This window comes from Heterodontus francisci, chromosome 34 (assembly GCF_036365525.1).
Source record: "Heterodontus francisci isolate sHetFra1 chromosome 34, sHetFra1.hap1, whole genome shotgun sequence".
NCBI lineage: Eukaryota > Metazoa > Chordata > Chondrichthyes > Heterodontiformes > Heterodontidae > Heterodontus > Heterodontus francisci.
Window position 1 is genome coordinate 17,194,869 of NC_090404.1, and position 72,089 is coordinate 17,266,957.

Here is a 72,089-nt window from a genome sequence, read left to right on the forward strand (position 1 = left end):
TACAGATACAGTCATTAACACAGGGTGCTGGGGTGTGAAGTTACTGAGTGACAGTGTGAGGGAGCTGGATTAACATCAGTACAGATACAGTCAGTAACACAGGGTGCTGGGGAGAGGGGTTACTGAGTGACAGTGTGAGGGAGCTGGATTAACATCAGTACAGATACAGTCAGTAACACAGGGTGCTGGGGGGTAGGGGTTACTGAGTGACAGTGTGAAGGAGCTGGATTAACATCAGTACAGATACAGTCAGTAACACAGGGCACTGGGGGAGAGGGGTTACTGAGTGAGAGTGCGAGGGAGCTGGATTAACATCAGTACAGATACAGTCAGTAACAGGGTGCTGGGGAGAGGGGCTACTGAGTGACAGTGTGAGGGAGCTGGATTAACATCAGTACAGATACAGTCAGTAACACAGGGTGCTGGGGTGAGGGGTTACTGAGTGTTAGTGTGAGGGAGCTGGATTAACATCAGTACAGATACAGTCAGTAACACAGGGTGCTGGGGTGAGGGGTTACTGAGTGTTAGTGTGAGGGAGCTGGATTAACATCAGTACAGATACAGTCAGGAACACAAGGTGCTGGGGAGAGGGGTTACTGAGTGACAGTGTGAGGGAGCTGGATTAACATCAGTACAGATACAGTCAGTAACACAGGGTGCTGTGTGGGAGAGGGGTTAGTGAGTGAGAGTGTGAGGGAGCTGGATTAACATCAGTACAGATACAGTCAGTAACACAGGGTGCTGGGGGGTAGGGGTTACTGAGTGACAGTGTGAGGGAGCTCGATTAACATCAGTACAGATACAGTAAGTAACACAGGGCGCTGTGTGAGAGAGGGGTTAATGAATGAGAGTGTGAGGGAGCTGGATTAACATCTGTACAGATACAGTCAGTAACACAGGGTGTTGGGGGGAGAGGTTACTGAGTGAGAGTGCGAGGGAGCTGGATTAACATCAGTACAGATACAGTCAGTAACACAGGGTGCTGGGGAGAGGGGTTACTGAGTGACAGTGTGAGGGAGCTGGATTAACATCAGTACAGATACAGTCAGTAACACAGCGTGCTGGGGGGAGGGGTTACTGAGTGACAGTGTGAGGGAGCTGGATTAACATCAGTACAGATACAGTCAGTAACACAGGGTGTTGTGGGGAGGGGTTAGTGAGTGAGTATGTGAGGGAGTTGGATTAGCATCAGTACAGATGCAGTCAGTAACACAGGGTGCTGGGGGAGAGGGGTTACTGAGTGAGAGTGCGAGGGAGCTGGATTAACATCAGTACAGATACAGTCAGTAACACAGGGTGCTGGGGGGTAGGGGTTACTGAGTGACAGTGTGAGGGAGCTGGATTAACTTCAGTAAAGATACAGTCAGTAACACAGGGCACTGGGGGAGAGGGGTTACTGAGTGAGAGTGCGAGGGAGCTGGATTAACATCAGTACAGATACAGTCAGTAACACAGCGTGCTGGGGGGAGGGGTTACTGAGTGACAGTGTGAGGGAGCTGGATTAACATCACTACAGATACAGTCATTAACACAGGGTGCTGGGGTGTGAGGTTACTGAGTGACAATGTGAGGGAGCTGGATTAACATCAGTAAAGATACAGTCAGTAACAGGGTGCTGGGGAGAGGGGTTACTGAGTGACAGTGTGAGGGAGCTGGATTAACTTCAGTAAAGATACAGTCAGTAACACAGGGCACTGGGGGAGAGGGGTTACTGAGTGAGAGTGCGAGGGAGCTGGATTAACATCAGTACAGATACAGTCAGTAACACAGCGTGCTGGGGGGAGGGGTTACTGAGTGACAGTGTGAGGGAGCTGGATTAACATCACTACAGATACAGTCATTAACACAGGGTGCTGGGGTGTGAGGTTACTGAGTGACAATGTGAGGGAGCTGGATTAACATCAGTAAAGATACAGTCAGTAACAGGGTGCTGGGGAGAGGGGTTACTGAGTGACAGTGTGAGGGAGCTGGATTAACATCAGTACAGATAGAGTCAGTAACACAGGGTGCTGTGTGGGAGAGGGGTTACTGAGTGACAGTGTGAGGGAGCTGGATTAACATCAGTACAGATACAGTCAGTAACACAGGGTGCTGGGGTGAGGGGTTACTGAGTGTTAGTGTGAGGGAGCTGGATTAACATCAGTACAGATACAGTCAGTAACACAGGGTGCTGGGGGAGAGGGGTTACTGAGTGACAGTGTGAGGGAGCTGGATTAACATCAGTAAAGATACAGTCAGTAACACAGGGCACTGGGGGAGAGGGGTTACTGAGTGAGAGTGCGAGGGAGCTGGATTAACATCAGTACAGATACAGTCATTAACACAGGGTGCTGGGGTGTGAAGTTACTGAGTGAGAGTGTGAGGGAGCTGGATTAACATCAGTACAGATACAGTCAGTAACACAGGGTGCTGGGGGAGAGGGGTTACTGAGTGAGAGTGCGAGGGAGCTGGATTAACATCAGTACAGATACAGTCAGTAACACAGGGTGCTGGGGGGAGGGGTTACTGAGTGACAGTGTGAGGGAGCTGGATTAACATCAGTACAGATACAGTCAGTAACAGGGTGCTGGGGAGAGGGGCTACTGAGTGACAGTGTGAGGGAGCTGGATTAACATCAGTACAGATACAGTCAGTAACACAGGGTGCTGGGGTGAGGGGTTACTGAGTGTTAGTGTGAGGGAGCTGGATTAACATCAGTACAGATACAGTCAGTAACACAGGGTGCTGGGGTGAGGGGTTACTGAGTGTTAGTGTGAGGGAGCTGGATTAACATCAGTACAGATACAGTCAGGAACACAAGGTGCTGGGGAGAGGGGTTACTGAGTGACAGTGTGAGGGAGCTGGATTAACATCAGTACAGATACAGTCAGGAACACAAGGTGCTGGGGAGAGGGGTTACTGAGTGAGAGTGCGAGGGAGCTGGATTAACATCAGTACAGATACAGTCAGTAACAGGGTGCTGGGGAGAGGGGCTACTGAGTGACAGTGTGAGGGAGCTGGATTAACATCAGTACAGATACAGTCAGTAACAGGGTGCTGGGGAGAGGGGCTACTGAGTGACAGTGTGAGGGAGCTGGATTAACATCAGTACAGATACAGTCAGTAACACAGGGTGCTGGGGAGAGGGGTTACTGAGTGTTAGTGTGAGGGAGCTGGATTAACATCAGTACAGATACAGTCAGTAACACAGGGTGCTGGGGTGAGGGGTTACTGAGTGTTAGTGTGAGGGAGCTGGATTAACATCAGTACAGATACAGTCAGGAACACAAGGTGCTGGGGAGAGGGGTTACTGAGTGACAGTGTGAGGGAGCTGGATTAACATCAGTACAGATACAGTCAGTAACACAGGGTGCTGTGTGGGAGAGGGGTTAGTGAGTGAGAGTGTGAGGGAGCTGGATTAACATCAGTACAGATACAGTCAGTAACACAGGGTGCTGGGGGGTAGGGGTTACTGAGTGACAGTGTGAGGGAGCTCGATTAACATCAGTACAGATACAGTAAGTAACACAGGGCGCTGTGTGAGAGAGGGGTTAATGAATGAGAGTGTGAGGGAGCTGGATTAACATCTGTACAGATACAGTCAGTAACACAGGGTGTTGGGGGGAGAGGTTACTGAGTGAGAGTGCGAGGGAGCTGGATTAACATCAGTACAGATACAGTCAGTAACACAGGGTGCTGGGGAGAGGGGTTACTGAGTGACAGTGTGAGGGAGCTGGATTAACATCAGTACAGATACAGTCAGTAACACAGCGTGCTGGGGGGAGGGGTTACTGAGTGACAGTGTGAGGGAGCTGGATTAACATCAGTACAGATACAGTCAGTAACACAGGGTGTTGTGGGGAGGGGTTAGTGAGTGAGTATGTGAGGGAGTTGGATTAGCATCAGTACAGATGCAGTCAGTAACACAGGGTGCTGGGGGAGAGGGGTTACTGAGTGAGAGTGCGAGGGAGCTGGATTAACATCAGTACAGATACAGTCAGTAACACAGGGTGCTGGGGGGTAGGGGTTACTGAGTGACAGTGTGAGGGAGCTGGATTAACTTCAGTAAAGATACAGTCAGTAACACAGGGCACTGGGGGAGAGGGGTTACTGAGTGAGAGTGCGAGGGAGCTGGATTAACATCAGTACAGATACAGTCAGTAACACAGCGTGCTGGGGGGAGGGGTTACTGAGTGACAGTGTGAGGGAGCTGGATTAACATCACTACAGATACAGTCATTAACACAGGGTGCTGGGGTGTGAGGTTACTGAGTGACAATGTGAGGGAGCTGGATTAACATCAGTAAAGATACAGTCAGTAACAGGGTGCTGGGGAGAGGGGTTACTGAGTGACAGTGTGAGGGAGCTGGATTAACATCAGTACAGATAGAGTCAGTAACACAGGGTGCTGTGTGGGAGAGGGGTTACTGAGTGACAGTGTGAGGGAGCTGGATTAACATCAGTACAGATACAGTCAGTAACACAGGGTGCTGGGGAGAGGGGTTACTGAGTGACAGTGTGAGGGAGCTGGATTAACATCAGTACAGTTAGAGTCAGTAACACAGGGTGCTGTGTGGGAGAGGGGTTAGTGAGTGAGAGTGTGAGGGAGCTGGATTAACATCAGTACAGGTAGAGTCAGTAACACAGGGTGCTGTGTGGGAGAGGGGTTGGTGAGTGAGAGTGTGAGGGAGCTGGATTAACATCAGTACAGATACAGTCAGTAACACAGGGTGCTGGGGGGTAGGGGTTACTGAGTGACAGTGTGAGGGAGCTCGATTAACATCAGTACAGATACAGTAAGTAACACAGGGTGCTGTGTGAGAGAGGGGTTAGTGAATGAGAGTGTGAGGGAGCTCGATTAACATCAGTACAGATACAGTAAGTAACACAGGGCGCTGTGTGAGAGAGGGGTTAATGAATGATAGTGTGAGGGAGCTGGATTAACATCTGTACAGATACAGTCAGTGACACAGGGCACTGGGGGAGAGGGGTTACTGAGTGAGAGTGCGAGGGAGCTGGATTAACATCAGTACAGATACAGTCAGTAACACAGGGTGCTGGGGAGAGGGGTTACTGAGTGACAGTGTGAGGGAGCTGAATTAACATCAGTACAGATACAGTCAGTAACACAGCGTGCTGGGGGGAGGGGTTACTGAGTGACATTGTGAGGGAGCTGGGTTAACATCAGTACAGATACAGTCAGTAACACAGGGTGTTGGGGGGAGGGGTTACTGAGTGACAGTGTGAGGGAGCTGGATTAACATCAGTACAGATACAGTGAGAAGCACAGGGTGCTGGGGAGAGGGGTTACTGAGTGACAGTGTGAGGGAGCTGGATTAACATCAATACAGATACAGTCAGTAACACAGGGTGCTGGGGGGAGGGGTTACTGAGTGACAGTGTGAGGGAGCTGGATTAACATCAGTACAGATACAGTCAGTAACACAGGGTGCTGGGGGAGAGGGGTTACTGAGTGACAGTGTGAGGGAGCTGGATTAACATCAGTATAGATACAGTCAGTAACACAGGGTGCTGGGGGGAGGGGTTACTGATTGCCAGTGTGAGGGAGCTGGATTAACATCAGTATAGATACAGTCAGTAACACAGGGTGTTGGGGGGAGAGGTTACTGAGTGACAGTGTGAGGGAGCTGGATTAACATCAGTATAGATACAGTCAGTAACACAGGGTGCTGGGGAGAGGGGTTACTGAGTGACAGTGTGCGGGAGCTGGATTAACATCAGTACAGATAGTCAGTAACACAGGGTGCTGGGGGAGGGGTTACTGAGTGACAGTGTGAGGGAGCTGGATTAACATCAGTACAGATACAGTCAGTAACACAGGGTGCTGGGGGGAGGGGTTACTGAGTGACAGTGTGAGGGAGCTGGATTAACATCAGTATAGATACAGTCAGTAACACAGGGTGTTGGGGGGAGAGGTTACTGAGTGACAGTGTGAGGGAGCTGGATTAACATCAGTACAGATACAGTCAGTAACACAGGGTGCTGGGGAGAGGGGTTACTGAGTGACGGTGTGAGGGAGCTGGATTAACATCAGTATAGATACAGTCAGTAACACAGGGTGTTGGGGGAGAGGTTACGGAGTGACAGTGTGAGGGAGCTGGATTAACATCAGTACAGATACAGTCAGTAACACAGGGTGCTGGGGGGAGGGGTTACTGAGTGACAGTGTGAGGGAGCTGGATTAACATCAGTACAGATACAGTCAGTAACACAGGGTGCTGGGGGAGAGGGGTTACTGAGTGACAGTGTGAGGGAGCTGGATTAACATCAGTACAGATACAGTCAGTAACACAGGGTGCTGGGGGGAGGGGTTACTGAGTGACAGTGTGAGGGAGCTGGATTAACATCAGTACAGATAGTCAGTAACACAGGGTGCTGGGGGGAGGGGTTACTGAGTGACAGTGTGAGGGAGCTGGATTAACATCAGTACAGATAGTCAGTAACACAGGGTGCTGGGGGGAGGGGTTACTGAGTGACAGTGTGAGGGAGCTGGATTAACATCAGTACAGATACAGTCAGTAACACAGGGTGCTGGGGGGAGGGGTTACTGAGTGACAGTGTGAGGGAGCTGGATTAACATCAGTACAGATACAGTCAGTAACACAGGGTGCTGGGGAGAGGGGTTACTGAGTGACAGTGTGAGGGAGCTGGATTAACATCAGTACAGATACAGTCAGTAACACAGGGTGCTGGGGGGAGGGGTTGCTGGGTGACAATGTGAGGGAGCTGGATTAACATCAGTACAGATACAGTCAATAGCCTAAGCATAATCCATCCTGAAAATCTCGCATCTTAGTCTGTTTCTCTATTTCAGTGTTTTGCGACTGTTGGTTTGTGAACTAATCTATCCCTGATTTTACTGAGACACTTTTCCGTGTTTCAGCTCCTGTAGATTCTGGCTGTAAAGGGACTGGCTGCTCGTGTGTAAGTGATCTCCTGTCAGATTAATGTGCTTCTGCTGTTTTATACAGTGCGTGAAACCCTCACTGTAACACTGTTACATATCCCACCTGCAGTGTAATGTGCTTTGTGATTCCTGTGCATAATCGCCCTGATCCCTAGTGCTGCTGTTACACCAAGCAGGTACAAAGTACCGCCAGCTCAAGAAATGGCCAGATCAGTGCCTTAATGAACATTTTCAGACATGTGCAGTATTAATAGGAACAGAAGGCCATTCAGCCCCTCAAGGCTGTTCCGCAATCTGCCAGTTGTTCTGTAACTTTTTATACTCTTACTTAACAAAAATCTGTCAATTGCAGTTTTGATATTGTCACAGCCCAGGTGGGAGGAGTGCACTGTTTATTCTAGTCACATTTCTCCACAGGCCACTACAGATTATTTTAAATTTTCCTACTTATCGATACGGTCAACCATATACTCTATTTTTCCCAGAATAGAATACATGAACCAGGTTTCTTTACTGAACAACAAAATTATCAGTTTATTATAAAACAAGTCTAACTATTAATGAAGTAAAACATAAATACACAGATTTTCAATTTTAAAGTTCCCTTTTTACCTTAGTCCCTTCACACTCACACATATACACCAGTTAACCGAGAAAAGATAAAAGGGATTTTTATTAATTTAGAGCTCTGATAGACGAAATAAAACTTGGGCAAACTACTTGCTCCTTTTTGAAGATAACAGCAGATGAGTTATGTTGTTCCAAAACTGCATACAGTCTAACTTCTGAGTACATGTAGACAGGTCACTGAGATCCTTCTGAACAGTTCTTTTCAGGCGGCGTTGAAAAGTAATTTAGCAGGCTTCCTTCAGAGACAGGAAACGAGATGAATTGAGACAGTGAACTTCTCAGGGTCCTCTCTTGGGAGTTTCTGGAAAGTGAGCTGGGTTGTGGTCTTCTGTCCTCCCTTGACACCTCAGCAGCAGTCTTGACTTTATCTCACTGCAGAAGGTAAAACACACACACTGACCAGTGCTCTGCTGCTACTGGGCTTGTCCAATCAAAGGGGCACTTGTCACTTCACTGCCCCTGTTACCAGGGTTTCTGTTCTATCTTTAACTTGAGCCATGCGACAACCAGTAACATCGTTGCCAATCCTGCTCCCTCAGTGTCCCCGCGTTGACTTTTGTTTAAAAAACTGGTCCAACATTTATTCAGTTTAACTATAAATGCCTTTAAAAAATATTTTAATAAAAAACAGAATCACTTCCATAATATTTTAAATGATGCGGAACCCCCCCCCCCCCCCCACCCCAGCTTCCACAGCGTTTTGTGAGGCGAGAGTTCGAGATTTTCACTACCTGTTATGTGAAGTGCTTCCTGACATCACCCCTGAATGGCCTAGCTCCGATTTTAAGGTTCTGCCCCCTTGTCCTGGATTTCCCCCCCACCCCCCACAGAGGAAATCGGGTAGATAGAAAGAAACTATCAATTTCTTTGAGCATCTTAAACACCTCGATTAGATAATTCCCTTAATCTTCTACACTCGAGGGATTACAAGCCTAGTCTATGCGACCTGTCCTCATAACGTAACCCATTTAACCCTAGTACCATTCTGGTGAATCTGCTCCGCACTCCCACCAATGCTGATATATCCTCCCTGAGGTGCAGTGCCCAGAACTGAACACAGTTCTCCAGATAGGGCACTGACCAGAGCTCTGAAAGCTGAAGCAGAACTTCCACCCCCTTTGTAATCCAGCCCCTCGAGATAAAGGCCGACATCCCATTTGCCTTCCATGTTTTCTTTTGCCCCTGCCCGTTCTCAGCGTACAATCTCTCCTGCTCGTCCGCGGTTCGACGCTTACTCGCCATTTAGGAAACACTCTAATCGATGGATCCAAAGTGGGTGATCTCGCAATTCCCCGCATGAAACACCATCTGCCACTCACTTAATCTGTCAATGTCACTTTGCAACTTCCTGCTTCCATCTGAACTACTCAGTGCGCCACCTAACTAAGCGTTGTCGGGAAACGTAGATGTACGGCTGTCTACTCCTCCACCCAAGTCACTTTTAATCCAATGAAAGTATGTGGCTCTGGTACAGATCCCTGGGAGACACCGCCTAATGTTGAGCAGTGTGTGAAATGATGAGCACCCCCTACCCCCTCAAACATTTCACCAACAGTGGAAGGGTCTGGACAGAGTACATCGAGAGAGACTGTTCCCCATTGGCGGAAGGATGCAGAGCCAGAGGACACCGATTTAAGGTGAACGGCAAAACGATGACGTGAGAAAAAAAACTTTTTCACGCAGTGAGCAGCTTTCAGAGAGGAATTGGATAATTATCGGAAGAGAAAACCTTGCAGGGCTGCAGGAGAAAGGCTGGGGGTGGGGGGGGGGGAGCGGAACTAGCCCAGTTGCCCTTTGTACAGAGCAGGCACAGACACGATGGGCTGAAAGGCCTCCTCCTGTTTAAATATTTTGTTTTTTTCAGTTTCTCTTCTGAATACTGGCGCTTCGACAGGTTGTGCCTATACTGTTTGGAGTTTAGAAGAATGCGGGGTGATCTTATCGAAACAAATAAGATTCTGAGGGGGCTTGACTGGGTAGATGCTGAGAGGATGTTTCCCCTTGTGGGGGAATCTCGAACTAGGGGGCACAGTTTCAGAATAAGGAGTGGCCCATTTAAGACGGAGATGAGGAGGAATTTCTTCTCTCAGAGGGTCGTTCATCTTTGGAATTCTCTTTCCCAGCGATCAGTGGAGGCTGGGTCACTGAATAGATTCAAGGCTGAGCTAGACAGATTTTTGATCGACAAGGGAGTCAAGGGTTATTTGGGGGGGGGGGCGGGGGCAGGCAGGAAAGTGGGATTAAGGCCACAATCAGATCAGCCACGATCCTGTTGAATGGCGCTGCAGGCTCGAGGGGCCGAATGGCCTACCCCTGCTCCTTTGTCTTACTGGGTGGCGGTTGTCTCATTCCCGCAAGTGTCAAAAAGGACTTGCATTTATATAGCGCCTTTCCCGACCTCAGGACAACCCAAATCGCTTTTCAGCCCACGGGGTGCTTTCTTTTGAAGTGTACTCGCTGCGGTAAAGTGTGAAACGTGGTTTGCGCACAGCAAGATCCCGCAGGCAGCAGTGCGATAATGACCAGAACATCTGTTTCAGAGATGTCGGTTGCGGGATAACTAACTGACCCCAGAAAAACAGGGTGAACCCACCCACCGCTTTTCTCCCAGTTGTGGCTGTCGGATCTTTTATCTCCACCTGACAGGGCAGGTGGGGGGCCGTTGGTTTAACGTCTCACCCGAAGGACGGTGCACCCTCAGTACCGGCACCGGGAGCGTCGGTCCCGAATTACGGGGCTCGGGTCTCTGGTACTGTGTACCGTATTCAGCAGACCATTTTTCTTATGATCCCATGGATTGAGTGTTGGCAGGATATTTAACCATGGTAGGCATCACCTCCTGAGGCCAATTATGCCCACAACTGCCGTCATTACACTTTACAGCCACTTGCTTGTTTCTTGATCCGTGTAGTGCTCAGCGGAGATGGGGGGGGAGTACGAGGGCAAATGTTCCGGAGGTCGCCTGGGTTGAGATCAGTGAAGCCGGCACAGACCAGGGACCGATCCCCGGTCTGTGTGGCTCTGTCGTACCTGATCCGGAGCCACTGGATGGCAGCTGAGTACGAGCAGGCGAGGGGGGGGGGTGGTGGTGGGCTTCACGGGCGGCAGCCCCTGCCCCCATTGCCCTGGCACTCGGTTGGCCGACTCTCGGTTCCTGCGTTTCGCACAAAGACGGGCACCTCGGAAGGAGGTGGTGACGGAGCAACTGAACCCCCGCGTCAGTCAGCAGATTCGAGGGAGGTGAGTCATTAAACAACTGGAGCGAACAAATCCTATCGGGCGGAAATGGGTGAATCTTAATTTCATTAGAGGAGCAGCGAGGGAGAGAGAGAGTGTATGTGTGTGTGTGGCACGGGGATTTACAGCTTAGGAGAGACAAGACGAGAGGCAACAATCCACGGAAACGACAATTGTCTGTTCTGAATTTCTTTCCTGTACTGACAGTGATGAACTTTTGTAAACTCCTTTTACAGGGGGATTAGAAGGGAAGGATTTGCAGGCGGGAAACTCAAACCAGACATCACATCAAGATCTGACAGAGTCACTCGGTTCATCAGAACCTGAATATCATCAGCCTTTGAATGCGGAAGGGGAAATGTTTGTGGGGAAACGATTTCAAACATCAGTGTGACTGGTAAAGCACCAAGACTCTCACACACGCACCCGAATGAGAGTGTTCCATTACACTGACTGTGGAAAGAGCTTTAACCAGTTACACAGCCTGAAAAAACATCACACCATTCACAGCGCAGAGGAACCGTACACATGTTCTGTGTGACGACGAGGCTTCGACTGATTGGCCAACCTGGAGAGACACAAGGACACCGACGGCACGGGGTGACGGTGCACGCGTTGGTTGTGAGACTAGACGGTTGAATTCACCGATGATAAACCAGCTCAGCCGCGGTGACCAAAAGCCGTTCATGTGCGCTGACTGTGGGCGGAGATTCAGGGGGCACCTCAAGCTGCTGGCTCACCGGCAGGTTCACACCGGGGAGAGGCCGTTCACCTGCTCCATGTGTGGGAAGGGATTCACTCGGTCCTCCAGCCTGCGGGCGCACCAGCGGGCCCACACCGGGGAGAGGCCGTTCAGCTGCTCCACCTGCGGGAAGGAGTTCACCCGCTCGTCCAGCCTGCAGACCCACCAGCGGGCCCACACCGGGGAGAGGCCGTTCAGCTGCTCCACCTGCGGCGAGCAGTTCACTCGGTCGTCCAGCCTGCTGACCCACCAGCGGGTCCACACCGGGGAGAGGCCGTTCAGCTGCTCCACCTGTGGGAAGGAGTTCACCCGCTCGTCCCACCTGCTGAGGCACCAGCGCATCCACACCGGGGAGCGGCCTTTCAGCTGCTCCATGTGCGGGAAGGAATTCACCCAATCCTGCAACCTGATGACGCACCAGTACGTCCACACCGAGGAGCGGCCCTTCACCTGCTCCGTGTGCGGGAAGGGTTTCACCCGCTCGTCCCACCTGCTGACCCACCAGCGCATCCACGCCGACGAGCGGCCCTTCACCTGCTCGGTGTGCGGGAAGGGCTTCATCCAGTCCTCCAGCCTGCTGACCCACCAGCGCATCCACACCGGGGAAAGGCCGTTCACCTGCTCGGTGTGCGGGAAGGGCTTCTCCCGCTCGTCCAACCTGCTGACCCACCAGCGGGTCCACACCGGGGAGAGGCCCTTCTCCTGCTCCGTGTGCGGGAAGGCGTTCACCCGCTCGTCCTACCTGCTGAATCACCGGTGTGTTCACAACTGACTGCAGGGGTTGGATTCTGCTGCCGTCCCTGCTGTTAATCACATCCAGGACTGAACCATGTTCGCTCTGGGCACTTGAGGTGTGTTTCTGCTGATGTTAATTACCCTCCCATTACCGGCCCGGAGCTTAATAATCTGGGCACGCGTCAAATAAATCAGCTCTGTTTCAAAGGCACAGCGTGTCGGGTCCTCGATGTCCCCATTGACGAGAGGAGACGAGTCGATGACTCCTCGAGGCTGCAGTATCCCTTTAAGGGCATGAGCTCCACTTGTGCAATTGAGCCACCTTGGCTGACAAAAGAGGTGTGAGATAGTATAAAGTTCAAAGGGAGAGCTTGCACATGAATACATAGAGATCCCGCAGGCTTGGGAGAGAGATGTACAGAACAGCAAAGGGTTACAGAGAAAATAGTAAAGTTTGCAAGGGAGATCAAGACCAACATTAAAGGTTTTTACAAGTATGTTAAGAGTAACGGGGGGCCCTTTAAAGACAGGCGTAAGTGGTGATGTAATGCAACAGTTAAAAAAATGACGCACAAGGAACTTACCAGATTTGACATAAGTTTAAAAGAATGATAATGGAGAAAATAATGGGACTGAAGGCCGATAAATCTTCAGTTTCCAACCCAGCATGTTAAAAGGACTAGGTGAGGAAATTGCAGATTGCCAGTGAGTCCCATTAGTTAAGCAGGGTAAAAGAGTGAAACCAGGAAATTATAGACCTATTAATGTAACATCTGTTGTGGGGAAGTCATGAGAATATGTTGTTAGGCAGCAGTTGAACAAAAGTACGCTTGATCAGAGAGAGAGAGCCAGTGTGGACTCGTAAAGGGTAAGTCATGTTTAATGAACTCAGTTGCATGTTTTGAGGAGGTAACCAACTTGGTCGATAGGGGAGCCTGTCTATGGATGTTACTTATATGGACATTCAGAAGACAACTTGGAGAAGTGTGAGTTGTTGCATTTGGGGAGGTCAAACAAGGCAAAGGAATACACGATTATTGGGAAAATACTGAGAAGTGTAGAGGAGGTGAGGGAGCTTGGAGTGAATGTCCACAGATCCCTGAAGGTGGTTAAGAAGGCATATGGAATCCTTTCCTTTATTAGCCGAGGTATAGAATATAAGAGCAGGGAGGTTATGCTGGAACTGTATAATTCATTGGTTAGGCCACAACTTACTGTGTTCAGTTCTGGTCACCTCATTACAGAAAGGATGTTGCCAGGACTGGAAAAATGCAGCTATGAGGAAAGATTGGATAGGCTGGGGTTGTTCTCCTTGGAACAGAGAAGGCTGAGGGGAGATCTGATTGAAATATCCAAAATTTTGAGGGACCTGGATTGAGTAGATGTGAAGGGCCTATTTACCTTAGCAGAGAGGTCAGTGACAAGGGGGCCATAAATTTAAAGTGATTGGTAGAAAGATTAGAGGGGAGATGAGGAAAACAAAATTCCCCCAGAGGGTGTGATGGTCTGGAACTCACTGTCTGAAAGGGTAGTTGAGGCACAAACTCATTCAAAAGGAGTCTGGATATGCACCTCAAGTGCCGTATTCTGCAGGGCTACACGGACCAAATGCTGGAAGGTGGGATTAGAATAGGTGGATCGTTTTTCAGCCGGCACAGACATGATGGGCCAAGTGGCCTGTTTCTGTGCCTTAAACTTTCTATAATTCTATGACATTCGACAAGGTTCCACATATGAGACTGTTAACAACAATGTGAATGTATAGGATTGGAAGCAACTTATTGACTTGGAGAGGAAATGGGTTCGGAGGTGGGAGGCAGAGGGTAGGGATAATGGGGATGTACTACAATCGGCAGGATGTGACCAGTAGTGTTCCTCAGGGATCTGGCCTGGGCCCCTTATCTTTTCCTTGTATTTATCAATGGCTTAGGTGAAGGAATAGAGAATCACTCTAAGTTAGGTGGCACCGTAAACAGTGTAGATGGGGGCAGGAAGTTGCAAAGGGACACAAGTAGATTAAGTGAGTGGCCAAACTTGTAGATGGAGTTCACTGCGAGGTCACCCACTTTGGACTCATGAATGATCGATGAGAGTGTTTTCTATTTTACAAGAAGTTAGGAACTATAACTGAACAGGCAGGTTTAGGGATTCAGGTAGAGAAATCATTAAAAAGCTAATGGACAGCGAATGGGCAAGAACGTGGCAGATGGAATATAATGTGAATAAGTGTGAAGTGATCCCACTTTGGCAGAAAAAACAGAAAGGCAGAGTATTTCTCAAATGGTGAGAGATTGGGAAGTGTTGATCTCCAAAGGGACCTGGGTGTCATTGTTCATGAGTCACTGAAAGCTAGTATGAAAGTGCAGCAAGCATTTAGGAAGGCAAATGGTATGTTGGCCTTCATTGCAAGGGGATTAGAGTTCAGGAGTAAAGATGTCTTGCTGCAGTTTTTTAGAGCCTTGGTGAGACCGCACCTGGAGTATTGTGTACAGTTTTGGTCTCCTTATCTAACGAAGGTTATACTTGCCAGAGACGGAGTGCAACGGAGGTTCACCGGAATAATCCCTGGGATGGTGGAATTGTCTATGAGGAGAAATTGAGGAAACTGGGCCTGTATTCTCTAGAGGTTCGAAGAATGAAAGGTGATCTCATTGAAACTTACAAAATTCTTACAGGACGTGACAGGGTGGATGTGGATAGGATGTTTCCCCTGGCTGGTGAGTCTAGAATAAGGGGACACAATCTCAGAATAAGGGGCAAGACATTTAGGACTGAGATGAGGAGGAATTTCTTCACTCAGAGGGTGGTGAATCTGTGGAATTCTCTACCCCAGAGGGCTGTGGAAGCTCAGTTTTTGAGCATGTTCAAAACAGAAATCGAGAGATTTCTGGATACTAATGACATCAAGGGATATGGGGATAGTGGGGGAAAATGGCAATGATCTGTTTGAATGGCGGAGCAGGCTCGACGGACCGAATGGCCTACTCCTGCTCCTATTTCCTATGAACCAATGACAGATACAAAAAAAATAATCAAAAAGGCGAATGGGACATTGGCCTTTATCTCGAGGGCTGGAGTCCGAGGGGTGGAATTTCTGCTTCAGCTGTACAGAGCTCTGGTCAGGCCCCGATCTGGAGAACTGCGTTCAGTTCTGGGCACTGCACCTCAGGCAGGATGTATCAGCCTTGGACGGGGTGCAGAGCAGAGTCACCAGAACCATAACCGGGGTTCAAAGGGTTAAATTATCAGCAGAGGTTGTATAGACGAGACTTGCATTCGCTCGAGTCAGAAGATTAAGGGTGATCTAATCGAGGCATTCAAGATGATTAAAGTATTTGATAGCTGGGGAGGCGGTGGCGTAGTGGTAATGTCACTGGACTAGTCATCCCGGAGCCCAGGATAATACTCCGGGGACGTGGGTTCGAATCCCACCACGGCAGATGGTGAAATTTGAATTCAGTGAATGATGACCATAAAGCCATTGTCGATTGTTGGTAAAAAAAAAACCCATTCTGGTTCACTCATGTCCTTTAGGGAGGGAAATCTGCCGTCCTTACCTGGTCTGGCCGACATGTGAGTCCGGACCCACAGCAATGTTGGTCGACTCTTAAAATGCCCTCTGAAATGGCCGAGCAAGGGCAAGTTCGGGATGGGCAATAAATGCCGGCCGAGCCAGCGACGCCCACGTCCCACAAAATGAATAAAAAAGAAAGCTAGGTAGGAAGAAACTATTGCCTCCTGTGGCGGGGGGGAGGGGGGGGGGGGGGGGGGGTGGGTAGTCCAGAACATTAAGATGAGAGCCAGGCCATTCAGGGGAATGATGTTGGGAAGCACTTCTTCACACAAAGGATGGTGGAAATCTGGAATTCTCTTCCCCCACCCTCCCAAAAAAAAAAAACACTTCCCAAAAAGGACTGTTGAGGCTGGTGGGGGGTGGTCAATTTGAAGATTTCAAAACTGAGATTGATAGACCTTTGTTGGGTAAGGGTATTAAGGGTTGCAGAACCAAGGCGGATGGACTTGAGTTCCAGTCCGGAGATGGTCTCGTTGAAAGGCGGAACAGGCTCGAGGGGCTGAATGGCCGCGTCCTGTGCCCAGGTTTCTCCCACACCAAGGCTGCTTCCTGTCGACATCTGCCACCCAGAGCAGCGACAACATGGGAACACCATCCACCCTGAAGCTCTCCTCCGAGTCGCGCACGATCCCAACTTGGTGGCATGTTCACTTCAGTCGCCGCTGGGACGATGTCCTGGAGATTCCTATCGATCGCCATTTTGGGAGCTCTTTCAGCACAGGGACTGCAGCGGCTCTCAGTGAAGACCCACCACCACGATCTTCAGGGCAGGGAGGGATGGCCAATAAATGCTGACCTTGACTGCCACAACCCACATCCTCTCAAGCATTCAGGGAGGTTCTTCACTGATTGTTGGAAAACATAACACTCACACAGAAGCTGAAGGTGCGGTGAGGGTTTCTGCCCCTCCCACCCTTTCAGGCAGTGAGTTCCAGACCCCCATCGCGCTCTGGATGCAGAAAAGTACTCCTCAACTCCCCTCTCAACCTTCCATCAGTTACTTTAAATCTATGCCCCCTGGTTATTGACACCTCTGCTCAGGGAAATGGGTTCCCATAACCACTCTAACTAGACCCCTCATTATTTTGAATCAGAATTGTACACAGTATTCTAGCTGTGGCCTAACTGGTGTTGTTATACAGTTCTAGCATAACCTCCCTGCACTTATATTCTACATCTCGGCCAATAAAGGAAAGAATCCCGTATGCCTTCCTATCTACTTGCTACCTTCAGTGATCTGTAGACACATACGCCAAGGTCCCTCTGTCCCTCTACACTTCTCAGTCTCCTGTCATTTATTGTGTATTCCCTTGCCTCGTTTGCCCTGCCCAAATGCATTACTTCACACTTAGTTTTTTTAGATACAGCACTGAAACAGGCCCTTCGGCCCACCGAGTCTGTGCCGACTGTCAACCACCCATTTATACTAATCCTACACTAATTCCATATTCCTACCACATCCCCACCTGTCCCTATCACCTACCTATGCTAGGGGCAATTGCTAATGGCCAATTTACCTATCAACCTGCAAGTCTTTGGCATTTGGGAGGAAACCGGAGCACCCGGAGGAAACCCACGCAGACACAGGGAGAACTTGCAAAGTCCACACAGGCAGTACCCAGAATTGAACCCGGGTCGCTGGAGCTGTGAGGCTGCGGTGCTAACCACTGCGCCACTGCTTATGTGGAACATTAACACCAACACAGAGCAGATGAGCTCTATGTAATACACACTGCAAATGCCTACTATCCAACAATGAACCCCCACTTCTCAGATGGCGCCTGCGCACTGGGCTCTCCGGGTCGAGAATAGGGTGTATTCCCTAGCGCGGAGCATTCTGGGCTGGCGGACCCGCCATAGGAGGGCTGCAATTGGAGGGAATACAAGCCTCGGGTTTCAGCCAGTCGGGCATCGATTGGGAAAGGTTAAAAAGCGCGATTGTAGCCCGGGGGTGGGGAGGGATAAACAAGCGGCAGCAGCCAGAAAAGAAACAGGGAGTTGGAAGCAAGGGGAATCAGACTGAGCGCATACTTTGCCTGCTGCCCATCAGAACTCCAGACACTCACAGCGCAGGCGCGACCCCTCCTCTTTTCCTCCCTTTCCCCTCCTCCAAGCCTTTGTTCAATTTTAAATGATTTTTAAAAAAATAATTCAGCTTGTTTGTGCGTGTGTGGGGTTAGGGGGTGGGTGGAAATAATAATTAAGTATTATATTGAAAATCCACTGCATTGCACCAGTGCAGCCCAGACCTCCATAACTTCAGCAAGGTTCATTGTGCGTGCCTAAGTCGCTCCAACCGAACTTGGGCTCAGGGTGGGTGTGATTGACATTAGCAAATGACCAATAGGGGACGGCAATACCCTGTAGGTTGGGATGAGCCGCCAATCAGCAGTGGGCAAGGTGGGACAGTCCCCTCTCCCCCAGCGAGTTAGGTGGATCGGAGAGCCTGTATCTCATTGTTCATCTGGGCCTGGGCGCTGACCAGTGAGTTTTTTTTTAAATTCGAGAGGAAACTAGTAAAATAATTTTTTTTGTTTAAGCAGATTCAGTGGAGGAAACATTTCAACATTTGTGAGTAAAACAAAAATGCATCATTTTTCCAATGCAAGGGATTTGTATTAATAGTTTCAAAGCTTTGGCAATGTTAGGCCCTTGTACTGCATGTTCCTTCTGTTAGAAACCCGCAGACAAAAGCCAGTGGTATGTATTTAAAGGGACACTGTATACAGTAGGGGCGTCTGGGGGAGGAGGCTGTTTGTATTTAAAGAGACACCGGTGGCGATTTTTACTGTGTTGGCGGATAGGAGCCAATATTCCTCACGTTAGTAATCCATCTCTCCCAATCTCTTCAATGGCAGCAAATCTGTTTTAAAGCCTCTGGCCTTCGTAAAATATCTTTTTTTTTAAACATCCAGTCTTTCATTTTTAATCATTCCAAAATTTGAGAGAAACTTCATTGAAGAGGCAGTGACATTTATTTTGAAAACCTTACTATTCCCCCCCCCCCTTAAAAAACACTGCTGAAAGATCTCCATTTTATCTGTTGAATCCCTGCTGCTTGAGCTGATTGCAATCAGGGCAGCAGCCGGCTTCAGCACCAGGTTCCCTGGCCCGGATTGCTGTCCATTAGTCTGTCTGGGAAATATGTGCGTGTGGGAGCCTTGGGCGAGAACAGGGTTGAATTCAACTGTGAGGCCTTCCACAGCTGAGCAGCCTTATTATAATCATTTGGTGAGGACCGTAAGGTGTTCAGCGATAGGAAGTGTAGGCCATCCAGCCCCTTGAGGCTGTTCCACCATTCAGTTAGACGGTAACTTTCTCAACTCCATCTCCCCGCCTTTATTCCATGTCAATTGATACCCTTTGCCGAGCAAAAGTGTATTGAATCGCAATCTTGAAAGCTCCAATTGTGGGAGAGAGTTCCAGATTTCCACTCCCCTATTTGTGAAGAATTGCTTCCTCATTTCATTCGTGAATGGCTTGGCTCTAATTTTAAGATTGTGCTCGCTTGCTCTGGAGATTATTGAACTGCGCCCAGCGGCAGAAGGAGTCCTTTTGGGCTGTCGTGTCCACGCTGACTCTCCACGGAGCTATCCATTCAGTCCCGCTCCCCCGCTCGATCCCCGTGGCTATTCACCTCACGTGCCCATCCAACTTCCTCTTGAAGTCATTGTCTCTGCTCCCACCACCCTTGTGGGCAGCGAGTTCTAGGTCATTACCACCCGCTGCATAAAGAGTGTTTCCTGATATTCCCCCTGCATCTCTTCCCCAAAACCTTCAATCTGTGTCCCCTAGTCCCAGTACTATTAGTTAATGGGAACAGTTTTTCCTTGTCTAACTTAACTAAGCCTCTCATAATCTCTGTCATATCTTCCCTCAATCTTTGCTCCAAGGAGAACAACCTCAGCTTTTCCAACCTAACCTCGGAACTAAAATCCCCCATCCCTGGAACCATTCTGGTAAACTTCCTCTCCACCCTTTCGAGAACCCTCGCATCCTTCCTGAAGTGTGGTGACCAGAACTGGATGCAGTCCTCCAGTTGGGGCCAAACCAGAGCTTTATAAAGGCTCAGCATAACTTCCCTGCTTTTTTTACTAAATGCCTCTATTTATGAAGCCCAGGATCCCATATGCTTTACTAACCATTCTCTCAGTATGTCCTGTAACCTTCAAAGATCGATGCACCCCCATGTCCCTCTGTTCCTGCACACTCTTTAGAATTGTGCCATTAAGTCTCTGTTGCCTCTCCTTATTCTTTCTGCCAAAATGCTTCTCCTCATCTTGTCAGTATTAAATTCCATCTGCCACCTGTCTGCCCATTCTGCTAGCCTATCTATGTCCCATTGCAGGCAGTTCATTTCATATCCTCACTGTTTGCCACAGCTCCAAATTTGTTGTCATTGGCAAATTTTGAGATTCTACTCTGTATTCCAAGATCTGAGTCATTTATATATAGCAAAAAAAAAAAGTTGTTCCATCACTAACCCTTGGGGAACACCACTGTCTACCATCCTCCAATCTGAAAAGCAACCATTTAGTATGACTCGCTGTTTTCTGTCCTTATGCCAATTTTTTATCCAGTTGCACACTGACTCTCCTATTCCATTAGCCTCAGTTTTGTTAACCAGCCTTTTATGTGATACCTTATCAAATGCTTTCTTAAAATTCATATAAACAACATCCACCACATTCCTTTCATCAACCTTCTCTGTTACTTCATCACAAAATTCAATTAGATTAGTCAAACATGATCTGCCTTTTACAAATCCATGTGAGCTCTTCTTAATTAATTCGAACCTCTCTAAATGTTAGTTGATTTTTTCCCCCTGATTATTGTTTCTAAAACCTTACCCCCCCCCCCCCCCCCCCCACTGATGTTAAACTAACTGGCCTGTAGTTGTTAGGACTGTCCTTACACCCTTTCTTGAATAAGGGTGTCACATTTGCCACTCTCCAATCCTCTGGCACTGCCCCATATCCAGGGAAGAATGAAAGATTATGGAAAGCCCTTCCGCTATATCCATTCCCATTTCCTTTAGCAAACCATCCAGACCAGGTGACTTATCTACCCTAAGCACACCTTCCCTCCCCCCCCCCCCCTCAATTTTTACCCTGTCCATTGCCTCTACTCTCTCCGCTTCTACTGATATTTTGTCAGCCTCCATTTCCTTTGTGAACACTGATACAAAGTACTCATCAAGTGTATTAGCCTTGCCCTGCACCTCTAAGCATATATTATCCTTTTCATCCTGAATAGGCCCCACTGCAGCTCTTACTACCCATTTACTGTTTACATGTCAGTAGAAGATCTTTGGGTTCCCTTTTATGTTGACTGCCATTCTGTTCTCCAGTTCTCTCTCTGCCAGTCTTATTTTCCTCTTCACCTCCCCTCGCAACCTATTGTATTTGGCCTGGTGCTCACTTGAAGCATCTCTTCCTTAAAGATAACCCGTTGTTCTGATACATCTCTTCCTGCCAGTCTTTGGTTCCGATTTACCCTGGCTAGATCCCTTCTCATCGCATTGATATTATCCATTTTCAAATCTAGACATTCTACTTTATTTTGTTTGTTGCTTTTTTAACATTACTAGTCTCAACCTTATGATACGATGATCGCTCTTATCCAAATGCGCCCCACAGACACTTGGTCCACTTGGCCCACCTCATTTCCCAGCAGCAGATCCAGTAATGCCTCCTTTCTAGTTGGACCAAGAATATACTGGTCAAAGAAGTTCTCCTGAACACATATCAGAAATACCACCCTCTCCCTTCCCTTTACTTTAAAATTATCCCAATCGATATCTGGGCAATTGAAGTCCCCCAGTATCACCCCTCTATAGTTCTGGAACATCTCTGTGATTTTCCTGCAGATTTGCTCCTCTATCTCTCTCTCCCTATTTGAGGATCTATAGAATACCCCTAGTAGTGTGATATTCTGAGAGGGCTCGATAGGTTAGATCCGAGTGGCTGTTCTCCCCCTGGCTGGAGAGTCTAGAACTGGGGATCAGAGTTTCAAGATAAGGGGGTCGGCTGTTTCGGACTGAGATGAGGAATTTCTTCACTCCGAGGGCAGTGAATCTTTGGAATTCTCCACCCCACAGAGTTGTGGATGCTCTGACGTTGAGTATATTCAAGACTTGAGATCGAAGGGAATGAAGGGATTTGGCGAGCGAATGGGAAAGTGGAGTTGAGGCAGGAGATCGGCCATGATTGTAGTGAATGGCGCGGAACAGGCTCGAGGGGCCGAATGGCCTGCTGTTATATCCGTGTGTTGAGGGCTGATATATTTACAGCTTTGGAGAAACAATCGGGAACGAATGTTTGGCAGGAGCTGGAATTGTTGTGAATTTCTGTCTGGCACTCACAGTGATGACCTCGGTGAATTCATTTTGCAGGGTGTTGGAAGGGGACGATCAGCCGATGGGAAGCCCGAACCAAACCTCGCCCGAGGATCTGTCGTCGTCGCTCGATGCGCCGGGGCCCGAATCCCGGCAGCCTTGGGATACCGGAGGGGAAGGAAGCCACCGCGGAGGCGAGAGGCGGCATGTGTGCTCCGCCTGCGGCCGCGCCTTCAGCCGCAGCTCCAACCTGGCGCGGCACAAGTGCCACCGGGCCGCCGAGCGGCCGCACAAGTGCGAGGAGTGCGGGGCAGGCTTCCAGAAGCCCGGCGAGCTGGAGGCCCACCGGCTGGGCCACACGGGCAAGCGACCCTTCTCCTGCCCCGAGTGCGGCAAGCGCTTCACCCGCTCCTCCCACCTGCTGACCCACCAGCGGGTCCACACCGGCGAGCGGCCCTACAGCTGCTCCGTCTGCGGCAAGGGCTTCAACCAGTCCTCCAACCGGCTGCGGCACCAGCGGGTCCACACCGGCGAGCGGCTCTTCACCTGCCCCCAGTGCGGCGACGGCTTCACCGACTCGTCCACCCTGCTGCGGCACCAGCGGCTGCACACGGGCGAGCGGCCCTTCACCTGCTCGGTGTGCGGGAAGGGCTTCACCCGCTCCTCCCACCTGCTGACCCACCAGCGGGTCCACACCGGCGAGCGGCCCTTCTCCTGCTCGGTCTGCGGCCGCAAGTTCACCCAGTCCTCCCACCTGCTGACCCACCAGCACATCCACACCGGCGAGAAGCCCTTCCGCTGCTCGGTGTGCGGCCGGGGCTTCATTCAGCTCTCCCACATGCTGACCCACCAGTTTGCCCACACGGAGGACAGTCCCGTCAGCTACTCCGACGCCGAGAAGACCTTGAGAAGCTCTGAGGATCCACAAGTGGACTATTTAAACACCCCTGACTCTGATGAGAGCCCCCCAGCGCCTTCGCCTGTGACAACTTAAGTGGGTGGGGTGGGGGGTGGTTTACAGCTGCTGTTACCACATCCAGGACAGTCCATTGCGATAGCTATGCAAAGTCCAAGTTAGACCTGGAGTACTGCGAGCAGTTCTGGGCACCACACCTTAAGGAAGGATCTGTTGGCCTTGGAGGGAGTGCAGTGTAGATTTACCAGAATTTTCTTTTTAATTCTTTCATGGGGTGTGGGCGTCGCTGGCTAGGCCAGCATTTATTGCCCGTCCTTAATTGCCCTCGACAACTGAGTGGCTTTCAGAGGGCAGTTAAGAGTCAGCCACATTGCTGTGGGTCTGGAGTCACATGTAGGCCAGACCGGGTGAGGACGGCAGATTTCCTTCCCGAAAAGGACATTAGTGAACCAGATGGGTTTTTACGACAATCGATGATAGTTTCACGGCACCATTACTGAGACTAGCTTTCAATTATAGGCTCGTGTTAAACTCAATTATGGAATTCAATTGATTAAATTCCACCAGCTGCTGCAGTGGGATTTGAACCCCTGTCCCCAAGGGTATTGGCCTGGCTTACTGATTACTGGTTCAGTGACATTACCACAGTGCCACCATCTCCCCCTGGATAGCTGGACTATGAGGAGATATTACAAACTAGGATTGTACTCCCTGGAATTTAGACTGTTAAAGAGTGATTTGATCGAAGTTTTCAAGATTTGTTGAGGGGAACAAATAGGGTAGAGAGAGAGAAACTATTTGCGATGCTTGGAGAGTGCAATATGGGGGGGAAAGTCTAAATGTAGAGCCAGACCTTTCGGGAGTGAAATTAGGAAACATTTCTGAACACAAAGGGTGGTAGAAGTTGGGAACTCTCTTCATCAAATGGCAATTGATGCTCGATTGATTGTTAATTTAAAATCTGGCGTTGATAGATTTTTGTTAACAAAAGGTATTAAGAGATACGGGGCAAAGGCGGGTCTGTGGAGTTAGGTTGCCGATCAGTCACGACCTCGTTGAATGGTGGAAGAAGCCTGAGGGGCTGAATGGCCTCGTCCTGTTCCTGTGTAACAGGTTCGAGGGGCTGAATGGCCTCATCCTGTCCCTGTGTAACAGGATCGAGGGGCTGAATGGCCTCATCCTGTCCCTGTGTAACAGGCCCGAGGGGCTGAATGGCCTCCTCCTCTCCTGTATAACAGGCTCGAGGGGCTGAATGGCCTCGTCCTGTTCCTGTGTTCTTATATCCTGGGCAGTTGGGGTTTGTTTTTGCTGATGAACTTTTAAAAAAAAAAGATTTATTATTTCTGCCTTTCGAACAGACAAGGGGAAACCCAGAAAGGGCTGAGTAATACAACACAAGGCAGGTTACTACAACAGAGGGACCATGAGGAGGGGGAAAACCTGCTCTGATTTGTGTGAAGCCTGAGAGCAGAGTGAGGGTTTGATCAAGTATCCGCTCGATGGAGCGGAGGGAGGAGGCGAGAAGAGTAGCCGTGTACAGGAATGGGGAGGAGAAGTGGGTGTGAGGAGGCAATGCAGGCAGAGCCCTGGGTAGAGGGACATCAGGCACCAAGCTCGTGTTGGGGACGGAACCTGCCAAGGCAAGGTGAGGGTTAACAATGATTGGAATAGGAGGAGGCCATTCAGCCCCTCAGGCCTGTTAGTAAGAACGTGGAGGAGGCACGTCAGCCACTTTGGGCCTGTCCTGCCATTCAGTTAGGTCGTGGCTGATCTGTAGCTCAACTCCAGCATCCCGTCTTTGTTCCATCTCCCTTTTTACCCAAGAGAGACATTTTCCTCTCAGACCTGAAAGCTTCACTGAACCGCAGCTACAACAGCCTTTGTGGGGGCAGAGAGTTCCAGATTTCCACTAGCCTTTGTGTGAAGAAGTGCTTCCTGACATCACCCCTGAGCAGCCTGGCTCTAAATTTAAGGTTCTGCCCCCGCCCCTTGTTCTGGACTCTTCCCGAACCACAGGAGATAGTTTCTCTCGAGCTACCCTATTGAATCCTTTAATCATCTTAAACACCTCGGTTAGATCACCCCTTTAGTCTTCTAAACCTAAGAATACAAGCCCAGTCTATGCAAAGACTTATAATTTAACCCCTTAAGCCCCTGTATCACTTTGGCGAATCTGTACGAGGCCTTGACGGAATTTAAGGACGCCAGTCAAAATTTTAGATTGGCGGCTTTAGGGATCCGGGACCCAGTGTAGATCAGCAAGCACGGGGGGTGGAGGGGGGGGGGGGGGGGCGGTGATGAATAAACGGGATTTGGGGCGAGTTAGCATATGGGCAGCAGGGTTTTGGGGCGAGCTGAAGTTCACGGAGGGTGTAAGATGGGAGGTCGGCACGGCGGTGGGTGGTGCGGTGTTGGAATGGTCGAGTCTAGAGGTCAGAATGGCTCCAGCGGCAGATGAGCATGAGACAGGGGTAGGAGACGGGCGATGTTGTGGAGGTCGGAGGTAGGCAGACTTGGTGATGCGGAGGACCATTGGGCTGGAGGCTCAGCTCGGATCCAAGCTTACAAGCAGCCTGGATCAGCCTCAGGAAGTAGGGCTGGGTGACAGGGAGGGTGGTGGAATTGGTGGTGAGAGCACAGAGTTTGTGGCATCAGTCTTCCCAATGTTTAGAGGAGGTCGCTCATTCAGGACTGGATTTTGGCTCAAGGGGGAGAGTTGGTGCAGAGATAGAGCGAGGTGGTGTCACTGAACCCCTGCATCTGTGAATGACATTGATGTGAGGCATCGCTTAACCCCCATGTGATTCTTTTCGGCTTCAGAAACCAACGGAATGACACTATGCTCGGCCTTAACTGCCAAGTATATTTGTTAAACAAAATAAAAGTAAATCAGTAGCAGTAACTTGTATTTTTTTCAGTAGTTGTGAAGTGTGGTAGAAAATAATATAGTTTGCAACCGATGTACAAAACTGGAATAAAAGTATTCTTCTTAAAGGGGGATCTCTTCCTTTTCTCTGATATCACAAGTGTTTCGGGTTTGAATCGAAAAGACTATAGATGAAACAGACTTTCCGATTTGAGAAAGACCGGTTGATAAATACTTGGGACCTGGTAAAATTAAAATGGTTTCAGCCCATTTGAAAAAAAGATCTGCTCATCAAAAACATATTGGAACAAATTACACAAAATGTTTGTAGTTGAATTGAGTGCCTCGGCTCCACCCGCGGGCATCTGGCTGAGGACAGGCATTGATTGGACGACTGACGGCAACAATGAGCAGAAATGTTCTCCTGAGTGTGAATGGATGGATGTCAGAATTAAAAGCAGGCAACACCAGGCTAAATTGTATAGGATATTGCAGCACAGAAACAGGCCTTTCAGCCTAACCAGTCCATGCTGGCAGTTATGTTCTACTCAAGACTCTTCCTGTCTTTGTTCATCAAACTCTACCAGCATAATTCTCTATTCCCTTCTCCCTCATGTCCTTAAGTGCATCAATGCTATTTACCTCAAGCACGACTGTAGTAGCGAGTTCCACATTCTCACAACTCTGGGTAAAGAGGTTTCTGCTGAATTTCCTACTGGATTTATTAGTGATGATATTGTATTTACTCTGTTTAATCTGTGCTGTACCTGCCTTGTGTTACCTGGTGAGAAAGGGGTCTAGGGTTCTCTCAGTCTTCACCTAGTCTCACCGTGACAGGGTTTAATTTTAAACACACTGCGTTTTTAGCTCTGCCTTGGTGAATCCTTGTTCACTGCTTTCCAAGCACAAATAGGCTTTCTTAGGTTTAAAGAAGAAAGGTTGAAATTTATTAAACTTAAACTCTAATTCGGTTAACGCCTACGGATACACGATGTGCCCACGCTAGCATGCACATGCAGATAGAGACAGAAAAGAGCAGAAGAAAAATAAAGTGGAAAAGTTTGAGGCAATCTCTGAAGAGGGTTTTTGTTACAGTTCTTTGAGGTCACTTTAGAGTCCTTGGTTGTAGGTAGATCTTGCTCTTTGTTGAGTCCCAGTATTATTCTTAAACCTTGTTCACTGTAGGAGACATTTCTCTCTTGGGGTTCATGTGTGTTCAGTGGATTTGGAGTTCTGTGAGAAAGAGAGGGAGAGCCAGACAGGAGAGGTCTTCAGTCCAGGAGCATACTGCAGTTTCTCTTCAAACTGTTTGTACAGTTCATAAAAACCAGGTTGCCAAGCAGGCTAGTCACATGACCAGCTGGTCTGACCAGGTCTGTTTGTGGATACGGCCATCCCAGCAGTCATCCTGAAATTTGAGCTCCCTCACCTTCAATGTCTGGTGCTCAAAGTCCATTGTGGGTTAAATTGCATAAGAGAAGTAACCCCTTTGTCCCCACAAGCATTGTTTGTTAAGATGCCAATGTCTTGCCAGGCAAGGGCCTGGTAATTTTGTTTTTTGTAAACAAGGCTTCTTCACTTCAGCAACAGTTTTCAAATTAATGTTCATATGACAAAATTAATGTGCCTCATTCTTGGCAGGTGGGTGGGGGGGGCGTCTGCATGACACTTGGCAGTGTTTCATAGATTGGTGATCTGGAATGAGTTTTACTCTATCGCTGCTGATGTTCGAGATGGTAACACGGGGCTGGGGGGAGAAGGGTTACTGAGTGATAGTGTGAGGGAGCTGGATTAACATCAGTACAGATACAGTCAGTAACACAGGGTGCTGGGGGGAGAGGGGTTACTGAGTAACAGTGTGAGGGAGCTGGATTAACATCAGTACAGATACAGTCAGTAACACAGGGTGCTGGGGGGAGAAGGGTTACTGAGTGACAGTGTGAGGGAGCTGGATTAACATCAGTGCAGATACAGTGAGTAGCACAGGGTGCTGGGGGAAGGGGTTACTGAGTGACAGTGTGAGGGAGCTGGATTAACATCAGTGCAGATACAGTGAGTAGCACAGGGCGCTGGGGGGAGGGGTTAGTGAGTGACAGTGTGAGGGAGCTGGATTAACATCAGTACAGATACATCGGGTATACAGCATAGTAACGGGCCACTTGGCCCAATCTTTCTTTGTTTATGCTCTGCCCGAGACTCTTGTTGTATTTCTTCATCTAACACATATCAGCATAACCCTCTATTCCCTTCTCACTCATGTGTTTATCCAACTTCCCCTTAAATGCCTCTATAGTATTCGCTTCAGCCACTCCATGTGGTTCTGGGTTCCACAGTCTCAACACTCTCTGGTTAACCAATTTCTTCTGCATTCCCCTTGGATTTCGTGGTGACTTTCTTATTTTGATGGATTCTAGTTGTGCCCAATTGGGATAATTTTAGAGCAAAGGGTAAGGAAGGGAAGGAATTTCTGATATGTGCTCAGGAGAACTTCCTTGATCGGTATGTTCTCAGCCCAACTAGAAAGGAGGCATTGCTGGATCTGGTGCTGGGGAATGAGGTGAGCCAGGTAGACCATGTGTCTGTGGGGAGCACTTGGGTAAGAGCGATCATTGTATCATAAGGTTGAGACTCGTTGTGCAGAACAGCAAGGAACAAAATAAGGTTGAATGTCTAGATTGGAAAAGGGCTAATTTCAGCTCGATGAGAAGGGATCTGGCCTGGGTGGAATGGAACCAAAGACTGACAGGAAGAGATGTATCGGAACAATGGGTTATCTTTAAGGAAGATATGCTTCGGGTATAGGCTAGGTACATTCCAACAAGAGTGTAAGATATGGGAATCAAAATATCAAAATAGGGCTCCTTGGATGACAGGGGAGATAGAGATTATGATGAAAGAAAAACTGAAGTTGTATGATGCATGTCAGGTGAACTGTTCAGGTGAAAACCAGACCATATACAATAAGTTGAGAGGTGCGGTGAAGAGGAAAATAAGACTGGCAGAGAGGATATGGGAATAGAATAGCAGTCAACATAAAAGGGAACCCAAAGATCTTCTACCAGCATATAAATAGTAAGTGAGTCGTAAAAAGTGGGGTGGGGCCTATTGGGGACACAGAAGGTAATATATGCTTAGAGGTGCAGGGCAAAGCTAATATACTTAATGAGTACTTTGTATCAGTGTTCACTGAGGAGTGGAATCTGACAACATATCGATAGAAGTGGAGTAGAGGCAATGTATAGGGTAAAAATTGAGAGGAGGGAGGTACTAAAAAGGCTGGCTATGCTTAGGGTCGATAAGTCACCTGGTTCAGATAGCTTGCATCCCAGGTTGCGAAAGGAAGTGGGGATGGAGATAGCGGAAGGGCCTGCCAAAATATTCCAATCTTCCCTGGATATGGGGGAGGTGCCAGAGGATTGGAGAGTGGCAAATGGGACACCCTTATTCAAGAAAGGGTGTAAGGACAGTCCTAGCAACTACAGGCCAGTTAGTTTAACATCAGTAGTGGGTAAGGTTTTACAAACAATAATCAGGGAAAATATCTGCAGACACTTGGCGAGTTTGAGTTAATTAAGGATAGCCAGTACGGATTTGTAAAAGGCAGATCATGTTTGACTAATTGAATTTTGTGATGAAGTAACAGAGAAGGTTGATGAAGGGAATGTGGTGGATGTTGTTTATATGGATTTTAAGAAAGCATTTGATAAGGTATCACATAAAAGGCTGGTTAACAAAACTGAGGCTTATGGAATAGGAGGGTCAGTGTCCAATTGGATAAAATATTGGCTTACGGACAGAAAACTGTGAGTGGTAGTAAATGGTTGTTTTTCAGACTGGAGGATGGTAGACAGTGGTGTTACCCAAGGGTCAGTGTTGGGACCACTGCTGGTTTTGCTTTATATAATGACTCATATCTTGGAATACAGAGTAGAATCTCAAAATTTGCTGTCGACAAAAATTTGGAAGTATGGCCAACAGTGAGGATGATATAAACCACCTGCAACAGAACATAGATAGATGAGCAGAATGGGCAGACAGGTGGCAGATGGAATTTAATACTGACAAGTGTGAGGTGATGCATTTTGGCAGAAGGAATAGGGAGAGGCAATATAGACTTAATGGCACAGTTCTAAAGAGTGCGCAAGAACAGAGAGACCTGGGGGTGCATGTACATAGATCTTTGAAGGTGACAGGACATACTGAGAGAGTGGTTGGTAAAGCATATGGGATCCTGGGCTTCATAAATAGAGGCATTGAGTATAAAAGCAGGGAAGATATCCTGAACCTTTATAAAGCTCTGATTAGGCCCCTACTAGAGTATTTTATCCAGTTTTGGTCACCACACTTCAGGAATAATGTGACAGTCCTTGAGAGGATGCAGAGAAGATTTACCAGAACGGTTCCAGGAATGGGGGATTTTAGTTACAAGGTCAGATTGGAAAAGCCGGGGTTGATCTCCTTGGAACAAATGAGATTGAGGGGAGAAGTAATAGAAGTGTGCAAGAACTTAGACAAGGAAAATCTGTTCCAATTAACTGATGGTACAAGGACTAGGGAACACAGATTGAAAGTTTTGGGCAAGAGATGCAGGGGGAATATGAGGAAGAACATTTTTTACACAGCGGGTGGTAATGAGCTGGAACTGGTGGGAGCGGAGACGATCAATGCCTTCAAGAGAAAGTTGGATGGCACATGAGGGAAATAGACTTGCAGGGCTATGGGGATCGAGCGGGGGAGTGGGACCGACCGGATAGCTCAATGGAGAGCTGGCTTGGACTCGATGGCACGAATGGCTTCCTTCTGAGCCGTAAACGACTATGACTGTTCCTCGTAACTGGAAACATTCTCTCTGTATCCACTCTATCAAAACATTTCATAATTTTAAAGACCTGTTTTCAAGGGAAAAGGGATCCAGCCTGTTCATCCTCTCCTGACGGGCATAACCTCTGAGTTTAAATCTGAAGACAAAAATGCCTTGTCCACCCACCTGATGGTCAGCACCTTGACGGAGTGGGGACAGAGTCACGAGGCACCCTGAGAATGGGAGATTCTCTCAAAATGGGCAGGGGCAGGCTGGGCTATGATGTGTAAAGGAGGCAGTCGAACGGACTGTCCACGATGGGGGTCTTGGAGGGTCTTGGAGGGGGGGGGGTGGTGTGGGTGTTCAAGCAGCAGCCCTCAAACAACAGCCTATAATTACATGGCGCCTTTAACATAATAACCCACCCCCCCCCCCCCACCCCCACCCCCACCCCCACCCCAGGCGCTTCACAGGTTCATTATAAAACAAAATATGATACCAACCCACATGAGGAGATATTAGGTCGGATGACTGAAAACCTGGTCAAAGAGATAGGTTTGAAGGCTGTGTTACAAGAGGAAAGCTGTGCCAGCAAAGTGGATCCTGCTGCAGACTCAAACTCCCTCAAAAATCATCGCCTGATAACCTCGACCTTGATAAGCGGGTCTAGAATGAGGGGACACAGACACAAGATTAACTACAAGAGGCAGGACTGGGAGCAGGAGAGTGTTTTTTTAACACAAGTGGCTGAGAGACTGTGGAATGCTCTCCCGTGCCTGTGACTTGTTCTCCTTGACTATAAGCGTCAAGCAAACCGTGGTCATGGGACAAGGTGTTGCATCTCCGCCCGATCACACTAAATAACACCCCACTGGAAGTGGTTAGCAAATTCTGCTACCTTGGGTCCACGGTGACAGACAATCTGACCCTTGATGCAGAGCTCGATACACGCATAGAGAAAGCAGCTACCACCTTTGGCCGAATTGCAAAACGCCAACGGGATAACACCAAGCTGACCCTTAGGACCAAGCCGATGGTTTATGAGGCCTGTGTTCTCAGCACCTTGCTGAATGGCTGTGAAACATGAGTGACGACAGCTACCAGGAAAAGCAGCTCAATAATTTCCATCTTCTCTGTCCGCGGCACATTATGGGTATATCCTGGCAGGACAAAATATTAAACGCAGCAGTCCTCTCAAAGGCAGAACTCCCAAGTGTGTTGTCACTAATCAAACAGAGGTGGCCTCGGTGGATGGGACATGTCTGCAGGATGGAAGACAGTCACATACCCAAGGACCTTCTGTGCGGTGAGGTAGCCGGGGCCAGACGACCAGTGGGGCGCCCAAAACTCCACTTCAAGAATGCTTGCAAGTGTGACATGAAGGCCCTAAATGTCGACTATCGCACCTGGGAGTCACTAGCTGGCGAAAGAGGGAAATGGCGACACACCCTGTGGACTGGTCTGCACTACCACGACGACCAGTTGTTACGGCAGCTCGGCAACAGGCGCCAACGTCAAAAACAACAACTCGCAGCGTCAACTCGGCAGCTTCACCTGCAGCACTTGTGGCAGAACCTGCCTCTCCAGGATTGGCCTTCATGGCCATCAGCGAAGGTGAACCAAGAGGAGACACCCCACCTAAATGGATTGTTTGCTGCGAGTCCATCATCTTTTGTAGATGGAAGGACGCCGACCGATCCAGAGGTCTGCACCAATCGTTCACAGAGCAGGAGTTCCATGATGGTTTGAAGCTGTCGGATTGTCTTAATGACCTTCAGGGAAGAAAACCTGATGTCCTTAACCCGGTCTGGGCCTATACGTGACTCCAGTCCCAGGCCATCGTGGTTGACTCTCTGAAATGGATAAGTGAAGGTCTCAGTTATATCCAACCCAAGAACAAGGCCCACAACCAATTTCTCGGAGGCATCTCGGGATGGGTAATAAATGCTGGCCTTGCCAGTGACACTCACACCCTGGAGAATGACTTATGAAGCAGAGACGTTGTCAGCTTTGAAGGATGGGTTAGCTGAAGGAAATATGAGGCAGGCCCATGGAACTGTGTGGAAGATAAACAACACGGACTGATGAAGTGCCCTGGGATGTTTTACTCCGTTGGAGGCGCTATATAAATGCAAGTCGTTGTTGACGATTGGCCCAAACATCCTGGTTCTGATATTTTGCTCTGTAACTCTACATGTGGCTGGGTGCTGATTCCTCCACACTCTTCGAGGGCACTGGTGGGGTCAGGTTGAGCTAGATGTTTAACCGTCTGCATCTCACGTAGTGGTCTGTGGACCATCCATAGAGCAGACCCTGCTCCTCATCCTCGAGAGTAAGTTGTAGATTGACCGCAACTGTCTCATTCAATGGAGGGCAGCTCACCGCGCCCATAGCAATGAGCACTGAATCCCAACAGTGAGGTCAACGTTTTTAATTCATTCTGAGGATGTGGACATCAATCACAAGGCCAGCGTTTGTTGCCCATTCCTAATTGCCCTTGAGAGGGTGAGCCGCCGTCTCGAACTGCTGCAGTCTATCTGGTGCAGGAACAACCACAGTGTTGTTAGGGGAGTTCCAGGAATTTGATCCAGCGACAGTGAACGAACAGAGATATAGTTCCAAGTCAGGATGGTGTGTGACTTGGAGAGGAACTTGGTGTTCCCATGCGTCTGCTGTCCTTGTTCTCCTGGGTGGTAGAGGTCAGGAGTCAGGAAGGTACTGTCGAAGGAGGCTTGACGAGTTGATGCAGTGCATCTTGGGAGATGGTACACACTGATGCAACTGTGCGTCAGTGGTGGAGGGAGTGAATGCTGAGGGTGGTGGATGGGGTGCCAATCAAGCGGGCTGCTTTGTCCTGGAAGGTGTTGAGCTTCTTGAGTGTTGTTGGAGCTGTACGCACCTAGGCAAGTGGAGAGTATTCCATCACACTCCTGACTTGTGCCTTGTAGATGGTGGATGGGCACTGGGGAGTCAGGAGGTGAGTTACTCGTCCCAGAATTCTCCGACCTGCTCCAGCAGCCACAGTGATGGTGTCGAGCTTCTTGAGTTGGAGCTGCACTCATCCAGGCAAGTGAAGAGTATATCGTCACACTCACAATGCAGTTCGGTGGGGAGTTACCAGGATTTTGGCCCTGTGACCGTGAAGGCATGGCCGATATTTATACATCCAAATCGGGATCGTGTGCAACTTGGAGGTGGCGGTGTTCCCCTCACTCCTGCCTGCCTTTGCCCTTCTGGGTGGCAAAAATCGTGAGTTTGGGAGGTGCTGCCGAACCCCATCAGGGCTGATCAGTGGGGGTGGGGAGGGGAGGGGAGGGGGGGGGTCACTCCCTCCAGCGATGCTTGGAGATGGAACAGCAGGCCGAGAGAGGAAGCAAAGGTCCCTGCCTTTCCACAGACCACGCAGAGGATGGGACAGCGAAGGAGAAAGGCGGCTACAGAACCCAGCCATTCGTATGAGGGGGATATCTCCGGGTTGCCTGACAGCAGGCCTTTAGTGACGTGAAAGTGATGGGACATGTCCCATGTGATGAGCTGAGATTCTGTAGGAGCATCAGGCTCTCCAATGCAAGGCAATGAGAGATAGGTATGGCGTGGTGGGACGTCCTGCTCCCCACCCATGGGGGGTGCTTCTCATGGACGTTTTCTCGACATAAACTTGAGCTCATCCAAAACTCTCAGTCCCGTTCCCCCATCGCCCCCTGTGCTCGCTGACCTACATTGGCTCCTAGTCCAGCAAAGCCTCAATTTTAAAACTCTCATCCGTGTTTTCAAATCCCTCCAAGGGCTCACTAACCCCCCTACCTCCCCCCACCTCCATATCTCTGTAACCTCCTCCAGCCTCTTGTCCATCCCCGATTTTAATCGCTCCACCATTGGCGGCCATGCCTTCAGCTGCCTGGGCCCCGAGCTCTGGAATTCCCTCCCTAATCCTCTCCGCCTCTCTAAAGCTATGCTAGCGTCCTCGCTGCACTGTCACTGAGGGCCCCACCTGCCCTCTCATAGATGCTTTATGGCACCGAAGGCCATTCAGCCCATTGTGCCCATGATGGCCAGCCTAATCCCAATCTCCAGCTCTGGGTCTGTAGCCCTGCAGGTTACAGCACCTCAAGTCCCTATCCAAGTGTTTTTTCAATGTGATAAGGGTTTCTGCCTCTACCACCCTTTCAGGCTGTGAATTCCAGACCTCAGTCGCTCTCCAGGTGAAAAAATACTCAACTTCCCTCTAATCCTTGTATGAATCACTAGAAATCTATACCCCCCACTGGTTATTGACCTTGCTGCGAAGGGGAATAGGTCCTTCCTTTCCACTCTGTATTGGTCCCTCATAATTTTATATGCTTCAATTAAATCTTCCCTCAGTCTCTTCACTTCCAAAGAAAACAACCCCGGCCTATCCAATCTTTCCTTGCAGCTAAAATTCTCCAATCCAGGCAACATCCTCATAAATCACCTCTACAGTGGAATCACTTCCTTCCTGTAATGTGGTGACCAAAACTGTACAAAGTACTCTAGCTGCGGTCTAACTAGTGTTTTATACAGTTCTAGCGTAACCTCCCTGCTCTTATACTCTCAGTCTCCACCAGTAAAGTATCCCAGATGCCTTCTTAACTACTTTATCTACCTGTCCTACTACGTTCAGGGATCTGTTCACCCCAAGGTCCCTCCGTTCCTCTACACTTCCCAGTATCCAACCATTTATTTTGTATTCCCTTGCCTTGTTTGTCCTCCCCAAATGTATTACTCCATTACTCCACTTCTCCATTTGCCATTTTCTGCCCACCTGACTAGTCCATTGTTATCTTCCTGCAGTCTACAGCTTTTTCCCCTCTCAATCACATGGCCAATTTTCATATCATCTGCAAACTGCTTAATCAAGTCCCCTACATTTAAGTCTAAACCCATTGATATATACCACAACCAGCAAAGGACCCAGTACTGAGCCCTGCGGAACCCCACAGGGATCGGCCTTCCAGATACAAAAACACCCGTCGACCATTACCCTCTGCTTCCTGCCACTGAGACTATTTTGAATCCAACTTGCCACTTTCCCTTGGATCCCAGGCGCTTTTAATTTTAAAACCAGTCTACCATGTGGGACCTTGTCAAAAGCTTTGCTCAAATCCATAGAGACGGCATTGATCACACTATCCTCATCGATCCTCCTTGTTACCTCCCCAAATATTTGATCAAATTAGTCAGACACGACTTTCCCTTAACAAGTCAATGCTGACTGTCCTTGATTAATTCCTGCCTCTCTAAGTGATGATTTCTACTGACTGTGACAGGGGGTGAACCCAGTCAGTGTACTGACAGAAACTGAGTGTATGTGAGAGGGAGAGAGGCCCCAGTCAGCGACAAAAATAGGTAATGAAATTGAGTCCTGACACAGACATACATGAACACCACTTTATTCACAGATTTATCGCAATCACTACTAAACAGTGAGCACCATGCTTGAATTGAAGTTATTAACTGACGGAACTGAATCAATTGAGGGTCAGGTTAAATATATCACAATAACCCAGCCTCAGACGGGTCTGCTTAATACAGAACAGGGTTACACCAATATTATAGGTCACTGTTGGACGCCTAGTTTCATTGTACAGCTGACAAGCCCACAGCTTTGGAGAACTAGTCTAACAAGGGTATGTTTATAAAGCCTCATCTCAACATATTGCCCTGGTTAGCTACCAGCACCAATAGGATTATTGCTGGATTTCAGGGATGCCCTCTTCTGTCTGGGTTGGTCAACTGGGTAGATCTACCTCCTGCAGGGTTCACAGGTTGCCACGGAATCCCGTCCCTGACACCTCGCCTGTTCCTCGTCGATCCAGCTCTGTGCAATGTGCAGCAGAGGCGGCAGGAGCAGGGAGTTAAGGTCCGGATTAACCAGGAGCTGAATGAGTGGCAGAACAGGTCCTTGGGCCTGAATGGCCTCCTCCTGTTCCTGTGCAACAGGCTTGAGGGGCTGAATGGCCTCCTCCTGTTCCTGTATAACACGCCCGAGGTCTCCTCCTCTTTCCATGTGTGTTTTAATCGGGACTGTGACCAGTGCTAATGCTGGTCTTTCTCTTCTCAAAGACCAGAATGGGTTTCCATAAAACGTTGTCATCTCCGACGCATGTCAAAAGCCCATTTAATGTACCCATCTTATTGACTGGCTGCTCCAGGGGTCAACCTGCTTATTAGCTTCCTACTTACCTTCCAGTGGTTAATAATACACAGCGGATGTGCCAGTCGAATAAAACAGGCTTTCCTCGGAGTCCCTCCCAGCTATTGGTCACCTTACCCGGATGTATCCCTTTCCGCCCCCCACACTCCTGAGTAAAGGAGACTGAGGGGGTGATCTGATCGAGGTATTTAAAACTCTCCCCTCCAAAAGGCTGTGAATGCTAGGGGGGGGGGGGAGGGAGGGGAGAGAGGTGGGGGGGGGGGGCGGGGTCAACTGGAGCTTTTGAGACTGAAATGGATAGACTTTTGACTGGGAAGGGTATTTTAGGGACACGGGGCTAATAAGGGAGTTGAGGTGCAGATCAGCCATGAGCTGTCTGAGGCCCGAGGGGCTGAATAGCCCCCCCTCCTGCCCCGGAGCGTTGCTCAATTTGTGACTTTGTCTCATGCCCGCCTCTCGCCAGCACCAGCTACTGGAAGCAGCTGGAGGCCATGAGAGCTCCTTGGCTCTGGGAGGGCAGCCCGCGCTGCCCCAGAGTAGTTCCTAGCATTATCCCTTGGGGTTTCCCCAGAATTCAGCAGGCCAAAAGTCCTCCAAAAGAGTATTTTCTTTCTCTCCACTCCCTTTGGGGAGGTGACGGCACGCACCACTTCAGCCGTTCACGTCTGTCTGGTTAAATGCTTAACCTTTCTTGGCCTTCCAAACGCCACTCTTAATATTTCCACGGTGGGGAGGCGGCAGTGACGGCTCAGTCAGTCTCACTCTCACCTCTGGGTCAGAAGGTCACGAGTTCACGACCCCCCCGCTCCAGAGAACCCATGCCCCGTAATCCAGGGCCGTCACTCCCTCTACCCTTTGCACAAAGAAGCACTTCATTTCAGTCCTCCCACAATCGAATTACTAAACCTCTTTTCTTTTTCAGGCATTTCCCAGCATTTAGCGGTTGTGGATATATCCCCCCCCCCCCCCCCCGGGTCTCACTTTCCTCAAAGGCCTCACCACAGCATCGTGGTAACGTCCCCGCTTTATGACATCACCGCCTGGTAACCAACCTCCCTGAGCCATGCTCATCACCTCCAATTTGCATTTATATAGCGCCTTGAAAGTAGTAGGACGTCCCAGCGCAATCGGACCCAAATCTGACACCGAGCCACTTATGGAGACATTAGAGGAGAGTCGACCAGAAGCTTGGTCAAAGAGGTGGGTTTTAAGGAGCATCTTAAAAGGAGGAGAGAGAGGGGTGTAGAGAAGCGGAGAGGTTTAGGGAGGGAATTGCAGAGGTTGGGGCCCAGGCAGCTGAAGGCACGGCCGCCGATGGTGGAGCGATTAAAATCGGGGGATGCTCAAGAGGCCGGAATTAGAGGAGCGCAGTGATATCGGAGGGTTGTGGGGGCTAGAGGAGGTTACAGAGGTAGGGAGGGAGCGAGGCTGTGGAGGGATTTGAAAATAAGGGCGAGAATTTTAAAATCGAGGTGTATGGGGACCTGGGGTGGGCCGGTTTAGGTCAGCGAGCACAGGGGAGTGGGAGTTGGCGCGAACTTAGAGACCTGCTCCACTAGAAGAAGCAACAGTGTCAATAATGAAGAGTGGCAATGGAGGGAAGCGGCCCATCGCTGGGGGCTCTGTGGCAGTGCCCAGTGTACAAACTTCAAGCTCACCATCCTGCCACAACTACAAGCCTCAAATCGGGAGGGAGAAAATACTGGAGTGTTGAGTGTTAGAAACTGGCTCTCATCAATACCTCTTGCTGCTCAGTGCATTGAAATTTAGATTCATCACCACCATCCCCTACGCTAAGACTACTTTCGTGAGATTGGAGAAGCTTATTATGAGATGTCTAGTTCTACTGTCCATTCGATAGCCCCCCTGAGATGTCGAGTGGAGAAATGAGGTGCCTCCCTCAACAGATCGTAGTGGGCAGGTTGACGTGATGTGTTCCATGGTCGGGTCGTCCCTCATTTTCCCTTATCCAGCTGGTGGCTGCGTTGTCCATTCCCTGCGCTGTCCACTGTCTTCGAGGCAGGCCGAAGCCAGGGACCGCTGCTGCTGACTCAGTGATGAGTTCTTTACGCTGCAAGATCCCACGGTTCCATCCATCTGGATAGTGGTTTAATACCAACTGCAGGAATATTAGCTGCTGTTACCCAGACTGGCCGACACAATTTTAATCCCTCTCGTGGTGGGTTTTTCAAGTCTCCATGAATGGGAAGGTCGGTGTTGGTGACGCTCGTGGGTTTTTTTCCCCATCTCACGGAGCACGGTAGCGTCATGACGAATGGCATGCGGGGAAATGTGGGACAGCACCAGGGGCAACTCATTTGGAGTGGACTCGGGCATCTCTGACACTGTCCTCATGACGTTTAACTGCACGATCTTTGCATGGTGGCTGCAGGATCATGAGGTGGAGCAGTGTTCTGCAGCACAGTAGACTAAGGTCACAGTCGCAGTGCGTAGTGTGCTGGCTGTGATGCCCCATGGCGTTCCAGTGAGTTTCCGGACCAGGTTCACCCTGGCTTTTACTTCCTGGCTGCTGTTGATGAGATGAGGCCGATAGGTGAGAGTCCTATCTGAGGTGACGCCCAGGGGTATTTTGGTTGGGTGGTAAGTCTCCTTCTGCAGAAGGAAACGTTGAATTCTTTCCCGGCAGCGTTATTGTTCAGATGGAACGCCGACACAGTTGTATTCTCTAGATTGGGGCGAAGGCTGCAGGTTTGGAAGTAAGACTGCAGTAGCTCCAGGTCACTGGTGAGCACCCTTCTTGTGTCCTCCAGTGTTGATGCCTGCGTCAGCATTGCTGTGTCATGCTCATAGACGAACTTCTGGGATTTGGTGCAGGGCACGTCCCCCATGTAGATGTTGAAAAAGGCCAGTGCAAGCACCGAGTCCTGTAGCAGACCATTGTTAAGGGTCCATGTTCAGCTGGTCTTGTCATCAAGATTGACGTGGAACTTACGGTTGCTCTGGGAGTTTTGCAGCATTGAATGACTGTTGAAAGCTTCAGTAGCATGGTCAAGAACACAATCCAGAGAACACCACCATTCCCAAACAACTACGACCGTTTTTGCTGGACGGCTGAAAACGGGGGAGGCTGCCAGACGTATCCTGCGCAGAATATGTGGCGCCTTGGTCCCTGGAGAGGGAGAGACGGCCGGCAGAGTTTAATGCCAGACACAGCGAACGCACTCATGGATTCCCCAGACCAAGGCAGACTAGCGTGATGGTGAGAAACCACTGAAAACCTGTATTTCTCACGCTCCAGCGGGAAACCCAGGTCTTCGTCGGCTTGGGGTCACCTCACTGCCCCAGCACGAGGCGCCAAAGGTCAGTGCAGACGCCATAGAGCCCTGCCTCCTAACCAACTCAAAGACAACCACTGCCAGCCACATAAATACCGTGGCTACAAAAGCAGGTCAGAGGCTGGGAATTCTGCGGCGAGTAACTCACCTTCTATCTCCCAAATGCCAGTCCACCACCTACAAGGCACAAGTCAGGAGTGTGATGGAATACTCTCCACTTGCCTGGATGGGTGCAGCTCCAACAACACTCAAGAAGCTCAACACCATCCAGGACAAAGAAACCCGCTTGATTGGCACCCCATCTACAAACATTCACTCCCTCAACCACCGACGCACAGTGGCATCAGTGTGTACCATCTACAAGATACACTGCAGAAATGCACCAAGGCTCCTTAGACAGCACCTTCCAAACCTGTGACCTCTACCAAATAGAAGGACAAGGGTAGCAGATGCACGGGAACACCACCACCTGCAAGTTCCCCTCCAAGCCACACACCATCCTGACTTGGAACTATATCGCCGTTCCTTCAGTGTCGCTGGGTCAAAATCCTGGAATTCCCTTCCTAACAGCACTGGGGGTGTACCGACACGCCAAGGACTGCAGCAGTTCAAGAGGCAGCTCACCACCACCTTCTCAGGGGCAATGAGGGATGGGCAATAAATGCTGGCCTAGCCAGCTATGCCCACATCCCAAAAACAAATAAAAAATATATATATTTGGCACCTACTAAGCCGAGAGCAGAGGGAAGATTTGTAGCAAGTCACACCATACCCGATTCCGTTCCGTTCCTCGTGACAAACAAAAACAATGATTATGCCACACCATCCCAGTTAGTAGCTTAAACATGCACGTTATGTGGTCAGCCTTTTCTGAGCCAGACTGGGCCTCTGCTGCCTCTCTCTCTCTCCATGGATCTTCTTACTCACTGTTTCTTGTTACTTTTCTCTCCAGGCAGGAAACTAGTAGCTTCAACTCTGACCCTTTCTTCCCTCAACTCTTTATGTCTTGGGATTGGTCAGTGAGGCTGTCAATTAAACCTCCACTGTCAGAACGAACATAATTCGGGTCTTGAATGTGACTACCATCACGATCCAACCCCTGCAGTCACATGTGAGTTCGCTGGTGTCTCAGCAGGTGGGGTGACTGAGTGAATCCCTTCCCGCACACGGAGCAGGTGAACGGCCTCTCCCCGGTGTGAACGCGCTGGTGTTTCAGCAGGTTGCACGACTGAGTGAAGCCCTTCCCGCACACGGAGCAGGTGAACGGCCTCTCCCCGGTGTGAACCCGCTGATGTGTCTGGAAGCTGAAAGACTGGGTGAATCCCTTCCCACACACGGAGCAGGTGAACAGCCCCTCCCCGGTGTGAACTCGCTGGTGTATCAGCAGATTGGACGACTGAGTAAATCCCTTCCCACACACTGAGCAGGTGAACAAGGTCTCTCCGGGGTGGGTGCGCTGATGACTAACAAGGCCCGATGAGTGTCTAAACCTCCTGCCACAGTGACGGCAACTGAACGGCCTCTCCCCAGTGTGGACCCGTTGGTGATTCAGCAGGTTGGATGACTGAGTGAATCCCTTCCCACACACGGAGCAGGTGAACGGCCTCTCCCCGGTGTGAACAGACTGGTGATTCAGCAGGTTCGATGACTGGGTGAACCCCTTTCCACAAACAGAGCAGGTAAATGGCCTCTCCCCAGTGTGAACTCGCTGGTGTGTCAGCAGATTGAAGGACCGAGTGAATCCCTTCCCACACACAGAGCAGGTGAATGGCCTCTCCCCAATATGATTACGTCGATGTGGTTCCAGCATGTTGTGACAATCAACCTCCTTCCCACAGTCCCCACATTTGCACGGTTTCTCCATGGTGCAGGTGGCCTTGTCTCTTTCCAGGTTGGACGATCAGTTGAGGCCTCGTTCACACACAAAACACGTGTACGGTTTCTCCCCGCTGTGAATGGTGGGATTTTTTTCAGGCTGTGTAACTGGTTAAAGCTCTTTCCACAATCAGTGCACTGGAACACTCTCACTCGGGTGTGTGTGTGTGTGTCTGTGCTTTTCCAGTCACACTGATGTTTGAAATCTTTTCCCGCAGACAGAACTGATAAACATTTCTCCTTCCACATTCAAAGACCAATGATATTCAGGTCCTGATGAATCGAGTGACTCTGTCAGATCTTTACCTGATGTTTGGTTTGAAATTCCCGTCTGCAAATCCTCCCCTTCTAATACCCTGTAAAAAGAGTTCACAAAAATCAACACTTTAAATACAGGATAGAAATTCAGAACAGACAATTCTAGTTTCTATGGAACATTCTTTCCTCCCTTGTTCCCCCAAAGCTGTAGATCCCAGTCCTGCACACTCTCCCTCCTCCCTGCGCTGAAATCACAATTCATTATACAGTCTCTGAATTTGTTTCTCCCTTTCTCTGTTGAGGGTTCTGACTGGCAGTCACTGGTTGTCTCCCAGTGGACAGTGATCATTGAGAGGCCGGGGTTGTTCTCCTTAGCGGAGGGAAGGCAAAGAGGAGATTTGATGGAGGTGTTTAAAATCGGGAAGGGCTTAGACAGAGTAAATAAAGAGAAACTGTCTGCAGTGGTTGAAGGATCAATGACCAGAGGATACAGATTTAAGGTGACTGGCAAAAGAACCAGAGGTGACATGAGGGAAAGCTGTTTATGCAATGAATGGTTAGGATCTGGAATGCAGTGATAGGAGTGGAGCTACCTGCATTGCTGTTTGAAAGGGCCAGCGCAGACTCAATGCACTCAATAGCCTCCTGCCGTTGTGAGCCTGGACAGTGGGTCTAGGTGATTCGATACACAGGGAGCGTAGCAACCAAGAACAATCCCGCCACTGTGCCGTCATTGATGGGTCAGCAATGGGGATATTGTTCCTCGAAGATGCTGACACTCAGTGCTGCACTCCACTTCTCTCCTTTTTACAATTTATATCAGTGACTGGGATGAAGGGACTGAAGGTATGGTTGCTAAATTTGCTGATGACACTAAGATAGGTTGGAAAGTAAGTTGTGAAGAGGACATAAGGAGGCTACAAAGGGATATAGATAGGTTAAGTGAGTGGGCAAAGACCTGGCAAATGGAGTATAATGTGGGAAAATGTGAAATTGTCCATTTTGGCAGGAAGAATGAAAAAGAAGCATATCATCTAAATGGTGAGAGATTGCAGAGCTCTGAGATGCAGAGGGATCTGGGTGTCCTCGTGCATGAACTGTCTCTCCCTGCCACTGCCCCCAACCCCCACCCCAAAATAAAAGCTGGAGGAGAAGGGAAAATTTCAAAACTGAGAATGAGGTTTTTTCCTTCTCTCTCCACAGATGCTGCCAGACCCGCTGAGTATTTCCAGCATTTCCTGTTTTTATTTAAGATAAGATTTTTGTTGGGTGATGGTCATTAAGGGCTATGTAACCAAGGCAGGTGAATGGAGTCGAGATAACTGATCAGCCATGATCTAACTGAATGGTGGAACAGGCTCGAGTGGCTGAATAGTCTCCTCCTGTTCCTCTGCTAATAATATATTTTCACTGACTCCCGTTCACCCATCACCTCTGTGCTCGCTGACCTACACCGGCGCCCGGTTAAGCAACATCCTGATTTTAAAATTCTCATCCTTTGTTTTCAAATCCCTCTGTGACCCTCCCCATCTCTGCGCTCCTCTGATTCTGGCCTCTTGAGCATTCCCCGATTTTAATTTGGTCACCCGCCCTGAAGTGTGGATCGGCATCCAATTTTGTCCGATAACCGCTCCTTGCGAAAATGGGATCAGGATTGGTGCTTGATGGCCGGCACAGACACAATGGGTCGAAGGGCCTGTTTCTGTGCTGGATAACTCTATGACACTGTGGGGATATTTTTTACTATGTTAAAGGGGCTATAGAAATACAATTTGTTGTGGTGGTGGATTGCCACCCACCGCGCAGGCGCGGAAGAGGTTTTGCCTCACTGAGCATGCGCGCTCGGGACGTTGGTCCAAATCACAGAGCGGGAGCTTTCGAGAATCTTCTCCCCGCACCCACTACGATGGCGGCCGTTTGCACCCCCGCCCCGCCCCGCCCCGCCCCGCCCCGCAGGAGAGATCCGAGAAGGGGAGTACCAGCCAAACAAAAAGAACCTTTTAAGCTAACGACTCCGCTCCTGGCCCGCACTCCCCGCCGCTTGGCTTCCGCTTGTCGCTCCCCTTCCGCCGCACAGACGTAGCTTCCCGCCGCACATGCGCAGCTGCCTACATCTGACCCGCCCATGCGCGCGGCAGATAGAGCGCTTTCTCAGGCGCGGGGACTCGTGGGAGTTGCGGCCGCCATTGCGTAGGCGGAGCCCAGTCTGGAAACTCCTGGGACTGGGAATGGGGCCGGGGGCGGGCGGAGAGGTTTGTTGGTTTAATGCCTAAAGATTAGACACTCGGGTGACTCAGAGTAATGGTGTCATAACGGATCACAAGGAGACCACTTGGCCCATAGAGTCCCTGCCGGCTCTCCTCGGAGCTATCCAGTCAGTCCCACTCGATCCCCATAGCCCTGCAAATTTATCTCCCTCAAGTGCCCATCCAGTTGCCTCTTGAAATCGTTGATTGTTTACGCTTCCAACACCCTCATGGGCAGTGAGTTCCAGGTCGTTACCACATGCTGTGTAAAAGAGTTCTTCCTCACACTCCCCCTGTATCTCTCGCCCAAAACCTTCCATCTGTGTCCCCCCTCGTCCTTGTACAATCAGTTAATGAAGACAGCTTTTCTTTGTCTACCTTATCTTCTTCTTTGGCCTCCTTGTCTCGAGAGACAATGGGTAAGCGCCTGGAGGTGGTCAGTGGGTTGTGAAGCAGTGCCTGGAGTGGCAGACTCTAACACAGGTGCTGCAGATAAAATTGGTTGTCGGGGCTGTTACACAGTTGGCTCTCCCCTTGCGCTTCTGTCTTTTACCTTTATCTAAGCCTGTCATAATCTGGTCATAATCTATTCCTCAATCTCCTTTGCTCCACAGGGAGCAACCCCAGCTTTTCCAACCTAACCTTGGAACTGAAATCCCCCGTCCCCGGAAACATTCTGGTAAACTCCTCTGCACCCTTTCGAGGACCCTCACATCCTTCCTAAAGTGTGGTCACCCCAACTGGATGCAGCTTTCTAGTTGTGGCCTAACCAGGGCTTTACATTGCCCTCCTTATTGGAGAGAGAAATAGGTGACTGGGTAACTGAACCCTAGAGTTAGCACCTTCGGGGGAGGAAAATTGGGGAAAAAGGAGGATAGTAGGATGAATTAGGATTACTGACAATAAGGGAGGAGGGAGAGTGATGGGATGTGGATTTATAGTTTGAGAGGGAGAAGGATGTTCCAAAGAAATTAGAATTATCTGTTCTGAATTTCTATCCAGTACTGACATTGATGAATTTTGTAAACTCCTTTTACAGGGTAGTAGAAGGGGAGGATTTGCAGACAGAAACATCACCAAACATCACATCAGGAGCTGACAGAGTCACTTGATTCATCAGGATCTGAATATCATCAGCCTTTGAATGTGGAAGGAGAAATGTTTGTCTGTTCTGTTTGTGGGAAAAGATTTCAAACATCAGTGTGACTGGAAAAGCACCGAGACACACACACACCCGAGTGAGAGTGTTCCAGTGCACTGACTGGAAAGAGCTTTAACCAGTTACACAGCCTGAAAGAACATCACACCATTCACAGTGGGGAGAAACCATACACGTTTACTATGTGAGGACAGGGATTCAGCTGGTGATGGACAAATGTAACCAGACTGGGGAACCACTGTATAAACATGATGGTGGGAGGGATTTTGAGAAAACGGCCAAGCTGGAAACTCAACAGTGCAGTCACACTGGGGAGAGGCCGTTCACTTGCTCCATGTGTGGGAAGGAATTTACTCTGTCATCCAACCTACTGGCGCACCAGTGAGTTCACATATGACTGCAGGAATTGGATTGTACTGTTATTGCTGCTGTTAATCATATCCAGGACTGAATCATGTTCATAGAATCACAGAAAGTTAACGGCACAGAAAGAGGCCACTTGGCCCATCGTGTCTGTGCCGGCCGAAAAGCGTTCTGCCCATTCTAATCCCACCTTCCAGCATTTGGTCCGTAACCCTGCAGATTACAGCCCTTGAGGTGCATATCCAGACGTCTTTTCAATGAGTTGAGGGTTTCTGCCACAACTACCCTTTCAGGCAACGAGTTTCAGACCTCCACCACCCTCTGGGTGAAAAAGTTTTTCCTCATCTCCCTTCTAACCGTTCTATCAATCACTTTAAATCTATGCCCCCTAGTCACTGACCTCTCTGCTATGGTAAATAGGCCCTTCACATCCACTCTATCCAGGCCCCTCAAAATTCTGTATATTTCAATCAAATATCCCCTCAAATGCTCTGTGCCAAGGAAAACAACCCCAGCCGATCCAATCTTTCCTCATAGCTGCATTTTTCCAGTCCCGACAACATCCTCGTAAATTTCCTCAGTACCCTCTGTAATGCAATTACATCCTTTCTGTAATGAGATGACCAGAACTGCACACAGTACTCAAGTTATACAGTTCCAGCATAACCTCCCTGCTCTTATATTCTATACCTCAGCTAATAAAGGAAAGGATTCCATGTGCCTTCTTAACCACCTTATCGACCTGTCCTGCTACCTTCAGGAATCTGTGGACATTCACTCCAATGTCCCTCACTTCCTCTACACTTCTCAGTATTTTCCTATTAATCGTGTATTCCTTTGCCTTGTTTGACCTCCCTAAATGCATCACCTCACCCTTCTCTGGGTTGAATTCCATTTGCCACTTTTCTACTCATCTGACCAGACCATCAATATCTTCCTGCAGTCTACAGCTATCCTCCTCGCTATCGACCACACGGCCACATCTTTGTGTCGTCTGCAAACTTCGTGATCATGCCACCCACATTTATGTCCAAATCGTTAATATATACCACAAAAAGCAGGCGACCCAGTACTGAGCCCTGTGGAACACCACTGGAAACAGGCTTCCAGTTGTAAAAACACCCGTCAAAAATTACCCTTTGTTTCCTGCCACTGAGCCAATTTTGTATCCATCTTGCTGCATTTCCCTGGATCCCATGGGATTTTTTTTTTTTAAAAACAGGCTGCCATGAGGGACCTCGTCAAAAGCCTAGCTAAAATCCATGTAGACCACTACCCTCATCTATCTTCCTTGTTACTTCTTCAAAATATTCGATCAAGTTGGTCAGACAAGATATTCCCTTAACAAATCCATGCTGCCTATCCTAGATGAATCTGTGCCTTTCTAAGTGACAGTTTATCCTGTCTCTCAGAATAGATTTCAATAATTTTCCCACGACTGAGGTTAGACCCAGTGGCCTGTAATTATTTGGTCTTTCCCTCGCTCCCTTTTTAAACAGAGATACAGCGTCAGCAATCCTCCAGCACCGCACCTGTATCCCATGAGGACTGGAAAATTATGGTCAGACCTTTCCGCCTGGGGTACATTTCATCCGGCGCTGGTGCTTTATCAACTTTCAAGGATGCTAACTCCATTAACACGTTCATTCTGACAGTTGGGATTTGTATCTGCTGCTGTTAATGACTCGTATAACTGGGCTGGAGATTAATATTCTGGATATGTTAACTAAATCAGCTTTGTTTTTGAACACGGTCTGTCAAGTCCTTGATGTCTCCAAGATAAAAGGTAGGTCTTAAGCAGAGTTAAGGGAGGGATTTCCAGAACTTAGGAACCAGGCAGCTGCCAATGGAGGAAGTGAGGATGTGCAAGAGGCCAGAAAAGGAGGAGCGAAGATGTCTCGGAGGGTGGTAGGGCTGGAGGAGGTGGCAGAGATAGGGAGGGACGAGGCCAATGGAGGGACTGGAACATGAGGATGAGAGTTTTAAAATCGAGGTGTTGCCAGACTAGGAGCCAATTCAGCACATGGTGATGGATGAGCAGGTGCCATTTGTCATGCCTGAGGTGGCAGGAGTGCACTGTTTATTCTAGTTCCACTTCTCCACTTCTAGGTCACAACATATATTTAAATTTTCCCACTTACCATAACAGTCAATGATATACTCTGTTTTCCCCAAAATAAAACACAACAACCAGGTTTCTTTAATGAACAAAAAAAAAATCAGTTTATTGTAAAACAAGCCTTAACCAGTAATGACGCAAAGCATAAGCACACAGATTGAAATATTAAAGTTCCCTTTTTACATTAGCCCCTCACATACACACACATACATCGGTTAACCGGAAAAATAAAAAGGATTTTTGTTCAGAGCTCTGTTACAGACAAAAAAAAACTTGGGCTGAATACTTGCTCATTTTTTGAAGAAAACAGCAGATGAGATATGTTGTGTTCCAAAACTGGCATACAGTCTGGCCTCCGAGTGCACATAGTTGGGTCACTGAGCTCTTTTAGAACAGATCCTTTTAGGCGTCATTGAGAATTAATTTAGCAAGTTTTTCTTTAAACATTCAGCAAGAATCTGGTCTCTACCTCCATGACACTTCTTCAGCATGCTTGAATCTTTTTCATTCCAGAAGGTAAACACTGACACTACAACCAAAAGCTTGCGAGTTTTCTGCACTCTCAGGTGCGCTCTGCTGCTCCCGGGCTTTTCCTGTCACTTCTCTGCACACATCTTCCCCAGTTACTAGGGTTTCTATTCTATTTTTAACCTGAGTCATGTGACAACCAGCAAGCTTTGTTGCCAAAACAGTTCTTTCAGTGTCCTCTTGATGACCCTCTTGAAAAAAAATAACTGGTGCAACATTTCTTCATTTTGACATGAATTCCTCAAAAAATATTTTTAACAAAAAACAAAAGCACTTTGATAATGTCACGGAACTGTTTTTTCTCCTCTGTTTAAAACAGTGTGCCTTTAAGACAGAGAGAGAAGTCTTAGATTCTTGAGAACAGTGTGCCAAGGCAGACCTGTTCCCTAGGCAACAACAGGAGACATGCTGTAATGTTTCAATTTGACTGTGTGCAGGGACTGGCTGAAATCAGTCTTACCTGGGACCCCAACAAAGTGTGCTTACTGAAAAGAATCTTCCTATATCTCAGCAGAGAAATTCTACATTGTGCTCAAACTGCGTTTGCCTAAGGAGGGGAAAAACCCCTGGAAACATCATTTTCATTGTTGGAGGTAGTAAATTCTATTTTACTTTGAAACTTTAAAGAAGTCTCTGTTACAGAAGTAACTCTCTCTATTGCCTGTTTGTGCTTGCTGGAATTCTCAGTGAAATTTCTATCAAAAGACTGCCAATTTAAAAATTCAAGTCAACCTATTGCTGTGCTCCTTATTGAAATAATTGTGTGATGCTTGCTGCAGTTAAAATACTTTGAATGCCTATCTATTAAATTCGCCTGGAGACTTCGAGTGGCATCTAATTATTGTACTCTGGGACACCTCATCAACCAGGAACGAAACCCACCAGGATTTACAACCCAGCTACTTATTTTAATCCCAAGAAGTACCATTTTAAAAACTGGTTAACCGTTGATCTTTGAATGTGTGTGTGTGTGCATGGGGGGGGGGGGGGGGGGGGGGGGTGGGGTTAGGATAAATAAGTTATAAGGTCCTTAGACATAAATTTATCTTAATAGTGTTTTAAGATTTAGTTTATTAATAAATAGTTAATTTGTCGTTGTCTAAAGATACCTGTTTTGGTGTATTTTATTCTGGGAGTTAATAAAGTGTTTAATTTGGCTGTTTTCCAGTAGGTGGGAAAATGTTAATAATAGTTGATGATCCATCTCTGCCTCCTCCTGAAGTCCCCAGCATCACAGATGCCAGTCTTCAGCCAATTCGATTCACTCAGCGTGTTATCGAGAAACGACTGAAGGCACTGGATACTGCAAAGGCTATCTATGGGGCCTGGCAATATTCCAGCAATAGTACTGAAGATCTGTGCTCCAGAACTTGCCACGCCCCTAGCCAAGCTGTTCCAGTACAGCTACAACACTGGCATCTACCCGGCAATATGCAAGGTTGCCCAGGTATGTCCTATTCACAAAAAGCAGGACAAGTCCAACCCGGCCAATTAACGCCCCATCAGTCTACTCTCAATCATCAGTAAAGTGATGGAAGGTGTCATCAACAGTGCCATCAAGTGACACTTGCTTAGTAATAACCTGCTCAGTGATGCTCAGTTTGGGTTCCGCCAGGGCTACTCAGCTCCTGACATCATTACAGCCTTGGTTCAATCATGGACAAAAGAGCTGAACACATGAGGTGAGGTGAGAGTGACTGCCCTTGACATCAAGGCAGCATTTGACCGAGTATGGCATCAAGGAGCCCTAGTAAAACTGAAGTCAATGGGAATCAGGGGGAAAACTCTCCACTGGTGGAGTCGTACCTAGCGCAAAGGAAGATGGCTGTGGTTGTTGGAGGTCAATCATCTGAGCTCCAGGACATCACTACAGGAGTTCCACAGGGTAGTGTCCTAGGCCCAACCATCTTCAGCTGCTTCATCAATGACCTTCTTTCAATCATAAGGTCAAAAGTGGGGATGTTCGCTGATTATTGCACAATGTTCAGCACCATTCGTGACTCCTCAAATGCTGAAGCAGTCCGTGTAGAAATGCAGCAAGACCTGGACAATATCCAGTCTTGGGCTGATAAGTGGCAAGTAGCATTCGCGCCACACAAGTGCCAGGCAATGACCATCTCCAACAAGAGAGAATCTAACCATCTCCCCTTGACATTCAATGGCATTACCATCGCTGACTCCCCCACTATCAACATCCTAGGGGCTACCATCGACCAGAAACTGAACTGGAGTAGCCATATAAATACCGTGGCTACAAGAGCAGGTCAGAATCCTACGGTGAGTAACTCACCTCCTGACTCCATCCTGTCCACCATCTACAAGGCACAAGTCAGGAGTGTGATGGAATACTCTCCACTTGCCTGGATGGGTGCAACTCCAACAACACTCAAGGAGCTCGACACCATCCAGGACAAAGCAGCCCGCTTGATTGTCACCCCATCCACAAACATTCACTCCCTCCACCACCGACGCACAGTGACAGCAGTGTGTACTATCTACAAGATGCACTGCAGCAACTCACCAAGGTTCCTTAGACAGCACCTTCCAAACCCATGACCTCAACCACCTAGAAGGACAAGGACAGCAGGTGCATGGGAACACCACTACCTGCAAGTTCCCCTCCAAGTCACACACCATCCTGACTTGGAACTATATCACTGCTCCTTTACTGTTGCTGGGTCAAAATCCTGGAACTCCCTTCCTAACAGCACTGTGGGTGTACCTACTTTACCTGGACTGCAGCGATTCCAGAAGGCGGCTCACCACCACCTTCTCAAGGGCAATTAGGGAAGGGCAATAAATGCTGGCCTAGCCAGTGATGCCCACATCTCATGAATGAATTTTAAAAATGCTCTGACCTGTGGAGCGATGGGACTGCTTGATAGTGCATTACTCCCGCTTCAGTTATAACATATTAATTGGGGGATTGCATCTAGGATCACATTAATTGCTTGTCTCTGGGATCATATTAATTGCTCTCGCATCTGAGCTAAAAAGGGACGCGTGTACACACATATCCTGAGCTAAAAGAGGACTTGTCAATACACAGACCTGAGCTAAAAGGGGACGTGTGTACACACAGACCCTGAGCAAAAAGAGGACTTGTGTAAACACAGACCCTGAGCTAAAAGGGGACTGGTTTATGCACAGGCACTCAGCTAAAAGCTGGCTTGTGTGTCCACAGACCCTGAGCTAAAAGGGGGCTTGTGTACGCACAGACCCTGAGCTAAAAGCGGACTGGTTTATGCACAGGCACTCAGCTAAAAGCTGGCTTGTGTGTCCACAGACCCTGAGCTAAAAGGGGGCTTGTGTACGCACAGACCCTGAGCTAAAAGGGGACTGGTTTATGCACAGGCACTGAGCTAAAAGCTGGCTTGTGTACGCACAGACCCTGAGCTAAAAGGGGGCTTGTGTACGCACAGGCCCTGAGCTAAAAGGGGACTGGTTTATGCACAGGCCCTGAGCTAAAAGGGGGCTTGTGTACGCACAGGCCCTGAGCTAAAAGGGGGCTTGTGTACGCACAGACCCTGAGCTAAAAGGGGGCTTGGGTACGCACAGACCCTGAGCTAAAAGGGGGCTTGGGTACGCACAGACCCTGAGCTAAAAGGGGGCTTGGGTACGCACAGACCCTGAGCTAAAAGGGGGCTTGGGTACGCACAGACCCTGAGCTAAAAGGGGGCTTGGGTACGCACAGACCCTGAGCTAAAAGGGGGCTTGGGTACGCACAGACCCTGAGCTAAAAGGGGGCTTGGGTACGCACAGACCCTGAGCTAAAAGGGGGCTTGGGTACGCACAGACCCTGAGCTAAAAGGGGGCTTGGGTACGCACAGACCCTGAGCTAAAAGGGGGCTTGGGTACGCACAGACCCTGAGCTAAAAGGGGGCTTGGGTACGCACAGACCCTGAGCTAAAAGGGGGCTTGGGTACGCACAGACCCTGAGCTAAAAGGGGGCTTGGGTACGCACAGACCCTGAGCTAAAAGGGGGCTTGGGTACGCACAGACCCTGAGCTAAAAGGGGGCTTGGGTACGCACAGACCCTGAGCTAAAAGGGGGCTTGGGTACGCACAGACCCTGAGCTAAAAGGGGGCTTGGGTACGCACAGACCCTGAGCTAAAAGGGGGCTTGGGTACGCACAGACCCTGAGCTAAAAGGGGGCTTGGGTACGCACAGACCCTGAGCTAAAAGGGGGCTTGGGTACGCACAGACCCTGAGCTAAAAGGGGGCTTGGGTACGCACAGACCCTGAGCTAAAAGGGGGCTTGGGTACGCACAGACCCTGAGCTAAAAGGGGGCTTGGGTACGCACAGACCCTGAGCTAAAAGGGGGCTTGGGTACGCACAGACCCTGAGCTAAAAGGGGGCTTGGGTACGCACAGACCCTGAGCTAAAAGGGGGCTTGGGTACGCACAGACCCTGAGCTAAAAGGGGGCTTGGGTACGCACAGACCCTGAGCTAAAAGGGGGCTTGGGTACGCACAGACCCTGAGCTAAAAGGGGGCTTGGGTACGCACAGACCCTGAGCTAAAAGGGGGCTTGGGTACGCACAGACCCTGAGCTAAAAGGGGGCTTGGGTACGCACAGACCCTGAGCTAAAAGGGGGCTTGGGTACGCACAGACCCTGAGCTAAAAGGGGGCTTGGGTACGCACAGACCCTGAGCTAAAAGGGGGCTTGGGTACGCACAGACCCTGAGCTAAAAGGGGGCTTGGGTACGCACAGACCCTGAGCTAAAAGGGGGCTTGGGTACGCACAGACCCTGAGCTAAAAGGGGGCTTGGGTACGCACAGACCCTGAGCTAAAAGGGGGCTTGGGTACGCACAGACCCTGAGCTAAAAGGGGGCTTGGGTACGCACAGACCCTGAGCTAAAAGGGGGCTTGGGTACGCACAGACCCTGAGCTAAAAGGGGGCTTGGGTACGCACAGACCCTGAGCTAAAAGGGGGCTTGGGTACGCACAGACCCTGAGCTAAAAGGGGGCTTGGGTACGCACAGACCCTGAGCTAAAAGGGGGCTTGGGTACGCACAGACCCTGAGCTAAAAGGGGGCTTGTGTACGCACAGACCCTGAGCTAAAAGGGGGCTTGTGTACGCACAGACCCTGAGCTAAAAGGGGGCTTGTGTACGCACAGACCCTGAGCTAAAAGGGGGCTTGTGTACGCACAGACCCTGAGCTAAAAGGGGGCTTGTGTACGCACAGACCCTGAGCTAAAAGGGGGCTTGTGTACGCACAGACCCTGAGCTAAAAGGGGGCTTGTGTACGCACAGACCCTGAGCTAAAAGGGGGCTTGTGTACGCACAGACCCTGAGCTAAAAGGGGGCTTGTGTACGCACAGACCCTGAGCTAAAAGGGGGCTTGTGTACGCACAGACCCTGAGCTAAAAGGGGGCTTGTGTACGCACAGACGCTGAGCTAAAAGGGGGCTTGTGTACGCACAGACGCTGAGCTAAAAGGGGGCTTGTGTACGCACAGACGCTGAGCTAAAAGGGGGCTTGTGTACGCACAGACGCTGAGCTAAAAGGGGGCTTGTGTACGCACAGACGCTGAGCTAAAAGGGGGCTTGTGTACGCACAGACGCTGAGCTAAAAGGGGGCTTGTGTACGCACAGACGCTGAGCTAAAAGGGGGCTTGTGTACGCACAGACGCTGAGCTAAAAGGGGGCTTGTGTACGCACAGACGCTGAGCTAAAAGGGGGCTTGTGTACGCACAGACGCTGAGCTAAAAGGGGGCTTGTGTACGCACAGACGCTGAGCTAAAAGGGGGCTTGTGTACGCACAGACGCTGAGCTAAAAGGGGGCTTGTGTACGCACAGACGCTGAGCTAAAAGGGGGCTTGTGTACGCACAGACGCTGAGCTAAAAGGGGGCTTGTGTACGCACAGACGCTGAGCTAAAAGGGGGCTTGTGTACGCACAGACGCTGAGCTAAAAGGGGGCTTGTGTACGCACAGACGCTGAGCTAAAAGGGGGCTTGTGTACGCACAGACGCTGAGCTAAAAGGGGGCTTGTGTACGCACAGACGCTGAGCTAAAAGGGGGCTTGTGTACGCACAGACCCTGAGCTAAAAGGGGGCTTGTGTACGCACAGACGCTGAGCTAAAAGGGGGCTTGTGTACGCACAGACGCTGAGCTAAAAGGGGGCTTGTGTACGCACAGACGCTGAGCTAAAAGGGGGCTTGTGTACGCACAGACGCTGAGCTAAAAGGGGGCTTGTGTACGCACAGACGCTGAGCTAAAAGGGGGCTTGTGTACGCACAGACGCTGAGCTAAAAGGGGGCTTGTGTACGCACAGGCTGTTACAGGACACTGGGCAGATTAACAGTAGCTTCACTTCAAAAGTGCTTCATCTGGCTGGGAAGGGCTGTCCTGAGGTCATGAAGAGCACCAGATAGATGCAAATCTTCCTATCTTCCCTTCTGGAGAGATTTCTGGAATTGCAGTGCTTCAGTTCAGCTGCCTGCTCAGACCAGGAATCCCAACATCCGCCAACAACAACAACAACTTATATTTATAGAGCGCCTTTAACATAATAAAATATCCCAAGGTGCTTCACAGGAGTGTTATAAGGTAAAAGTAGGCACTGAACCACATTAGGACAGGTGGCGAAAAGCTCGGTAAAAGAGGTAGGTTTTAAGGAGTGTTTGAAAGGAGGAAAGTGATATAGAGAGGTGAAGAGGTGTAAAGAAGGAATTCCAGAGTAGAGTATGGCTACCCGACCCGCACCCGACCGAGCCCAACGAGGTGTCGGGTTCAGATCGCTCTTCCGGGTTCAGCATTTGGGGCCGGGTCGGACACCGTGACAGCCAAGACATCAAAGCGGGAAACATGCATTTGGACTCAGCACTAGTCTGCAGTGAGCGATTCCATCCAAGGTAGAGCACAAGCTCTTCAATAAAGTTGATTATATTCCGTTGGTCGGGGTCCGGTCAGGCCGGGCGCGGGAAAAAGTCAAAGGACTCGGGCCGGGTCGGGTTTCATTTGCAGACCCGAGCAGGCCTTTATTCCAGAGCTCGGGGCCCAGGCAGCTGAAGGCACTGCCGCCAATGGTGGAGCCATTAAAATCGGGGGATACTCAAGAGGCCGGAATTAGAGGAACACAGGGATCTTGTCGGGTTGTGAGGCTGGAGGAGATTACAGAGATAGGGAGGGGCGGGGTGAAATTGATGGGATTGAAGGCTGATAAATCCCCAGGGCCTGATGTTATCCATCCCAGAGTACTTAAGGAAGTGGCCCGAGAAATAGTGGATACATTGGTGGTCATCTTCCAAGATTCTTTAGACTCCAGAACAGTTCCTACAGATTGGAGGGCAGCTAATGTAACCTCACTATTTAAAAAGGGAGGTAGAGAGAAAGCAGGGAATTATAGACCAGTCAGCCTGACGTCGGTAGTGGGGAAAATTCTAGAGTCCATTATCAAAGATTTTATAACAGAGCACTTGGAGAACAGTGGTAGAATCAGACAGGACTTGACAGGGTAGATGCAGGAAGGATGTTCCCGATGGTGGGGGAGTCCAGAACCAGGTGTCATAGTCTAATGATTCGGGGTAAACCTTTCAGGACTGAGATGAGGAGAAATTTCTTCACCCGGAGAGTGGTGAGCCTGTGGAATTCGCTACCACAGAAAGCAATTGAGGCCAAAACATTGTATGTTTTCAAGAAGGAGTTAGATATAGCTCTTGGGTCTAAAGGGATCAAAGGATATGGGGGGGAAAGCGGGAGCAGGTTATTGAGTTGGATGATCAGCCAAGATCATAATGAATGACGGAACAGGCTCGAAGAACCTACTCCTATTTTCTATGTTTCTATGTTTACAGCCCACCCGCACCCCACCCCCCAACCTGACATCGGAGGTCGTTGCGACGGGGCTGGAAAATGACTCCAGCAGAGGCCCACCACGGGCCTAGACGTCAGGAAGGCCCGGCCCAATATTGCCGATGGAGGTGAGGCCTCTTGGCGTGCCCACCCCCCCCCCACCACCACTCAGCAACAGGAGCAGTATTAACATCGTCAAAAAAAATGCAAATGAATGAAGTAAATACATACCCGCTCCCGCTGTCCATTCTGGTGCCACATTGGTGTCGGCAGCTGGCACTGCCAGGCCTTCGGAACTCCATTCGGAAGTTACAAGTTTATGAACTTTGGTGGGGGGAAGGAATGCACTGAATGGATATGGGAAGGGGGGGGGGGGGGGAGAAAGAGAGTGGGGCAGTGGGAGAGGGGACAGAAACATTTCTTTTTAAATTAAATCTAAAATGCCGATTCCTTTAAGTATTTGAACAAAATATAAGTGCTGGAAGCCCTTTAAAAATGGCGTTGGCACCTGCGCATTGGCACCGGACGCTGTTGCTGGGAACAAACTGCCCGCCACCTCCCCATCATCGGGGGACCGGGGGGGGTGGTCCGCACCGGCCATTTCAATTTTTTTTTATTCGATTGTGGGACGTGGGCGTCGCTGACTAGGCCAGCATTTGTTGCCCATGACTAATTGCCCTTGAACTGAGTGGCTCGCTCGGCCATTTCTGTGGGCATTTTAAGAGTCAACCACATTGCTCTGGGTCCAGTGTCACATGTAGGCCAGACCAGGTAAGGACGGCAGATTTCCTTGCCTAATAGTTCACAGCCCGGTGGCACCAATGTAAAATCCAGGCCGGTGTGTTTAGACCAAAGATGATTTATTTGACAAGTGTCCAGGGCGGCACAGTGGTTAGCACCGCAGCCTCACAGCTCCAGGGACCCGGGTTCAATTCTGGGTACTGCCTGTGTGGAGTTTGCAAAGTTCTCCCTGTATCTGCATGGGTTTCCTCCGGGTGCTCCGGTTTCCTCCCACAGCCAAAAGACTTGCAGGTTGATAGGTAAATTGGCCATTATAAATTGCCCCTAGTATAGGTAGGTGGTAGGGAAATATAGGAACAGGTGAGGATATGGTAGGAATATGGGATTAGTGTAGGATTAGTATAAATGGGTGGTTAATGGTCGGCACAGACTCGGTGGGCCGAAGGGCCTGTTTCAGTGCTGTATCTCTAAATCAAAAAAAAAATCAAATCAATATTGGACTCAGCCCAGTTACAGAGGTTATGAACATCAGCAAAAATAAACCCCAACTGTCAGAACTAACATAATTCAGTCCTGGATGTGATTAACAGCAGCAATAACAGCAGAATCCAACCCCCTGCAGTCACTTGTGAACTCGCTGGTGTCTCAGCTGGTTGGATGCGTCTGTGAATCTCGGTGTGTATAGAGGCTGGTTGACTGAGTGAATCCCTCCCCACGCACAGAGCAGGTGAACGGCCTCACCCCAATGTGACTGCGCCGATGAATATCCAGCAGGGACGGGTAAATGAATCCCTTCCCACAGTCCCCACATTTGTAGGGTTGCTCCCCAGCGTGAATTTGCGTGAGCCGCTTCAGGTCGGGCACCAAGCAGGGGTAGAGTCTCCCCCCCCCACCCCCACTGTGAATGGTGCGATCCCCTTCCACATTCAGAGGCTGATGATATTCAACTCCTGATGAATCCAGTGACTCTGTCAAAGAACAAAGAACAGTACAGCACAGGAACAGGCCATTCGGCCCTCCAAGCCTACGCCGATCTTGATGCCTGTCCAAACTAAAACCTTCTGCACTTCCGGGGACCGTATCCCTCTATTCCCATCCTATTCATGTATTTATCAAGATGCCTCTTAAACGTCGCTATCATATCTGCTTCCACCATCTCCCCAGCAGCAAGTTCCAGGCACTCACCACCCCGTGTAAAAAACTTGCCTCGCACATCCCCTCTAAATTTGCCCCTCGCACCTTAAACCTATGTCCCCTAGTAACTGACTCTTCCACCCCGGGAAAAAGCTTCTGACTATCCACTCTGTCCATGCCGCTCATAACTTTGTAAACCTCTATCATGTCGCCCCTCCACCTCCGTCATTCCAGTGAAAACAATCCGAGTTTATCCAACTTCTCCTCATAGCTAAAGCCCTCCAGACCAGGCAACATCCTGGTAAACCTCTTCTGTACCCTCTCCAAAGCCTTCACGTCCTTCTGGTAGTGTGGCGACCAGAATTGCACGCAATATTCCAAGTGTGGCCTAACTAAGGTTCTGTACAGCTGCAGCATGACTTGCTAATTTTTATACTCTATGCCCCAACTGATGAAGGCAAGCATGCCGTATGCCTCCTTGACTACCTTATCCACCTGCGTTGCCACTTTCAGTGACCTGTGGACCTGTATGCCCAGATCTCTCTGCCTGTCAATACTCCTAAGGGTTCTGCCATTTACTGTATACTTCCCACCTGTATTAGACCTTCCAAAATGCATTACCTCACATTTGTCCGGATTAAACTCCATCTGCCATTTCTCTGCCCAAGTCTCCAACCAATCTATATCCTGCTGTATCCTCTGACAATCCTCATCACTATCCGCAACTCCACCAACCTTTGTGTCGTCCGCAAACTTACTAATCAGACCAGCTACATTTTCCTCCAAATCATGTATATATACTACAAACAGCAAAGGTCCCAGCACTGATCCCTGCGGAACACCACTAGTCACATCCCTCCATTCAGAAAAGCACCCACTGCTACCCTCTGTCTATGACCGAGCCAGTTCTGTATCCATCTTGCCAGCGCCCCTCTGATCCCGTGTGACTTCACCTTTTGTATCAGTCTGCCATGAGGGACCTTGTCAAAGGCTTTACTGAAGTCCATATAGATAACATCCACTGCCCTTCCTTCAATCATCTTTGTCACTTCCTCAAAAAACTCAATCAAATTAGTGAGACATGACCTCCCCTTCACAAAACCATGCTGCCTCTCGCTAATAAGTCCGCGTGTTTCCAAATGGGAGTAAATCCTTTCCCGAAGAATCCTCTCCAATAATTTCCCTACCACTGTCAGATCCTGATGTGATGTTTCCTGTCTGCAAATCCTATCCCCTTCTACCCCTTGTAAAAGAAGCTTACAAAAGTCAAGTCAAGTGCTGATGCACCTTTAAATTGGTGCATTTTGTCAGTGCCAAAATGTTGAGCCGTTTAAAACAAATAAACTGCAAAACACTGGGAAAGGAAAAGGGGAAAGGAATTTTGGCCCAGCCCCTCCCCAACTCCAGGCCAGCTGGCAGCCCAGCGCGCAGACGCAAAAGGAGCTGCTGCCCCACCTGCCCAGAGCAGGCGCAGTGCCGCCGCCGGACAGATGGGGGGGGGGGGGTGCGGGGGGGCGGGGGGGAGCGGCCTCCCACTTACGCCTCAGCCTGTTGCCCGGGAAACGGCCCGGCATCTTGCCGGCGAGGAAGAGCTAGACAAAGGGTGGGGCGGGGGGGGGGTGCTGGAACCTGGGCAGCGCGATTCCCATTGGCTGATTCCGTCAGCGTGCCGCACCGGGTCCCATTGTGTGAGTCACAAGAGCGGACTGATTGGCTGAATCGGAGAGTTGTTACAGCGCAGGGGGAGGCCGTTGGGCCCGTCGTGTCTGTGCTGGCCCTCCACTCGAACGATTCACCCTCGTGCCATTCCCCTGCCTTCCCCCCGTAGCCCTGCACATTCTTCCTTTTCAGATAACAATCTAATTCCCTTTTGAATGCTTTCACTGAACCTGCCTCCACCACACTCTCAGTCAGAGCTTTCCAGACCTCAACCACTCGCTGTGTGAAAAAGTTTTCCCTCATGTCACTTTTGCTTCTCTTCCCAAATACTGTAAATCTGTGCCCTCTGGTTCTCGATCTTTTCACCAGTGGGAAGAGTTTCTCTCTATCTCCTCTGTCCAGACCCCTCATTATTTTGAATATCTCTATCAAATCACCTCTCAGCCTTCTCTTCAAGAAAAATAGTCCCAACTTCTACCAATCTATCTTCATAACTGAAATTCCTCATCCCTGGAACCATTCTCGTGAATCTCTTCTGTATTCTCTCCAATGCCCTCAGGTCTTTCCCCCAGGACTGGATGCAATACTCCAGCTGACAAACCAGACCTGAAATGTTAACTCTTGTTTCTCTCTCCACAGATGCTGTCAGACCTACTGAGTATTTCCAGCACTTTGTTTTTATTTCAGATTTCCAGCATCTGCAGTATTTTGCTTTGAATTTAACATAACCTCCTTGCTCTTGCACTCAGTCTAACCTGCTGAAAGAACAAGTTCATGCTGACAAGAGACTTTTTAAATGTTCTGAATGTGGGAACTATGTCAAAAACTTGGCCAAGTTGGGGATGGGGATGGAGGACGGCGTCGAGGTTGGGGATGGGGATGGAGGACGGCGTCGAGGTTGGGGATGGGGATGGAGGACGGCGTCGAGGTTGGGGATGGGGATGGAGGACGGCGTCGAGGTTGGGGATGGGGATGGAGGACGGCGTCGAGGTTGGGGATGGGGATGGAGGACGGCGTCGAGGTTGGGGATGGGGATGGAGGACGGCGTCGAGGTTGGGGATGGGGATGGAGGACGGCGTCGAGGTTGGGGATGGGGATGGAGGACGGCGTCGAGGTTGGGGATGGGGATGGAGGACGGCGTCGAGGTTGGGGATGGGGATGGAGGACGGCGTCGAGGTTGGGGATGGGGATGGAGGACGGCGTCGAGGTTGGGGATGGGGATGGAGGACGGCGTCGAGGTTGGGGATGGGGATGGAGGACGGCGTCGAGGTTGGGGATGGGGATGGAGGTCGGCGCCGAGGTTGGGGATGGGGATGGAGGACGGCGTCGAGGTTGGGGATGGGGATGGAGGACGGCGTCGAGGTTGGGGATGGAGGACGGCGTCGAGGTTGGGGATGGGGATGGAGGACGGCGTCGAGGTTGGGGATGAGGATGGGGATGGAGGACGGCGTCGAGGTTGGGGATGGGGATGGAGGTCGGCGTCGAGGTTTGGGATGGGGATGGAGGACGGCGTCGAGGTTGGGGATGGGGATGGAGGACGGCGTCGAGGTTGGGGATGGGGATGGAGGACGGCGTCGAGGTTGGGGATGGGGATGGAGGACGGCGTCGAGGTTGGGGATGGGGATGGGGATGGAGGACGGCGTTGAGGTTTGGGATGGGGATGGAGGACGGCGTCGAGGTTGGGGATAGGAATGGAGGTCGGCGTCGAGGTTGGGGATAGGAATGGAGGACAGCGTCAAGGTTGGGGATGGGGATAGAGGACGGTGTCAAGGTTTGGGATGGGGATGGAGGACGGCATCAAGGTTGGGGATGGGGATGGAGGACGGTGTCGAGGTTGGGTTTGGATTACGTGGCTGGTGGGCAGCGTGCAAAGTGCTAGGGAGAGTGTTTAGTCACGAGGCTGCAATCGTCACGAGTGTGGGCCAACAATTTTTTCCTGTCCTTGCATGTTTGTTTGAAGCAGGCCGCAATCTTGGTCACGTCGCCTCCCAGGCGAGACAGAATACAGTAAAGCCCAAGACCAACAAAAACAACAACAACTTCTATTTATATAGCAGCTTTGTCATAATAATAGGTCCCAAGGCGCTTCACAAAGAGGTTGGTTTTAAGAAGTGTCTTAAAGGAGGAGAGAGGGGTGGAGGGGTTCAGGGAGGGAATTCCAGAGCTTGGGGCCCAGGCAGCTGAAGGCACGGCTGCCAATGGTGGAACCATTAAAATCAGGGGATGCTCAAGAGGGCGGAATTAGGGCGCAGAGATCTCGGAGGGACGTGGGGCTGCAGGAGGTTAGAGAGATAGGGAGGGAGGCGAGGCCGTGGAGGAATCTGTAAACAAGGGTGAGAATTTTGAAATCAAGGCATTGCTTAACCAGGAGCCAGTGTAGGTCAGCGAGCACAGGGGTGAATGGGAATAAAAGCAGAAAGTGCTGGAAATAGACAGCAGATCTGAGAGCATCTGTGCAGAGAGAAACAGAGCTAGCGTTTCAGTTCAATGGCCTTTCATCAGGTTGATGCAAGTTAGGACACAGGGCAGCAGAGTTTTGGATGAGCCGAAGTTTACGGAGAGTAGAATGTGGGAGACCAACCAGGCATACGTTGGAATAGTCAATCCTAGAGGAAACAAAGCCACGAATGAGGGCTTCAGCAGCAGATGAGCTGAAACAGGGGCGAGGTTACGAATCCCTTAGGACGATCGAAACCAGTCCAGATCAGATCCACCAGGTCCACATCAACTGTTAATCCGTTTACCATCGATATGAGGCGATCTCTCCTGCAGTCGAGAACTGGTCTATCTCACAACCTCGGGGCATCCCATAGTATATTAAAGCCAACAAAGCACTTTTGAAGTCTAGTCACTGTTGTAATGTAGGAAACGCTACTGCCAATTTTCACACAGCGAGCTCCCACAAACAGCCATGTGATAAATAACCAGATCACCTGTTTTAGTGAGGCATAAATATTGGCCCCCAGGACAAACTCCCCCTGATCTTCAACTAATAGGGCTCCTGTGATCCTTTCCCTCCATCTGAGGGGGCAGACAGGGCCCTCGACTTAATGCCTCATCCGCAAGATGGGCACCTCCAACAGTGCGGCACTCCCTCAGTACTGGCACCAGGAGTGTCGACCCTGGCCCACGACTCTGGAGAGGGGGCTTGAACCTACAAGCTTCTGACCCAGGGGCAAGAGAGTGAGACTGACTGAGCCACTATAGAGAAAGGAAGCCCTGATAAGAAGATAAGAACTAGGAGCAGGAGCAGGCAATTCAGCCCCTCTAGCCTGCTTCGCCATTCAATACGATCATGGCTGATCTCATCTCGGCCTCAACTCCACTTTCCTGCCCGTTCAACCCATTTCTAATTAAAAATCTGTCAATCTCCTCCTTAAATTTACCCAATGTCCAGGCATCCACCGCACTCCGGGGTAGTGAATTCCACAGATTCACGACCCTTTGAGAGAAGTAATTTCTCCTCATTTCTGTTTTAAATCTGCTACCCCTTATCCTAAAACTATGACCTCTCATTCTAGATCGCCCCTCAAGAGGAAACATCCTCTCTACATCTATGTTGTCAATCCCCTTAATCATCTTATATACCTCAATTAGATCTACTCTCGTTCTTCCAAACTCGAGAGATTAAAGGCCTAAACTGCTCAATCTCTCTTCATAAGACAAACCCCCCATCTCTGGAATCAATCTAGTGAACCTCCTCTGAACTGCCTCCAATGCAACTACATCCTTTCTCAAGTAAGGGGACCAAAACTGTACGCAATACTCCAGGTGAGGTCTCACTAATGCCTTGTACAGTTGCAGCAACACTTCCCTACTTTTATACTCTATTCCTTTAGCAATAAATGCCAAAATTCCATTTGCCTTCCTTATTACCTGCTGTACCTGCATACTAGTTTTCAGCGAATCATGCACGAGGAAACCCAGATCCCTCTGCACCAAAGCACTCCGAAATTTCTCTCCATTTAGATAATAATTTGACTTTCTATTCTTCTGACCAAAATGGATAAACTCACACTTAGACGTTAAAATCCATCTGCCAAATTTTGGCCCATTTATCTAACCTATCCATATCCATTTGTAGATTTCTTATTTCTTTATTGCAACTTACTATCCCACCTATTTTAGTGTCATCTGCAAATTTGGCTATAGTACCTTCTATCCCTGCATTCAAGTCATTAATATAGATTATAAATAGTTGGGGCCCGAGGACTGAGCCCTGTGGCACCCCACTAGTTACATCTTGCCAACCAGAAAAAGACCCATTTATCCCGACTCTCTGTTTTCTGTTGGTTAGCCAATCCTCTATCCAAGCTAATAAATTGCCCCTAACCCCATGTGATCTTACCTTGTGGATTAACCTTTTGTGCGGCATCTCATCAAATGCCTTCTGGAAGTCCAGATATACTACATCTACAGGATCCCCATTATCCACTTTGCTTGTTATAGCTTTGAAAAACTCTAGCAAATTAGTCAAACACGATTTACCCTTCATAAAACCATGTTGACTCTGATGGATTGTGTTTTGACTTTCCAAATGTCCCGTTACTACTTCCTTAATAATGGATTATAACAATTTGGGGCAGCACAGTGGCGTAGTGCTTAGCACCACAGCCTCACAGCTCCAGCGACCCTGGTTCAGTTCTGGGCACTGCCTGTGTGGAGTTTGCAAGTTCTCCCTGTGACCACGTGGGTTTCTGCCGGGTGCTCTGGTTTCCTCCCACAGCCAAAGACTTGCAGGTTGATAGGTAAATTGACCATTGTAAATTGCCCCTAGTGGTGGTAGGTGAATGGTGGGGATGTGGTAGGGAATATGGGGTTAATGTAGGATTAGTATAAAATGGGTGGTTGTTGGTTGGCACAGACTCAGTGGGCCGAAGGGCCTGTTTCAGTGCTGTATCTCTAAATAATTTCCCAATGACAGATGTTAAACTAACTGGTCTATAGTTTCTTACTTTCTGCCTCCCTCCCTTTTTGAATAAGGGCGTACATTAGCTTTTTTCTAATCCACTGGAACCTTTCCCGTATCCAGAGAATTTTGGAATATTATATCCAATGGATCCACTATCTCCACTACCACTTCCTTTAAGACCCTAGGATGTAGGCCATCTGGCCCTGGGGACTTGTCTGCCTTCAAGCCCAATAGTTTGCTCAGTACTTTTTCCCTAGTGATGATGATTGTTCTAAGTTCCTCCCTTTCTATAACCTCTGCATTACCTGGTACTATTGGGATGGTACTAGTGTCCTCCACCGTGAAAACAAACAAAATGCTGATTTAGTGTCTCTGCCACTTCTGTGTCCCCAGTCTCATCCTCCAACGGACCAACATTCACTTTAGCTACTCTTCCCTTTTGTATACTTACAGAAGCTTTTGCTATCCGTTTTTATATTTTGTGCTAGTTTTCTTTCATAATTTACCTTTGCTCTTTTTATTACTTTTTAGTAACCCTTTGTTGATCTTTTCTTTAAAAGTTTCCCAATCTTCCAGCCTGCCACTGGCCTTTGCAATATGGTATGCCTTTTTATTATCCTTAAATTCCTTGCTTAGCCATGGATGTTTTTTCCCCCTCCTCTCTCTGGGATATATTTTGGTTGGGATAAATTGAACATCTCCTTAAACATCTGCCACTGCTCAACTGTCCTACCTTGTAGTCTTCCTGCCCAGTCCACTCAGGCCAAATCTGTCCTCATGTCTATGCAATTACCTTTGTTTAACACCAGAACGCTCGTGTGGGACTCCAGCTTCTCGCCCTCAAACTGAATTTGAAATTCTAGCATGCTATGATCACTCTTCCCTAGAGGATCCTTAACTATGAGATCATTTATCAATCCCACCTCATTACACAACACCAAATCCAGAATAGCCTGCTCCCTGGTTGGTTCCTCAACATATTGCTCCAAAAAACAATCTCTAATACATTCAATGAACTCTCCCCCGAGGCTACCCTTGCCAATTTGACTAATCCAGTCTATATGCATATTAAAATCACCCAGGATTACTGCTGTACCTTTCTTACAAGCTCCCAATATTTCCTGGTTTATACTGTGTCCCACTGTGGAACTACTGTGTGGGGACCTATAGGTTACTCCCACCAGGGACTTCTCTCCCTTGCTATTTCTTATTTCTACCCAGACTGATTCTACATCTTGATCTCCAGTGCCCATATCATTTCTCACTACAGCACTGATCTCTTCCTTTACTAACAAAGCTACACCACCTCCTTTTCCTTCCTGCCTATCCTTCCGAAATACTGAGTACCCTTGGATATTCAATTCCCAAACCTGGTTTCCCTGCAACCATGTCTCAGTAATCACCACTAAATCATACCCATTCGTCTCTATTTGCGCTGTTAACTCAGTTATTTTATTCCGAATGCTTCGTGCATTCAGATACAAAGCCTTTAAGTTTGTTCTATCATTAAATTTCCCTACTCTTGTACAATTCCTTGGTGAAATATGATATTCACACGTTCTGTCCCTTCCTTTTATTTTCTGGTATCAATCAGCCTCACCACTAACCTGCACTCCTACCTTAATAAAAGCAAAATACTGCGGATGCTGGAAATCTGAAACAAAAACAAGAAATGCTGGATTCACTCAGCAGGTCTGGCAGCATCTGTGGAAAGAGAAGCAGAGTTAACGTTTCGGGTCAGTGACCCTTCTTCGGAACAGTTCCGAAGAAGGGTCACTGACCCGAAACGTTAACTCTGCTTCTCTTTCCACAGATGCTGCCAGACCTGCTGAGTGAATCCAGCATTTCTTGTTTTTGCTGCACTCCTACCTTCTCCTTTAACTTCCTGTTTTTCCATGCAACTGAACCCTCCCCCCCCAATATTTAGTTTAAAGCCCCATCTACAGTCCTAGTTATGCGATTTGCCAGTACTCTGGTCCCAGCATGATTCAGGTGGAGCCCGTCCCATCGGAACAGCTCCCTCCTTCCCCAGTACTGGTGCCAATGTCCCACGAATTCAAACCCATTTCCCCAAATCAATCTTTGAGCCACGCATTTACCTCTTTAATCTTATTGACCCTTTGCCAATTTGCTCATGGCTCAGGTAGTAATCCAGAGATTATTACCTTTTTGGTTCTGCTTTTTAATTTAGCCCCGAGCTGCTCATATTCCCCCAGCAGAATCTCTATCCTCGTTCTACCTAAATCGTTGGTACCTATGTGGACCACAACAACTGGATCTTTCCCCTCCCACTCCAAGTTCCTCTGCAGCCCAGATGAGATATCCCGAACCCTGGCACCAGGGAGGCAACACAGCCTTCGGGACTCTCGATCCTGGCCACAGAGATCAGTGTCTGTGCCCCTAACTATACTATCCCCGATTACGACTACATTTCTCTTTTCTCCCCCCACTTGAATGGCTCCCTGTACCACGGTGCTGTGGTCAGTTTGCTCATCCTCCCTACAGTCCCTGCTCTCGTCCACACAGGGAGCAAGAATCTCAAACCTGTTGGACAAGGACAATGGCTGAGGCTCCTGCAGCACTACCTCCTGGATCCCTCTACCTGCCTCACTAATAGTCACACCCTCCTGTCCCTGACCACTGGCCGAATTCAAGGTGGTTAATCTAAGGTGTGTGACTGCCTCCTGAAACACAGCGTCCAGGTAACTCTCCCCCTCCCTGATGTGTCGCAGCGTCCGAAGCTCAGACTCCAGCTCATCAACTCTGAGCCGGAGTTCCTCGAGCAGCCAACACTTGCTACAGATGTGGTCACTAGGAACCACAATGGGGTCCACCAGCTCCCACATCATGCAGGAATAAATGCTGATGTGGAACAAACAGAGCCAGTTCTGTAACTGCAGCTACGATTCCTCAGTAATCCAGGTGTATATGTGCATAAGTCATTAAAGGTGGCAGGACAGGTAGAGAACGCGGTTAACAAAGCACAAGGTATCCTAGGCTTTATTAATAAGGGCAGAGCGTACAAGAGCAAGGAGCTTACGTCAAACTAGTAGAGAACACTGGTTCGGCCTCAACCAGAGTTGGGTGCCACATTTTAGGAAAGATGTGAAGAGAGTGCAGAAAAGATTCACGAGAGTGGTTCCAGGGATGAGGAACCTAAGTGACGTGGACAGATTGGAAAAGTCAGGACTGTTTTCCTTGGAAAAGAGACGGCTGAGAGGATATTTGATAAGAAGTGTTCAAAATCATGATGGGTCTGGACAGAGTAGATAGAGAGAAACTGTTCCCATTGGTGGAGGGATCGAGAACGAGAGGGCACAGATTTAAGGTAAAAGAAGCAATGATGACATGAGGAAAAACTCTTTCACGCAGCGAGTGGTTAAGGTCCGGAATGCACTGCCTGTCAGTGTGGTGGAGTCAGCTTCAATTGAAGCATTCAGAAGGGAATTAGACAGTTATATGACAAGGATGAATGTGCAGAGTTACGGACAAATGGCAGGGGAAAGGCACTGGGTTAATTTCGCCTTCAGAGAGCCCCACAGACAAGAAGGGGTGAATGGCCTCATTCTATGCTGCAACAATTCTGTGATTCTCTGAATTTCCCACTGTCTGATATAAACCAATCCCACAGTCACTGACACCAATCTCCTCCTGTCTGATATAAACCAACCTCACAGTCACTGACACCAATCTCCTCCTGTCTGATATAAACCAACCCCACAGTCACTGACACCAATCTCCCACTGTCTGATATAAACCAACCCCACAGTCACTGACACCAATCTCCCACTGTCTGATATAAACCAACCCCACAGTCACTGACACCAATCTCCCACTGTCTGATATAAACCAACCTCACAGTCACTGACACCAATCTCCCACTGTCTGATATAAACCAACCTCACAGTCACTGACACCAATCTCCTCCTGTCTGATATAAACCAACCCCACAGTCACTGACACCAATCTCCCACTGTCTGATTTAAACCAACCCCACAGTCACTGACACCAATCTCCCACTGTCTGATATAAACCAACCCCACAGTCACTGACACCAATCTCCTCCTGTCTGATATAAACCAACCCCACAGTCACTGACACCAATCTCCTCCTGTCTGATATAAACCAACCCCACAGTCACTGACACCAATCTCCCACTGTCTGATATAAACCAACCCCACAGTCACTGACACCAATCTCCCACTGTCTGATATAAACCAACCCCACAGTCACTGACACCAATCTCCCACTGTCTGATATAAACCAACCCCACAGTCACTGACACCAATCTCCCACTGTCTGATATAAACCAACCCCACAGTCACTGACACCAATCTCCCACTGTCTGATATAAACCAACCTCACAGTCACTGACACCAATCTCCCACTGTCTGATATAAACCAACCCCACAGTCACTGACACCAATCTCCTCCTGTCTGATATAAACCAACCCCACAGTCACTGACACCAATCTCCCACTGTCTGATATAAACCAACCCCACAGTCACTGACACCAATCTCCCACTGTCTGATATAAACCAACCCCACAGTCACTGACACCAATCTCCCACTGTCTGATATAAACCAACCGCACAGGCTCAGAAAGATTAAGCTCAGCCCGTTACTTGGATTGGACTTGTCTCCATTCCAGTGCCAAGGGGATTGCTGTACCAGACGGGAGGGACAACATTTGGGGACTCTCGATTCTCCAGCAACTCCCATTCCCAGTTCTTCCTGGTGGATAACAGAGGTGTCACTGTGCGTAATGTTTAAGTCAGGAAGAATTGTCAACAAGGATTCATCCACACTTCCTATTTGGAGATGTTATTCAGTGGAACCTTTCAGATACTGAATGGCCCCAAAATAACTTAGATCTGTGAAAGTAGGTCAACACTTCAATTATAAAATTTATTGTAAAATAATAATGGTCGAGTTCCTTAACTAAGGGGATAGAGCACAGACAGCAGTCCTTAAAGGGTTGCTGCAGCCACAACAAGTCATCAATCAGCAAGTCATCGTCTCAATGTTTTCAGAGTTAACATCTACCTACAACAACAACCTGGACTTGCATAGTGCCTTTAATGTAAGAAAACATCCCAACGGGCTTCGCAGGAGTGTTATAAAACAACATTTGACACAGAGCCACGAAGGGAGAGATTAGAGATTAGGTCAGGTGACCAAAAGCTTGGTCAAAGAGGTCGGTTTTAAGGAGCTTCTCAAAGGAGGAAGAGAGAGAGAGGGAGGGGCGGAGAGGTTCAGGGAATTCCAGAGCTCGGGGCCCAGGCAGCCGAAGGCACGGCCGCCCAATGGTGGAGCGATTAAAATCGGGGAATGCTCAAGAGTGGGGAATTAGAGGAGCTCAGAGATCTTGGAGGGTTGTGGGGGCTGGAGGAGGTTACAGAGATAGGGGGGGGGGGGGGGGGGGCGAGGCCATGGAGGGGTTTGTAAATAAGGGGCCCGATTTTAACTCGCTCAAAACCCATTCACTCGCAGAGTTAAAATCTGGCCCAGGGAGGAGAATTTTAAAATTGAGGCATAGCTTGAGCTGGAGCCAAGGAAGTGTTGGGGGGGGGGGGCAGTCAGTTAGCATTGGGAAGATGGGCGAACGGGATTTGGTGTGAGGCAGCAGAATTCGGCATATTTTGCCTCTGTCTCATTCTTGTGTTTGGTGGCCTCAAATTTCAGACTCAACAAGCCGGAACTGGATCGAATGCTACAAACAAACAGAGGTGGAGAAATGACCCACGAAGAACCAACGGAGGCAAAAAGATGGCATCAAAGGGAGGCGTCGGCAATATCTGCAAGCAGCAGGCAAGGAGGAGAGGAACACATCAGACCACTGCAAATCTGGTTTTGAAAATCTTTTCAGACGCCATCTCGGGTGCCAAGGTGGGGCCCCCACCGTCGGAAATGCAAATTTACCAGACCTAAATGTCGCCCTGTCAAATACAGCTTTCCGTGTTTGCTATCCATCCCTGGAGGCTGTCGGGAGCCCTCGGCTCGAGAATCGTACGCTTTCGTAGAGGTCAGTGAATGCATTTCGGAACTGGCCAAAGAAAGTGCCTGGACTTGTTGTTTGAGAATCCACCCCTGACTCCCCCTGTGCAATGACGGGTGAGATTCGAAATCGGGACTGGTAAATGCACTTCTTGTCCAAAACCAAATTGGAAGGAAAAATATGACAACTTTGAGACTTACTTGAAAAAAAAAATTCCAGGCATTATTTACAAAATTATACACATTGCAGGCACATATTTATTTATCTGTGATCGGAGAATCTTACAGCATTCCAGATCACAGCAACTCATTGAGTGAAGATTTTTTTTCCTCATCTCGCCTCTGGCTTTTTATGTCCGTCTCCTTAAAATCTGCCCCCTCTGGTTACCAGCCCACCCTTTCCTTGGCAAGAGCTTCCCTTCATTTACTCTGTGTACTCCCTTCATGATCTTGAGCACCTCGATCAAGTCTCCCCGCCTTTTCTGCTCTCAGGGGGAACAACAAAAGATCATAAGAAGCAGAAACAGGAGGCGGCCATTCGGCCCCTCGAGCCTGTTCCATCATTCATTCAGATCATGGCTGATCTGATCGCGGCCTTTCCTGCCAGACCCCCCCCCCCCACCTTTTACCCTCGACTCCCTTGTCCATCAAAAATCTGTCTAACTCAGCCTTGAATCTATTCAATGACCCAGCCTCCACTGCACCTGAAGAGAATTCCAAAGATTAACACTCGGAGAAGAAATTCCTCCTCATCTGCATCTTAAATGCGTGACCCCTTATTCTGAAACTGTGTCCCCTAGTTCTTGGTTCCCCCACGAGGGTCAACATCCTCTCAGTGTCTACCCAGTCAAGTCCCCTCGGAATCTTACATATTTCAATAAGATCACCTCTCATTCTTCGACACTCCAATGAGTATAGGCCCAACCTGTCCTCATATGACAAGCCCTTCATCCCAGGAAGCAGCCAAGTGAACCTTCTCTGAACTGCTTCCAATGCAAGTATATCCCTCAAGTTGGGAGATCAAAACTGTATTCAGTACTCTAGGTGTGGTCTCACCAATGCCCTGTACAGTTGTAGCAACAC

The 72,089-nt window shown here is 49.1% G+C and overlaps 1 protein-coding gene across 1 annotated transcript; it reads right to left on the reverse strand.

Moving 5' to 3' along the window:
• Positions 1 to 37,897: 37,897 nt before the first annotated feature.
• LOC137349125 (zinc finger protein 239-like) lies at positions 37,898 to 44,413 on the reverse strand. Its single transcript, XM_068014501.1, has 2 exons — positions 44,347 to 44,413; positions 37,898 to 42,447 (listed from the first exon to the last, which is right to left on the reverse strand). Exon 2 carries the CDS (start codon positions 42,078 to 42,080, stop codon positions 41,322 to 41,324), a length of 759 nt encoding a protein of 252 aa, XP_067870602.1. The 5' UTR covers positions 42,081 to 42,447; positions 44,347 to 44,413; the 3' UTR covers positions 37,898 to 41,321.
• Between the last annotated feature and the right edge of the window lie 27,676 nt (positions 44,414 to 72,089).

Excerpts from the sequence above, each read along its gene's own strand:
- LOC137349125 (XM_068014501.1), bottom strand. The coding sequence starts at position 42,080 with ATGGAGAAACCGTGCAAATGTGGGGACTGTGGGAAGGAGGTTGATTGT.